This window comes from Scomber japonicus, chromosome 2 (assembly GCF_027409825.1).
Source record: "Scomber japonicus isolate fScoJap1 chromosome 2, fScoJap1.pri, whole genome shotgun sequence".
In the NCBI taxonomy this organism is placed as follows: domain Eukaryota; kingdom Metazoa; phylum Chordata; class Actinopteri; order Scombriformes; family Scombridae; genus Scomber; species Scomber japonicus.
In genome coordinates, this window is record NC_070579.1 from 39,138,840 (window position 1) to 39,210,737 (window position 71,898).

The 71,898-nt window shown below is 39.1% G+C and overlaps 4 protein-coding genes, 1 long non-coding RNA gene and 1 pseudogene across 6 annotated transcripts in view; 2 read left to right on the forward strand and 4 right to left on the reverse strand.

Moving 5' to 3' along the window:
* pold4 (DNA polymerase delta 4, accessory subunit) overlaps positions 1-771 on the reverse strand; it is a 5,664-nt gene extending 4,893 nt beyond the window's left edge. The window contains exon 1 of one of the 2 annotated variants that reach the window (XM_053334160.1): positions 10-34. The gene's annotated coding sequence lies outside the window, so the exon portion shown is untranslated. Of the gene's footprint in view, positions 1-9; positions 35-676 lie in introns of those variants that run through there. The other variant, XM_053334152.1, reaches the window with a different exon arrangement.
* An 8,110-nt stretch (positions 772-8,881) lies between these two features.
* Positions 8,882-18,187, forward strand: p2rx3b (purinergic receptor P2X, ligand-gated ion channel, 3b). The gene is made up of 12 exons (XM_053332434.1): positions 8,882-9,006; positions 10,063-10,198; positions 10,494-10,565; positions 12,334-12,403; positions 12,544-12,637; positions 13,435-13,512; positions 13,612-13,753; positions 15,203-15,339; positions 15,926-16,019; positions 16,625-16,690; positions 17,361-17,438; positions 18,062-18,187. Exons 1-12 carry the CDS (start codon positions 8,885-8,887, stop codon positions 18,185-18,187), a joined length of 1,215 nt encoding a protein of 404 aa, XP_053188409.1. The 5' UTR covers positions 8,882-8,884.
* A 13,999-nt stretch (positions 18,188-32,186) lies between these two features.
* Positions 32,187-33,236, forward strand: LOC128367056 (zinc finger protein 716-like). Its single transcript, XM_053327858.1, has one exon. The coding sequence runs from the start codon at positions 32,187-32,189 to the stop codon at positions 33,159-33,161; it is 975 nt and encodes a 324-aa protein (XP_053183833.1). The 3' UTR covers positions 33,162-33,236.
* A 6,824-nt stretch (positions 33,237-40,060) lies between these two features.
* LOC128369508 (histone H2B 1/2-like) lies at positions 40,061-40,435 on the reverse strand. The gene has a single exon (XM_053330560.1). It carries the CDS (start codon positions 40,433-40,435, stop codon positions 40,061-40,063), a length of 375 nt encoding a protein of 124 aa, XP_053186535.1.
* Positions 40,436-43,620: 3,185 nt separating this feature from the next.
* On the reverse strand, positions 43,621-48,229 carry LOC128367065 (uncharacterized; annotated as a pseudogene).
* Positions 48,230-67,035: 18,806 nt separating this feature from the next.
* Positions 67,036-69,090, reverse strand: LOC128369525 (uncharacterized). The gene is made up of 4 exons (XR_008322017.1): positions 69,046-69,090; positions 68,890-68,947; positions 68,686-68,767; positions 67,036-67,127 (listed from the first exon to the last, which is right to left on the reverse strand). It is a non-coding gene; the product is annotated as an uncharacterized LOC128369525 (long non-coding RNA).
* Positions 69,091-71,898: the final 2,808 nt, after the last annotated feature.

The window sequence follows — 71,898 nt, forward strand, 5'->3', positions numbered from 1 at the left end:
CATTCCTACCTTCCTGTCTTTTTTTCCCGTCCTTGCTTCCTTCCTTCCTTCCCAGTCCGAGTTTGACACTCCTGGTCTAAATGGTCAAAAACTGCATGTAAATACAAATTATAACAATAGCGCTTATTTTCTAAACCTTAAAGCTGCACGCTGAGGAGGTGACACCAAAGTCCATTTAAAAATATGATGATTTTGTATTGAGTTGCGCCTCAGCAAATACATATGGCTGGTGGGGTTATATGTATTACATTATAATGTTAAGGACGATTTCGGCTTCAGTTCGGTATAATAACAGTAGGCCTACTCTACTCTCTATGATAAATACAAGTTCAGCCCTTAAAGCTTCTCTTTTGATGGCCACTTATTTTAAACAATTATTCCATAAAAACACAAAGAGGTTTGGTTGGACGAATGTTTAGTTGGACGGACAGTCATGAGAGCGTTAATACGTTATTACAACTTTATGTACATCTGTAAGGACACTCTGGTCACTATAAAAAGACATCGACGAGCTAATGCCTGTCAGTCTGTGGGGGAGGGCACAGGAAATAATCTGATGTTTGGGTGTAGCTCGATAGACAATGTTAAACGTTTCAAGGTTCATAATTTATGTCGAGCTTAATGTTTTGCACATATACCATTTTTTAAGTCCTCGATCTTGTTGTGTCAAACATACCTGGATATGTAAACAGTAGAAGATCAATCAAGATGTATCTTCCTGTTCAAAGTGTTTCCTCTTCATTCAATCTGCCAGAAAAACCAGTCGACCAAAACAACGACTCTTCCTCTACAGTCTCCACAGTATGCTGGAGTCCAGGTGCTGCCCCCTGCGGTTTGCTTTGTATATTACAACACAGAGGTATACATACTGAATTACGCTTTTTATGTTTATAGCGCAGAGGTTCTAATTTGTTGCGTCATACACTGGAAACAAAAAGCCTGACAACTTATATCTGGTCCTGTTCATCCCCTTTTCACTGAATTCATAAAACTTCCCTCAGGAAGACGCTATAGAGCTGCTGCAGCAAGCAAGAAACATAACATTTTATTTCAATCCAAATGCAAAAACGTTGCTAAATTCAAATACTATTCACACTGAAACCATGTCTGTTATTATTGTCTGTACTGTGCATGTTGTGTTATGTATTATTGCATGTATGATTTACTATGTGGTATAACCAACCTGTGAAGCCAAGGACAAAAATTCCACATTTGTGAACAGTCAAGATCATTATTAATGTATATTATAGAGTCATTTCAGGCACAACTCATATCTTTTAAAAAAAATAATTAATTACAGGTGCACACAAGGATTCAAGTTATAACTGTAATTTATATTTATATGCTGCTTGAGCTCCATCCACAGAGAGCTGGACTCAGCTCAGTGATGGCTGATCTCCTCACCACAGCAGACAGTGAGAAGACTTTATTCTTTATTTGGAATCCCATTAGATTCTATAAAGTGATTGCTTGTCTAATATAAAAGTGTACTGACATTATCTTTACATCTATAATGCTTTTATGGTGTGGACGGATGTAATGCTGACCTTAATGATGATGTAGTGATGGGTGACAGGAAAGCAGAGGACAATAGCTGCTTCTCTGTCTCACTAGCTGTAAAATATCCAAATCAATACAAATCTTTTTGACGTGTCCTACACCCTTCTTCCTTGGTCTTTCCCTCTCCATGTCTCTCTTATCCCTCCATCCTGACAGATCACTTACCATTTAATCTAATCTAAGCTACTTTTGTCTGTGTGTGTGCTTCAGTGTTAACTACAGGAGAGAAATGCCACTCTGTATGTCTCTGTATTCACATGAAAAACATGAGACTGATCATGTAAGAAATAAAAAAACACATGATGGTAATATGATTTAATGAGCTCTTTATCTTAACAATTACACAAAAACCGAGCAGTGTTCTGATAGAACACACTTTTATGATGTGCTACATTCACTTAACAAGAGCCTACAACTGTGCCAGCAGCTCTGTGAGGACAGCCACAGCAGTGCTTTGAGCTAAATGCTAACATTAGCATGCTCATACTCTCACAATAATAGTGCCCAGACACCTATAGCCTAATGTTTACCGCCTTAATTTGGCATGCTAACATACTTACAATAATAGTGCGTAATATGGCTATAGCCTAATGTTTACTGTACACACGTCTATTCACAAGTAAACATGACACAACACTGTGTCAAATTGAAACTCTACTATCAAAACCTAAACTCTGCTATCAAAACCTAAACTCTGCTGTCAAAACCTAACAATCCTTTGTCGAAATTTAACTCTGATGACAAAATTACACATACTTGCATACACTTTCAGATCAGGGGGAACACACTAGTCTACTTTATATAAAACACTGCAGTCTTTGATTTTTACTGTTTATTCAGAAGGCACATTTTCAGGAGGCACATTTTCAAATAACCAAAAAGCAAATGGGCCTACTCAATATTGTACATTGCAGCACTGTACATTGCAGTAACATGAATTCAGATAAAGCAAAAAAATAAATACTACTAATAATAATAATAATAATAATAGAAAAAACACTATACTGTACCTCATCGACATCGCAAGCAATGTCTTCTCCCGCTAGGCACCGGGGAAAATATCCCCTTGCATGTCGAAACCATCCATGGATTGCTGTCACCTGAATGTCGCCGCAGGCCTGTTCCATTGCCTGCAGAAGAGGCATGCGGGCATGTGGTTGGCGGTCATATACACGCCATCTCCAAGCTGAAAAGAATTCCTCTATAGGGTTTAAAATGGTGAGTAAGGGGGCAAGTATACCACTTCAAATTGATTGTAGTTGGTGAACCATGCTTGGACCAGAGCAGCCCGATGGAAACTGACATTATCCCATACCACTACAAACCTAGGCTGATCGGAGGCCTGTACTACGAAGCTGGATTTTCTCTTATCGAGGTAACTTCAGGGTTAACCCTGGGTTTTCCGTACTACGAAGCTGGTTCACTTCTTACCGGGGTAAATCACCATGGTAACTTATGCTGAATGGCTAACCTGCTCCGGAGCAGGTTATGTTCTGGATAAGAGATCAATGAGTATAAAAGCACCACCTCCTGACCAATCAGTTCTCTTAGAAAATGACCTGTCCATTCTTACAGTTTTTTCTGAATGCTTAAGCGCTAATCATGTTCTTGTAGCACAATTTCTAAAACTATTAATACATATAGCAAAACCACTCACTGAGTTAGCCAAACTAAAAGCACAAATACTGCTTTGCACTCAGTTTGTAATTTTGTAACACACACTTTGCAAAACTGTAGGCACAATTCACTGCACAGCACTCTTTTTGCAGAACTTTAAACACAACTCGCTGCTTACACTCAATTGCCAAATTTCCAAAACACTCCTAGCAAAATTATATACATGTATGGCTATTATTTACACTATTTTGCCAACTGTCTGGCACACTTACACATGTGAAAACAATTTTAGAGAATTAGTTCACTTTGCAATCAGCCTAAGCACTATAAATAAGCCACAGGTAAGCTGTCTGTGTGGAGTACAATGGAAGGAGCAAGAAGAGTAAGAATCAGAGGAGGCCGAGGAAGAGGACGTGGACGTGGAGGTGAAGGAGTTGGAGGAAGAGGACGTGGAGGTGAAGAAGCGAGAGGGTTAGAGGAAGTTAGAGGAAGAGGACAAGGAGGAGCAAGAGGAGGACGAGGAGGGGGAAGAGGAAGGGTAAGAAGAAGAAATAGAATAACTGATGACATCAGAGCAACAATAGTGGACCATGTCATAAACCATGGAATGACCCTGAGGGAAGCTGGCCAACGGGTTCAGCCTAATTTGAGCCGCTACACTGTAGCGAGCATCATTAGGACATTTCGAAATGAAAATTGGTAAGTACAGTCACAATGCACTAAGATTTGTAGCACTGCCCTACTCTAATGAGAAACACAACAATACCATACATGCAAAAATTCTGAAATTGTTACTTTACAGAATTGCTAGACATCCAGATGTTGGGGGCAGAGGAAGAATGTTCACTCCAGAGCAAGAGCCCCATATAGTGAATATGGTGATTGCCAATAACGCAATAAGACTACGCGAAATACAGCAGCGTATAATTGATAATGACACCATCTTCCAAAATATACGCAGTGTAAGCATGTCAGTACTAAGTCGTGTACTTGCCCGCAACAGAATAAGGATGAAACAAATTTACAGAGTTCCTTTCGAAAGAAATAGTGAACGTGTGAAGCAACTGCGATATGAGTATGTGCAGGTAAGCTATAGTGTCATTGGTTCTGAATTTTGAAGTGCATAGGCTACTGTAGTGCTGTGTATGGGCCTGATGTGTTGCATTTGTTTTGTCTTGTCCAGAGAGTAATGGAGCTGGAGGCAGATTCCATGGGACACGAGCTGCTCTTTGTCGATGAGGCAGGTTTTAACCTCAGTAAAACAAGGAGGCGTGGTAGGAACATTATTGGACACCGTGCAATAATCAATGTCCCAGGACAACGTGGTGGTAACATCACCATGTGTGCAGCTATCAGCCAAAATGGTGTTGTTCACCATCATGCAACCATTGGCCCATATAACTCTGCACACATGACTGCATTCCTGGACACCTTACACGACATTCTCACTGTTCAGAGACCAGAGCAGACCCGATATGTCATCATATGGGACAATGTTAGTTTCCATAGGGCTGCTTTGGTCCGAAACTGGTTTACTGATCACCCACTCTTCATGGCACTCAACCTCCCCCCATACTCTCCATTCTTAAATCCGATTGAAGAGTTCTTTTCTGCCTGGTGCTGGAAAGTCCACGACCGCCATCCCCATCAACACGCAGCCCTTTTACAGGCAATGGAGGAGGCATGTGGAGATATTGAGCAGGCATCATGTCAGGCCTGGATACGGCATGCAAGGAGGTATTTTCCCCGGTGCCTTGGACTGGAGGACATCGCATGTGATGTAGATGAGATTTTGTGGCCGGACCCAGAGAGACGGCATGATGTAGGCTGATTGTCTTTTTTTTGTGAATTTATTATTTTGTGTTCTGTGCTGTGTCTTTGTTTTGACAAGTGTGAATAAACACCGATACTTGAAGTTTGGATCCCTGTGTGTTTACAGAACTATGACAAAAGTATGACCTCAAACTGACCTAGCCTACCTTGTGCACAGAGAAAGCAAAAGCCAGATGTGTTTTGTATTCATACCATCAGTGTGTAGTTGGCACATTATGTGCTTAGTAAATGATGGCATGTGTTTACTGTTTGATACGAAAACACCATTTTTACTAAGGTGTGAAGAGTTAATCAAGCTGTGTTCGCTTTTGCAAGAGAACTATAACGTTTTGATAATTTGGTGAAAGGTTTTCTCATTTGTGTGTAGAGTTTAGCAAAAATAGCCAATATTGCAAAAAATGTATTTAAGCATTCAGAAAAAACTGCAATAGTGCTTAATTAGCTATAGCCTAATTAATTTTAATCAATTTAGCATGCTAACATTTGCTAATTGGCCCTATTAGCTAGTGTGGATAATAATAGGTAAAGAAGAGTAAAAGAAAAGAGTAAAGAGGGAGAAGATTTACACATTAAAGTGGAGCAAACAGGAAACCATCTTGTTTATTATTCTGAGGTCTCCAGTCAGACTGACGACTGACGTCCAAGAGGATGGAGAACATATCACACACACACACACACACACACACACACACACACACACACACACACACACACACACATACAAATGCCAGACATCATTAATATGTAGGTAATATGTGGAGATTAATAGCTCCAGCATATGGAAAAAAAAGCTTTTCCATTTGGAGCCATTTGGGCTTCTCAGCAGTTGATTAGACAGTACATAATATGTCCTTCATGTGGTTTTAATGTTGGTAACTTCATATTTATTGACTGTTGTATGTTTTGTCTCACCAAGCATGTAGATGCTTTGTTCCCTATAGACATGCATATCTACTTCCTCTGTTCCAACATGATAACAGCTTCATCAATTATTTGAAACAGTCTTTTAACATCATTAACTTGTCACCAGAATAATTTCTCTCCATATGGTGTTGCATCATAACCTACAGAGTAAATAAATGATATTAACAACTACATGATAACAACAAATAACAGTGTAACCTGGTTAAGATCCTAGTTGAAGTTGTGTGTGTGTGTGTGTGTGTGTGTGTGTGTGTGTGTTCCTGTTAAAATTGATTTCTGAAGGCCTGGTTAGGGGTAAGGTGTGAATTGAGGTTATGTAATGGTTTCCATAATGTTAGGCTGTCCACAGTCAATGGAAATCAATACAGTGTACTAAGAAGGATAGCTGGGGAAGAAGAATATGCAGATTGTTGTAATAACACCATGAGAAGTCACTTCATTTCTACATTTATGACCTAGAGCTCAAAGTGGTGTGTGTGTGTGTGTGTGTGTGTGTGTTTGTATGTGCATGTGTTTGTGTGTCTGTGTGTGTGTGTGTGTGTGTGTGTGTGCGTGTGTGTGTGTGAACATATAATGTATATGTTGTCCATCTCTTTGGACATCAGTAGTCAGTCTGACTGGCGACATTATAAATGAGTTGGTTTACTGGTCTCTTTGCTTTTATGTGTGTGTGTAACTCTGCTCTCAACTCGTCTGTTTTTCCTTACTTGTTACTCCCCCCATGCTCTTGTCCTCCACTCCTCCCACCTATTTTCCCTCTTTTCTTTTCCCATACCTACTCACTCCATTCCTCCTTTTCCCTCCTCGTCCTTTATCTTCCCTGCCTCAAGAGACAGAGAGAAAGAGAAAAATAATGATTTTTTACCACTTCCTGGTTCTCATCCAATGGCAGTCCATTATCGACTTGTCATAAGTGACTGCTGTTTAATGGAGGCATTCAGAGACTCTTGAACACATTAGACTGAAGGCAGCTATGATTGTATTAGTGTGAAATGTTATCTCCTCAATATGGTTTGTGATGTGTACTCGGATGTAGAGACTGATACATGGGCCTGATAGAAGCCTTTTATACAAAATGAGGTCTGGTCTACTCACTGTGGTCCATCTTTAACATGATGGACATAATGCAGTTTGAATTCAGTTATTAAATATTTATTGTAGAATTGATCAGCTATACTTCACAGGTTGTGTGAGGGAAGACATCTTCTGAACTCATGAATTAATACTGATGGGAGTTTTCAATCGTTTCCATTTAAAGTATGTTGTTGCTGATTCAGGCAGGATCCAGACTCATTGGTCATATTATTATCCTGTTAAATTAAATGGAATTGGTCTTCAAATAATATTCAGTCTAATCGTCCACCAGTTGGAAGGTTGGCAGTTTGATTGTGTTTATATGTACAGTCCATTTACCATTTACATTAACTTTTCAAGTCTGTCTTAAGCAGCAGTCAGGTGTCCACATGAACAGTAAAGAGGTTTTGTACAGACTCATTCAGCCACATGCCTCAAAGCTCTTGTGGGTCTCTTTCATACCATCAGCCATCAGACTGTACAACAGCACAGCTCCCAGTACTTCCCACTCCCACTAATAAGACTTAGGCTGTCCTTACTGTTTAATCGCAGGAACACTGCTGATTATTTTAGAAATTCCCCCTAGTGGGGGGGTCTTAGTTTAAAGACTTGAAGCAAGGAGACAGTCGAATATCTATCACAAACAAATAAACCTTCCAACAACCCTAAATGTGTCCTTTCTCTTTCTTCCTTTTTCTTTAAACTCAATGATTTCTATTTTCTCTTTCTCTCTACTTTTGATTGAGCTGATTGATGCTTCATTATCATCTGTTTTAAAAAATGTAACATATGTGTGTTGGGTTCATGTAGATTCTTCTTGGCTCTGCTTATGACCAATATAGTTTAGCCTGAAGACTGGCAGTATGGTGAAAATGCTACCCCAGATACATCAAAAGTGTCTTTTAGGCTTTTTTAATTGAACAGTTTTTAATCTGCTTTTTCGTTGTTGTTGTTGTTTTTAAAGGTACGATTTTAAAGATAGTTGTAAGTTAGTATCTTCTCTTTGCTTCCACACCTTTTACCAAGCTAAACTAAACACATTCGATACCTTTCTCTCCCTGGACGCTAAGAGATTGAAACTGATATTAAATTGATATTTATTTTGCTGACTCAACAAAAAAGAGTCAAAGGAGATGTATTTCCCAAAATATTTGATTGGTCCTTTAGGCAAACTAATTAAAAGAACAATTTTATCTCCAGTAGTTACACATACTCATTAAATGAACAGATTACATAGGAAGAAAGCTCAATGTTAACACTTCTGAAAACAGATGCTGCTGTTTTACTCCTTGACCGTAAACCTGTGGTTACTCAAACCTCCATGATGCAGTGAGCAGAGGGAGGGAGGAGGAATTTGAGGAGTCACTTAGATAATTCAAGGGAAAACCTCAGAGTAAGTGGGAGGAAAGAAGAGACTGACAGAATGGGTGAAGAGAGAGATAAGGACAAAGAGAGGGAGAGAGACAGCTGTTTGCTTGTTTACTAGTTTGTCAAAGCCTAAAGTTACAGGAAGAGGAGGATCAGTGGAGGCTGGTGTCACTGAGCTGCAGGGATTTCTTCACTGTATTCTCCAAAGCTGCTCTGTTTCCTGGGTGAGGAGATATAACTCTTGGATATCTGGATGCTTCTCTCAGTGTTGGACATGTTGGTCATGTGATACAGATTTTCTTTATTTTTCAACACAGAATAATGATGAAGATGTCAGCCACAAATCGGGACCTAAATCTGTAGGCACATACTGCTTTATTTGGAGTTAAGTTCATATTGTGGGATTTTTGGGGTATTTCTATCATTTCCATTTTATTTCTGTAAGACATATCACAAATTACAAAACACTATCTTTTTAAAAATCTACTCCCACACACATACTGCTAGGATGTGGTCATGTATTACAGACTTCTTCACCTACGAAACCACCAAGTCGGTGGTAGTGAAGAGCTGGACCATCGGCATCATCAACCGTGTCGTCCAACTCCTCATCATCTCTTACTTTATTGGGTGAGTATGTTTCTATGTTTATTATTGAAATCCTGAATCTAATTAAAACAAAATATGAGACAAATCAGTGATGGAATAGTGCAAAAATAAATTTTGTAGGTTAGATGGAGTAACAGCAGCTGCCAGTTACATAAATGTATATATTAAAGACATTTATATTGATAGACATTGATATTGTAGATCATATTGTACAGATCTTTAATTACTAACTACTAACTAAATGCTGTGATGATGATGACATGATATGGCAAGCAAAAGCTTAAATGTGAATGCACTGTCATTACCATATATTAAATGATTAACTATGTGTTATCACATCTACAGTAGTTATTCAAATGTCAAACATCCACAGGTTAATGTTGAAACAGTAAAACTTTATCTTTAAAATGAAAGTGTTCTATATTCTACATGAATGAGTCAGATTTATACAATTTGGACAGATTAGATGTCTGTGGATACAGTTTTACAAACACAAGCCATATGAGGGTCATTGTTTTGTGATTTTAATTGAATCTGATCTTTTTCAATCTTATTAATGCTCAAAAAATATAATTGGTCAAACAATAAAGTTATACTAGCATATGTTTGAAGATGTATTTGTAGTTAAATCATATTTGTTTGCAAGATGATTTTTTCCCCAGAAATGTTTCATATTTATAAATATGCAAAACAAAAAAATGACTGAAACATTTAATGATGGCTAGCATCCACTTATGGTTTTACATTATTGCTTGGTTTCAATTAAGTACTTACTTTAATTTGTTTGTTGATATAAATCAATTGTATGCACTGCTCTTGTTGTTCAATGTCTTGTTGCTTCTCTGATTTGTAGCTATGGTGGAGAGTTAAAGCGATAGCTCAGATTTTAAATATAATAACTCCTTCCCAGCCAGACTCTACTGATAGCCACCCCATGTTAATGACCTTCTAAGTCCTTGACCACTAGCTCAAACCCTGTAACTGGAGATCTCTCAGCCAGCTGACAGTTACCGAAACACATTTGTTTGTTAAAAACTACACAGGTCAGTGTGTGCTTCACATTTGTGTGTATTTCAGGTGGGTGTTTGTCTATGAGAAGGCTTATCAGGTGAGAGACACAGCAATTGAATCCTCAGTGATGACCAAGGTCAAAGGTTTTGGGGTCTATAATGACAAAGTCATGGATGTTGCAGACTACGTCACTCCTACACAGGTATGTATCAATGAATTAATCAATGAATCAATTAATCTTTTTTATATAGCACCAAATCACAAGAAAAGTCATCTCAAGGCACTTTACATATAGAGCAGGTCTAGACCATAGTCTTTAATTTAATTTAATCTAATTTAAAGAGACCCAACATTCCCACATGAGCAGCACTTGGTGACAGCGGCAAGGAAAAGCTCCTCTTTAACAGGAAGAAACCTCAGGCAGGATGGATGGATGGATGGATGGATGGATGACTTTATACAGTGATTGTGATGTGCCATCTATGTGTTTTCTGCAGGGAGCTTCAGTGTTCTGCATTATCACCAAAATGATCACAACAGAGAACCAAGTCCAAGGATACTGTCCTGAGGTCAGTTACTGTCACAACCATTAATGCAACTTCCATACCATTGTAGTACTCCACCATATTGACACTGCTAACACCTTTCCAACTACTACACACTAACATTAAATCAGCTATAATGCATGTTTTTACAGCAATTTATCAAATGACAGTGTGTAATATGAGACGTACTGATGGACCTACAGAGAATTATTGATTGAATTATCACTATTATTGAATTATCCTGCTTTATTGAGCTTTATGGAGCTTTCTATTTCAGCTTATTCAGTTTAGCTGTCTGGCCTGCAACTTTACTTTTTTGGTTCACTCTTAGTGCTCTCTAAAAACTCACTGTATATATGCTCAGTAAACAGACACAGTTAGCTGTAGACCAGCTGGTGAACATAGCGGAGCATTTAGCAGCTGAAGAGTCAGATATTTCCCTCAGGAGTTGGTAGAGAGTAAAAACAAAGCTAAAAGAGTGAATATTATGTTTATATTCACCAGTTGGATAAAAACATGACTCCAAATGAATGATAATGTTGCTCTGTAGCTGCTGGATGTGGAAAAAAGCAGCTTGCTAACAACTTTGCCATAGTAGCTTCATAACGGTCAACAATGTATTCACAACTTGCTTCTGCTGCCCCCAAGTGGTCACTGCAGCTTTAAGAAACACAAAAACATTCATTGACTTTGTACACATTTATGATACCTTCAGTTTGCATTGCACCCTTCACTGTCACTGTTATTGCAAATAATAATATAATACGACCAGTCTGAAAAACTGTCATATGGACTCAACACTTATCAACAGTAAACTAATGTTTTGTCTGAGTTGTGCTGACTAGTAGTACAATTGTGACGTATTAATGTAGCACATCTCCAATATGAATACAGTATCCCAACTATGCTACCTAAAAGTATGAGATTTCATAATGACCAGTTCAGGGCTGAACTGGATTTATCAGTATACAAAATATGTCGACTTAGAAAAACATCAGGTTATTCTCTGCAGGACCTCGGTGCTATAAAGTGGGTTCCTTCCTGCACCAGTGCTTCATTGAGTTTGCCATACCAAAATTCAGAAAGGTGTTAGATTGTAGAAAAATCCTGGCGTTCTGTGTTTCCCATCAACAGATAATCTGTTTATTTCCTAATGTAAGTAAAAAGTTTCCTTTCAAATCCAGAGAAACCGATTTACATTTGCAGATTTTTCTACTTGGGGATCAGATGATTCTTAGATCTACATCAAGATCTAGCAATAAACAGCTTATTTAATGGTAAATGGTCACACATTGACACATACACAAACACTCACGCATCGATGGCAGCGAACTACCAGACAAGGTGCTGGTCAAGAGATCAAACAATTTACGCTGTGATTAGCCACATATGCCCTTTTAACTTCAGTGCAGTTCATAAACTGCATTGATTTTACATATTGGGACCATTAGGTCTTTAGGCTCACTTAGACATGCATTCACTGATTTGGCTCTTGTCCACTTAGAGGCAGTGGATCAAGCTTTTAAAACAATATGGACATATTATCACAGTATAGAGTTGATATGGCAAATTGAATAACATTCATTTTGAGTCATTTTCTGTTAGGCTGACAAATGTCACTTACTCTCCTTCTATCTTTGTCTGTCTTCCATTTGGTGATGACAACTCTCTGTGGGTATGTCACTACAAGTGTTCTCTTTCATATTACACCCAGTTATTTGATCCACTGTTGATGAGAAAATCATAATTCATGCGACTTCAATGGGTGTGTGTGTGATTGTGTGTTAACCAGAGTGAGAAGAAGTATAATTGTACAAAGGACAGCCACTGCTCAAGGTTCATTAACAAGCCAGGAAGTAATGGTGAGATCTTCCATCATTTTTAATTACTGCTATTCTTGCTCACACATATAAAATGTGTTGAATTAATGTGTTACAGTTCAGAGCTTCCTATTTATTTGGGATTTTCCAGTTTGTATAAGTCCTTTTCTTTTCCTGCTCAGGAATTCCTACGGGGAGGTGTGTTCCTTTCAACGCCACCTTAAAGACGTGTGAGATAAAAGGGTGGTGTCCTGCTGAGATCGACACTATCAAGACGTAAGACAGTACTTTGCATGTGATAGACAGATTTTGTTGTTTGTTTGTTTTTTGACCAGGCTTTACTATCACTGTGAAGAATATTGACTTGAAACCATGGAAGTATTATTAGAGTTGGATACTGTACCAAAAATGGCATACATTCAATACATTCAAATCTCAGCTGGCACATCCAGGTTTACTTCCGCATTATGTGGCTAATTGAAAATGCATAGTAGTGTTTCCCCTGCTGGCCCCGTCCACGAGATCCTGATCGGTCCATAGACTTTGCATTGTGATGATGTCACAGATTTTTAAATCACTTTTCTTGACTCAAGGAAGGTTTTTCATAATAGAAAGAGTCATAATTGACCTTGTCTGCTGTTTGAGGTGTCCTGTCGACAGTTTTACAGACGTCTCTTTTATAATGGTGGTCTGGGGTGGAAATGACCACTATCCAGCTCTTACAATTCATCCATGCTTAAAACACTGAGGGGGACCAGTGTTTCCTGCAAGATCATGATATGCAGTTGTATAAGTTAGTAATATCTATCCATGCAGATAGTTTTGGTTTTGTTAGTCCAGGTTGTATGAAATCTGTCTTCTGCCTCCAGCTCAATACAGTGACGGTGAATGGAAGTGTGTCCATTGGTAGAAAGAGACATCATGATAAGCAGAGAGAGAAAATTGTGTGTTGGCTGTGTGACGCCGAAAACAAACACAAGTAACTGTGTCTCTTCTATGTTCCTCTCTCTCTCTCTCTCTCTCTCTCTCTCTCTCTCTCTCTCTCTCTCTCTCTCTCTCTCTCTCTCTCTCAGTACACCAATGATGGAGGTGGCGAATTTCACCATTTTCATCAAAAACAGCATCCGCTTCCCATCCTTCAACTACACCAAGTATGACAAGTATCATTTTTAAAAATGACGATGACAACACTGTTGATGAAGCTTGATATGCTGATATACTGATGTGCTGATATGTCTGTGTTTGCGCAGAGGGAACTTCCTCCCCAACATTACCAATGATTACATTAAAAAATGTAATTTTGACATAGACAACAACATCTACTGCCCCATCTTTAGAGTGGGAGACGTGGTCCGCTTTGCAAACCAGAACTTCACCAAATTGGCAGACAAGGTAAAGTCAAAGGCTGCTGTCCACATCAAGGTTTTTTAGAAGAAATTTGCAAGACACGAGACATCAGTGCTGACCATTAAAATGACAGCTTTTGAGCATTTACAGTATTTTCTACTAAATTAAAATCACACCCTTGCTATGAGAAGGCCTAATTACTAACTAAGGTGTGTTAGTATGTAATACATTGGTTGTTGCTGTCTTACCTATTATCATTCTGGGTTATTACCAGAAAACTTGAGACATGATTTGTTTTTGCCTTTAGGGAGTCAAGTTTTACAGTATGCCTGATTCAAACGTCAAGTCAAACTCTAATCCATGTTGTGTTGAGTGTTTACGCCCAGCTTTTATGACCTTATTGTGGCTTAAATCAATACTGAAAAACCCGAAGAGAAGAGAAGAAGAGGGAAACATATGACACGTTATAAATCCTGGTTTTGCTGTGATAGTAGAATGTACTAGCCTGGCGAACGCCAGACCCTACCACAATTGAGGTAGGGTTCGGCAAGGAGCCGTCATTTCCTCGTATTTGAGGCGGGATCGACGTATATGATCAAATGCTACTGTATGCTACTGGACAAACTTACAGCCAATCATATCAATGATACACGATGATGTATTCAGAGCCTGTAGCGCAAGTTTTTGTTCTATTTTCAAATTGAACTTGCCTTCCAATGTATTTAGCCCACAATCTACTGTTGCTTTGAATGGTTGCTGCACCTCTGTGGCCGCCATGCTGGATGTTAACAGAGTCGCTCTACGGTCATCATCGTCTTGAGCCCATCTCCCCGTTCTGTGATTGGTTCCCTATTTCAGGCAAAGATTTTGTATCGGTGGCTATGCTAACTTTCTGAGCAAAGTGGAATGTCGCTTGAATGAGAGTATGGGTAAATCCAGGCTAACAATGTACTACTATCTGTATAGAAACCAAGTGTTACTTGTGAACATAACCCAGGAAGTGAAACAATTCTCCCAAACTTACCAGCCATCATTCGCAAGGTTAAGAGTAGTAGAGTAGAGGTCTTCACGGGTCCAAAAAGTGGTTAAGTAGAAAACCTAACTGAACTCGATGCTTCGACCTGATCTGAAGGGGACTTGATCACAACCAGAACCCAGTCATTTAGTGTTAACTATTCCTACCTTTGCTTTCAGACTGTGTTTAGGAAGCATACTGTAGGACTTTTCAGTTTCAGGGGTAAAGTTGTTGCTAACTTCAGAGTTAACCCCTTCAATTTACCCAGCAGTTAGCAAGCAAAACACAACAACATTTATTTACTGATACACTGTAGCTCCTAACACATGATCAGAGCTAATACTGACTACACCCATTCATATTCACTCTGTATTAGACATATTGACACACAGACCTGAGACCCATGGTAGTAAAATAAGACCCTACTGATTGGGACCTAGTGTACACATATTCTATAGTATGTATCTTTCTTCTGCCAGGGAGGAGTGATAGGAATAAAGATCGGCTGGATGTGTGATCTGGACAAATCAGACGACCAGTGTAACCCGTCATACTCATTCACCCGACTGGATGCCATGTCACAGAAGAATGCTGTCTCACCTGGATACAATTTCAGGTATACATAGTTCCAGGTTTGGGGTATGTAAGAGGTCCCTTTGTTCAGTTTTGGGTTTCTTTTTATAATGTTTCTATACAAAGATCAATCAATCAAATAGCATGCAATTCTTGGACCCCCAAGGAGGATTTTCAATTTCTGAAATAACTCCCTAACCTTTTACTGTTTCACTCAAATTTCCACTTGTACAGATATAAATCTAACCTGTTACAGGTCAATTCAAAGCTGAATGCTATTGGATTTGTCAAGTTTGTTAACACACCCTCCCCTTTGCTATATTGCCACCATAATGCTGACTCTCTACGCAATATATTAATAACACATGAGCATGGCTTTATGATGTTTGCTGTCAATATTCATGGCTCCAGGAGAATGAATCCTTCATGTTGTCTTCATCTTTGTTTTTTGTTCAACATTGGCATTTTTCTATGTGGGGACATAGCCAGTCTGAAACTGAGCTTTTGCCATTGATTTTATTTATTTTACTGAACATTTTCAGAAGAGCTTTTAGCTTCATAGTGTTTTCTGGAAATCCAAAGTGTATTGCATACAATTGCAAATGTGCTTTTTTTGCCTGTTTTTAAAGGTTTGCCAAATACTACAAAATGGACAATGGGACTGACTACAGAACATTGGTCAAAGCCTACGCTATTAGGTTTGATGTGCTTGTCAATGGGAATGTGAGTATACTCCTTATTTATTATTTATTAAATGTTTCAATTGAGAAAAAATAATACAGTAAATACATTTGTGTTGAAATGGCTTCACTTTCAGTTCAATAATGTATCTGCATTACATTGTGTATGACTTCTATGAATTGTCTTCTATGTATGTATATCAGGGATCTATTATTATAACTAGGTCTTAACCGAATCATTTATACAATACATTTCATGCAATATGGTCTTACTATTTGGGCTTGTCACTCTGAAAGCTTAATTATCTATGAAATGATTTCAAGTCAGATAAAGAAATGACTATTATACATCAACATTTTTCAACAAGTTTTCATGTTCTCCCCATTAATATGTGGGATTATTGGGGTGCTTTGGTTTCCCCCCACAGTTGAGTCATGCAAGTTTGTTGATATGGGATCTCTTTGTCAGCATGGGGAACCTATTTGAATGAAACCCCTTTTGATAGCAACCACCTCATTAATAAAAATGAATCAAGGGAATAAAGTGAATACTAGAAGTAATTCATTGCACTCCTTCATTTACCAAGTACAAGTGACAATCAGGAGATTAAAACCTGCTGATGTAAATTGTGATTTTTCCTTTTGTAGGCAGGGAAGTTCAACATGATCCCTACACTCATCAACATGGTGGCAGCCTTCACTTCAGTGGGAGTGGTGAGTTTTATTTGTAGTGGTTTTCATAAATGATAAACTGAGCTGATAATTGCCAATTTTATGATTTAAAGGTTCTCGTTTAAAACAATATGAGCAGACTTAAATATGGATTAAAAGACATACATGCCAACACCACACATCAGGTTAAAGTAGATTCTGAGTGGTAAAATCCTGTGTGTTAGTATTACAAACCATTACACTGTGTTTTACCATCTGATAAGCTTTCAAATGCATTCATCTGTTAGTCCAACTGGATGCCATGAATCATATTTAATTGTCTCACAGGTACTTTAAACAACACATCCCCATGTCTGTTTTCATGCAGGGCTGCTTGTGGTTTGAATCACTATAAAGGGTTGTATGCTTCCAATGCATTTTGATGGGAAACACTGGATGTAAACATAACTGATTAGTTTATAAGAAAACTTAAAGTACCTTTAAATATAATCATAGGTACAGTATGAACATTTCCTACCAGCTCACTGAAATTTCATTAATCTTTATGGAGCTTATGGATTCTATGGACCTTATGTAATTTCTGTCTAATGTATGTGTTATATTGGTGAGCCAAAGACAATTTTCCATGGTGGACAGTAAAGTTCTATTCTATTCTATGCTATGCTATGCTATGCTATTCGATTCTATTCAATTCTATTTGATTCTGTTCTAGGGCACGGTGCTGTGTGACATCATACTGCTGAACTTCCTGAAAGGAGCGGAGCAGTACAAGGCCAGGAAATTTGAAGAGGTAAAATACCCACTTCTTAAAATAATTGATAATTGATTGACAGTGAGTTTATGAGAACCAAACATGCAGGAACAGTGTTCAGTTTTATGCTCCACATGTCTGGAACAATCCCAGAGAAGACTGCAGGGCTGCTCCAACTCTCAGTTCTTTTAAATCATCAAGGATTGAAGACACTGCACTGTAACTTTGTATTCTCCTGTTTCTATCTGTCTTACCCTATTTCTACTTAATTTTATTTCCAATTGAACACTTTTAATCACATTTAAATGTCCTTTGATTTTGTCATGTGTGGCTTTTATATCTTGTCTTGATGCATTTTATGTTTGTAAAGCACTTCGAATTGCCTTTTTGTTGAAATGTGCTATACAAATAATTTTGCCTTGCCTTGACTTGCTACAGACACTGGTCATGTGAGACATCAGCTGTTCGTGTTGGCTGATGCGAAAAACTGTTCTGGGTTGCACCAGCTATGTCTAAGCTGCCCCCTATTTATTTGGATCAAATGGCCAATTTTTACACAAACACCGCAACCGGAGTTACGAGGTTTTCAGAAAGCGATATCAATGAAAATAGATGCAAGTAAAAAGCAAAACATCACTTTCTCTCTGTGTCATCTCCTGTAGGTGTCAGACACACCTATGGATACCCAGGGCAGGGGGCTGTACCGTTCCCAGCTGTCACTCAGACATAATGAGACCATCATGAGGTCCAGTGACTCAGGAGCATTTTCTATTGAACATTACAGCTAATGAACAGGAGCAACAGCCACAGCAAAGGGAGCAGTTGACGAAGGAACAAACATGTGGGTTGGGTTTATCCAATCACTCAAGGTCGGCTTCATAGAAAATGACACTTAAACGCCCCCCAAACAAGATCTGAAGAACTGTGCAGATTTGTAGAGATGCATTTATTGAATTGTTCTAGATGGCAAGTGATGATGTAATGAGAAACATTTACAAAAGCATGAGTGTATTTGCATGGTGACCGTTAGGCATGTGGCTCAAGATTTTCTGAGCAAGAATACATGAAATACAAAATGAATAAGATTTATATCATATTTAAGTTTTGTATAATAACTACTGTGATATATAATAACTACATTATAAACAGCTCTGGGATGAGGAAGCAGGAATAAACAACAAAACTGGCATGATTTGGTTCACTTGCCTCTTTAGTAGCTCTATTGTGGTGTGGTTTCTGGTCCAGTAATATTACTCTCTGTAATGGGCTGTTTTTTTTATTAGATAAAAGCAGCTGTCGTATCCTTGACAAGCTGGACAGATGAACAAAAGTAACAGCTGCATATTTCAAGCCACAAGAGTTTCAATCCTGTTTGAGCCTTCATCAGGTCACAAAGTTTGCACACATTCTAACCAGACGAAGGTCCAAGCAGGATGAAATATTGTCATTATTAAACTTTTGTGAATTGGAGTAACTGTGTAGCCAGTACCTTTTTTCATTGATGCTGTTGTCAAGTGCCTATACTCTCCTTCAACCAGTTGGGTATAACCACAAAAGTAATCAAATGCACACTGTTCCCAAAGTATATTGTGTGTGTGCAACAACCATTAGGAATAACAGGAAATGTTGCATTAAGATGCATTTCAGGTAATCAGATCATAATCAGATAGTGCTTGACCAGAAAGGACAGTAAATGCAACCAAGATGCATTGATCCAATCAGTCAAATCACCTCCATAGCAGGGAAGCATTGTGAGCACATTGAACACAATTGTAAATGCATTGTCAGTGCACATACAACAACTGTGTGGTGGGTGGAAATATGTAATTGAGTGCGACTGTTCCAAAAAACAGGCAACAGTCCAATGATCGCCTCTGCTTTTTATTCTGCTTTCTGTTGACATCTGTCTTTTTCTTCTCTCCTTCTACAATTCATGCTGTTCTGTCAGTTCCTATCTTTCAGCATCTTACTGCTTTCTTGGTCTCCAACCTTTTTTTGAAGACTTTAAAAATTTTAGTACAGAGTGTGTGCAGGTAGACAGGCAGGTTGACCATTCAATCATTTCATGAGGGTCGAATGAAATGATTGGACGGACTTATTATAAGCCTGCAATAGCCACAGATACCACATATTTTTCCTTTTATTGTTAGAGCATTTGATTTACTGATTACTGATTACTGATGTAAAGAGATTTTCAACAAATATAACAAAAAAGTTTCTAAAATGAATTTCCTACCCTAACTTTAACTGTCCAAAATTACAATAACTAAAAGGTTATCCCATTGGTCAACTGTGATACTGCAACAAAATATGTCCTGCAGCTCAAAAAGCTTTGAGCCTTGAACCTTTGTATTGTGAACTCTAAAGAAAGACTCTAAACAAAGCTATGACAGTGACACCATTTATATCAATGAGAAGAGCCTAAATATGATATTGTTGACAGCACCACAGACTACAGCCTCCAAGATGACAATAATTTGAATGAAACTGTTACATCAAAATCGTAACATTCATGAAGCCAGATTATATAGCGGGGTTGTTGTATTAGATTGCATTTGTGTAATGATGTTGTTATGTAGTGTCCACAAGTTGTCCACATAAAACCAGCCTCTGTGCTGGAGGCTGAACCAGCAGAGCCCATCACACCCTAAAGACATTAAGCCCACATTGCCGTATCTGATCATTGCTCTGTGGTCTTGTGGTTTAGGAAAGTGGATGAACATGAACTCTTGGATGTTACAGCGGGACTCTCTTATCTGCACAGCTCAGATTACATGGAAAAAATCAACCAGGATCCTTGAAGTCTGAGTGATGGTAAGTGATGCTGAGAGATATGATCAAAACACTGATCGGAAAGAAGTAAATATGATTAAACAACTTGAACAAACTTGAACTTGAATAAAACATTTTACCTCTAGGAAGTCAATTTTTCAAAGATTGCAGAGAATCATACCGAGTCGGACTTTTGAAAGTAAAATCCCCTGCTTCTGACCTTAGGATAGAAAAGTCAGTCCAACAGATTGCCCTGTCCAGACTACTACTAACTACTGATGAATTACCGTTATGGTCACCAGAGGATGAATCCTACTGACTTTGGTAATCCTGTGACTTTTCTTCCACTATGAGGTTGTAGCAATTTTGGATGTTTAAATTTATGAGCTCCCTTTATCAGGGGCACAACCTCCGTCTTTTGGAGGAAAGATTGTACTTACTTAATTGGTTAATTTGCCTAATTAAGTTTAATAAATTAATACATTCTGATAAATCAGTTAAATTTCCAAAGTCATGGCTCTACGGTTCAATAGATCCCCTGTATCACTTCAAAGAACAGACATACACAATTGAGTGAATTTTATGGATTTTATTAACTACACATTACTAATAAATTATGTATCAAAAAAAGTAATGAGGAATAACTTGCAATACAATATGAATTCAACAGAAAAAGAAGAAGAAAAAATATGAAAATTTGAATTAATCGATCTGACATCAACCCTTGATTAATGCAATATTTGGATCCTACTTTCATCGATGGGGGGTCTCAGCTGTCCGTCCTTCAGAACCACGCGTACGCACACTCAGAGATCTCAGAGATCATCGCAGGTCCGGGCGGGGTGAGGATGGTCCGGGTCGACTGGCCTTCTGTCAGACTGCCTGGCTCCGGTAGTTGTCTGCTGGCACACTTTGTTCCTCTAGATTATGATGAGTCGTAGGGTTGACAGGCGTTTGTCTGCCCAAAAAGTTCTCTCAGGTTGATGAAAGATGGAGGAAAAGTCCAATTTAACTAGTTCATTGTTTAATAGCTTTCTGGAGAGATCTCAGCGAGAAATAATGTAAAAACAAAGCCCGTTTCAGATGGGTGCAGCTGTTTTTTTCCTGTGGAGGGCTTGTGTCAGCCAATCAGATTCATCACAGCTACATTTGGAGGATCTAATTTCCAGCTTTCTACCGCAAACCTTTTCATCATCATCATCCATTCATGATTTGTTCCTGATTATGAAATGCATACTATTAACACAGAATACAGAATGTATTATTCTGGCATTGATATGACATCAGCTTGATTCATCAAGCTGCCATTCATTAAAACCTGAAAATGATTAATATGATCAAGCATAATCACATTGTTATTCTGCCCTGTATGATAGATAATTGATTATCACCATAATGTAAACATAACATCAATGTGTTTCTGACATTAAGTAAACATTCTCATACCAACATTTGTTTTTATGAAAAGAGAAAGTATTATGACAGCTGTAAAATATCAATTTATCTGTGATGGCTGTAATAAATGCAATAATGGAGGTTTTCTTTAGGTAATTGATGTTGATATAAGTAATTGGTATTGTGTTTCAACCATACTATTGACCAAGAAGTTTTTGTACGAGTTTAACACAAATTCTCACTTTCATGCTCTGTGTTGAGAGAGAGGTGGAACTTAGGAATGTGCCTTTTAATTTATGACGGTGGTCTGTATGACTCCAATGTGATGGTAGAAAAGGGGAGTGAAGTCTCTCAGATAAGTTATGACGTCTGAAGGAGACACCAAAATCTGTCTTTCGTCACTTTTATGTAGTTCTTGTCACTTTTGGTTGCTCCATGGAATATGGAGTTTATTCCCTATCTTAATTCAAGAGCATATTTTTAATATGCTCTTGAATTAAGATAGGGAATAAACTCCATACATGGAATGTTAATGGATCTTTGTTTGTCCAAGAGAGAGACCCTGTCAGTCTCTATATCAAACCTGGTCCAATTTACTCATCTCAGGGTCAAAGGTGACTCTGACCAGATGATGTTCTGAGCCATACTGATGCTGTGTCAGCTACAGGTGTAACAGGCAGTAATGCCATGACAGGTCAACAACCTCCTGTATATTCAATGTTTCCTGTCAACATTTACTGTCATTATTAAACAAATTACATTGTAATAGACTGTCATTAATGACTTTTCATCTTTTATGAGTGAATGAACTGTGTTTCATTAAGACATTCATTTTCCATGACACATTAAAATGAAATCACAACACACATACAAAAGTAAAAAGGTGCTATTCATTGAATTTCTTTGTTGTCCAGCAAAGAGCTGCATAGACCTGCCAGTATTATAAAGTAATACAAAGCATTGTCATTAGTTTGAATGAGGAGGTGTCTCAATCTCTTAGGAGTATTGTGATTCACAGTATTGGTGGCTGTGGCTCAGGAGGTTGTGTGGTCGTCCACCAATTGGAAAGTCAGTGGTTCGATTCCTCCAGTCAATGTGTCCTTGGGTAAGACACTTAACCCTGAATTGCTCCTGATGGCTGCGCCAATGGTGTGTGTCTGAATGTTAGTCTCCCTCCTGATAAACAGATTGGCACCTCCTGTCATCAAAGACTCTCCAGCTGGTCCAGAAACCAGAAAGATAGATCATATTACTCCCATTTTAGCTTCACTGCATTGGCTTCCCATACAATTTTGAATAGAATTTAAAATCCTTCTCACTTTCAAAGCTCTTAATGGTCAGGTTCCATCATATCTTAAAGAGCTTATAGCACCTTATGAACCTACCAGAACACTGCGCTCCCAGCATGCAGGCTTACTTGTGGTTCCTAGTATCTCTAAAAGTAGAATGGGAGGCAGAGTTTTCAGCTATCAGGCTCCTCTCCTGTGGAACCATCTTCCAGATTTGGTCCGGGGGGCAGACACCCTCTCTACATTTAAGAGTAGGCTTAAAACTTTCCTTTTTGATAAAGCTTATAGTTAGGGCTCTTAAAGCTCTTAGCTTATGCTGCTATAGGCTTAGACTGCCGGGCGACTCCCATGATGCACTGAGTTCCTCTCTCCTCCTCTCTCTCTCTATCCATCTATATCCATTAACATTCATCTACTAATAATGCATTCAATGACCTAAATTTCTTCCCCGGAGTTGTCTGTGCTTTCTCGCCTCACAGGTAATCCAGGGCTGTAGACATTGGGATGACAGATTCCAGTCCCAGACCTACTAGCTTCAATGTTGATTTTCAGTGTGCTTTTCTCTCCTCTCAACCCCAACCGGTCGAGGCAGATGTCCGCCCACTTTGAGTCTGGTTCTGCCTGAGGTTTCTTCCTGTTAAAAGGGAGTTTTTTCTTGCCACTGTTGCTCATGTAGGAATGTTGGGTCTCTTGAAAATTAAAACCTGAAGAGGTCGGTTTAGAACCTATTCTATGTGTAAAGTGCCTTGAGATGACTTTGTTGTGATTTAGCGCTATACAAATAAAGATTGATTGATTGTATGAATGGGTGAATGTGACATGTAGTGTAAAATTGCTTTGAGTGGTCAAAAAGACTAGAAAAGAGTTATATATGTACAGTCCATTTAGTATTGTAAAGAACCTGCCCAGATGGGCCTAATCGGAGGCCAGATATCACACACAACCAGAAGTTACAAAAATGGCACTTTATTAATTCATGTCTACAATCTAAAGAAGGGGAGGAGGATATCACCCGGGTTACCTCTTCGCCCCGGGGGGGGGGACCGCTCCCCACCTTCAGGACACACGGTCAATGCACGGCACTATAAAAATACACACAGGGGTACACACCAGTCAGGCGCAAATGCACCAACACTACACCGCGTTCCAAATTATTATGCAAATGATATTTTTCTCAGATTTTCCTAAATAGTCAATGAGAATGACAGTCAGTATAATTTTCAAGTCATCAACCGTTAGAGTATAATTCAAATTTTATTGAACAAACGTCCCAATGATAACAGTATTTTTTTCAAAAATAAAAAACTCAAAATGCACTGTTCCAAATTATGCACAACACAGTTTCAAAACATTTTATAGGTTGTAAAGAACTGAAAATGGTCATTTGTTGAATTTGCAGCATTAGGAGGTCATAATTACTGAAATCAAAATCTATTTCAATAATAAAAAAAAAAACATCTTAACAGGCTAAGTTACATGTTAACATAGGACCCCTTCTGTGATATCACCTTCACAATTCTTGCATCCATTGAACTTGTGAGTTTCTGGACAGTTTCTGGACAAAATTATACTGACTGTCATTCTCATTGACTATTTAGGAAAATCTGAGAAAAATATCATTTGCATAATAATTTGGAACGCGGTGTAAGGCCCACACAGGCTCCACACCAGAGTTAACACTACAAATTATGGGCATAAGAGCATCCCTCACTCCCGAGCGGCGGTCTACCAGATTGACCCCCCCCCCCCCCCCCCCCCCCCTCTATTTCCGCTAAACAAGAGACACACAAATAACTAAATATCCAATTAGGCCTATAAACATTAATACACAAACACAAATAAACTAACAGGTTTAAAATACTTAACTCGCCCGGTTGGCGAGACCCTCCCCCGGGGTCTGAGCTTGGCACTGTCCGTTCCCCGGGGAACAGTGATTTGGTCGGGCAGTGCTGTCAGCGCGCAGCAGCGGGCTGAGGGCTGAACGTCAAGGCTGGAGAACAGAGGCTCACACGCACACTCCTAAACCCCGGGCCCTTTCTGGCTACAGGAGGCGTCTAGCCTCCCCTCCCTGGCACTGGAACAACTCCCCTAACTCACTATCTTCATACTTGTCGTGCCAAAAAGTGATCGTCTGCCAGAATCTGATTTGTGGCCGCGGGAGCGCGCACAGCAGCCCGTTGAGCGGTAGCGCTATAAAACGTCCGATTTTCTTTGGATTAAACGGTCATAATATGCATATACACACAATTATCACACATTATCACAACTGTGGCCAAAAGAAGTGTAGTTTGTAGCGAAATAAGACAGGGCAATTACGTGATAGATATGTCTCTACAGTGTGTTTGCTTTATGGGTGTGTTTTCAAGAAATTATCACTTTTGCAATGATCCTTGTGACTCTGCATTGTTTTTATCTGATCTGGGCCCTACGTAGTATTTATTTCCCATGTTTGGATGTGTTTTGTATATCTAATATTATTGTTTATGCCTACTATTAAAATAACAAACAGTTTTCACCTGCCAAAAATTGATTGGAGGCCAAATGCAGTTACTGGTAGGTGATTTCTGCCTAAAAATGACTTGATCTCATTCAAGAGCTTCATAATATAAACTCTAGAGCTCACAGGATAGTTTGGAACTCTTTTAAAGGACCATTTCAACACAAAATGGGCCTTTTCACCTGCCAAAAATTGATTATTGCCATTAATTTGATAATGAAAAGTGTTTTCTTGCTTTAAATGACTTCCTATTATTCAACAGAGCAATATTTAGCTCATTATAGATTAACCTTTACTCTGTACCCTCTGGAAATGGTGTAAAGGGCCAATGCTACGCAGAAAATGCAGTTTTTTACTTGCCAAAAATTGATTCCTGCTCCAAATTTGATACTGAAAATGGTTTTCTGCCACGATATGTCTTCATGTAACTCTTCAGAGTTATATTTACCTGATTATACCTTAACCAGTACTTTACTGTTGAATGTCTTCAATAAAACAATGTTCCTACTTTATGACCATAGAAACAGCGTCTTAAAATAAGTAAGCCACTCCATACATGTCATCAGAAAATATTATTATTATTTACATACATACATACATACATACGTGTGTATTGTGTTGCGAGTGTACGGCTCGCAACACAAACAATGCTCCCCCAGCAACAACAATGACAGACCTCTCAACTCTCCCTTTTAAACCCCAGCATCCCAAGCACAGCTGCAGGTAATCAGCCTCATCAAACCATCTCCCCTCCCCCAATAGGTCCATCACAGTATTATGGACCAAAGCTGCTTACTGAACCATGATGGATCAGCTGATATAATCCAGTTGTAGCTTTTACGCTTGGACAATTCTTGTTATTTTCCTCATTCCATCAGTGGCCTCCTAATGTCAAAACCTAAGATAAAAACATATATACTGGCAAATCAGATGATCTAAGACATCGCATCTCCATACAGTGTGTCCCAACAATAGTAGAAGGTTGGGTGCTTGGAGGATGCAATCATGAAAAGATCTAGGTTAGCCGTGCCAACAGCCATGTAACATGCCAAATTCACTTTCACTTATGTGACATTTAAAGTACTCACAAATGTCCAAGACAAGATAAGAACAAGTAAATTGAAGAGATTAGGAGGAGGTGGAGATATTATATGGAGGAATGGGGGGCTGGATGAGTCACAGGAAAATAGCAAAAAGAGATTAAGGATGCTCGAAAGCTAATTCAATGAGGAGAGCAGCACCATGTGATGTCTTCTCATGTTCCTAATGGTGCTTCCCACCACAGTAAATACTGTGCTGTGTATACTGTGTTTGATGAGTTTACAAGACATACTGTAATACCACTGTGGTGGTAAAATGCATTGTAAGATGGACTAAACAATTAGTGATTTTATCTGATTTTCTCTTATCTGATTATCTGGTTCTCTAATGTTATTATGTAATCTACAGTTATCTTAAAACCAGCTTTTTCAATGCACTTGGTGGTATCAAATCAGAAGTAGATTTGGAAGTAATCAGACTCACCATCACCCTCTGAAGTACACTGTTGTAAAGTGAGGGGCTTTTTTGATTCTTTGGTGCAGTAGAAATGTGTAACTGTGAAAGGGCGGACTCTCTTTTCCCACGGCCCACATTTATATCCACCTCTCCACATTGTGCATTTTTATTGACCTATTGTGAATTGTATACATGAAGTATTAGGAGATGTACACAATCCAAGTCCCTCTCTTCTTCCAGCTTGAGTTGAAAAAAGAACATGCACACTGATTTTTTCTGTGTTTAAAAATTTTCATGACTAACAGCAAATAATTATTTGCCATTCATGGTGTCTTGTCAACTGTTTTAAATACTGACGTTAAACATGCAAAATTATGTAAGACTGACTGTTCTACACTGCATCTCTCTTCTTACATCCATGATCAGCCTCCACCACAGTGACATGATTAATGGGGTTCGTTCACGGATTTGCAGCAGCTCTGTTGGTGTAGTTCAGGACAGGAAGCTCCAACAACTGTCACCCGGAGAACTGAGACACATCTGCCACCAAACACAAAGCATCCTGCACCAGCACCACCAACAAAAACTTAAGTCTCTTTGATGTAAACGTACATACAGTATGTTAATGCAGTAAGTCACCACACCTAAGTTTTGTAAGTTTGTAATGTGAATATATGACTCAGTGAAGTCTGGTGGTCACTCTGGTCTTGGTTTCATATATTTTGGAACTTTTCAAGTAAACCCACTCTGTGCAAATGTTTCCTTACCTCATAATTAATTACAAGTTAAACAAAGATACATGAATGTCTGTCTTTTTCTTTTACTCACTATATTAGCCCCTACGCACAGACCTTTTTCTTATTTTTGAACCTTGACTGAAAGTATTGTCTAATTTTTAACTTGTGTTTTTATCTCTTAATTCTAGTATTGGTTTACAAGGGATTAAGAATTTGGTATTTTTTACATTCTTGTATTGTTATATTGTGTATTCTGCATCAGATACAGTCATGGCGGCGTGACAGATGTTTGTGGCGGTCTCTCCTAGCTACATAACAGTGCGATTGTGTGTTAATGTTGTGGATGAAAACTGTGTGAAAGTACGGTGTGTGTATGAGCGAAAGTTACTTATGGAAGTCCATAACAAAGTCTGCCATCATCCACTGACCAGGTACTTCATCTGTCTACAGCGCGGGCGTGTTTTAAAGGACTGTGCAGAGCAACTGAAAGCTGTTTTTTGCAGACATTTTTAACACATGGCTCAGCCAGGCAGTCGTGCCTACTTGCCTCAAAAGTGCCACCATTATTCCTGTCCCAAAAAAGTCAAATCCAGCCTGCCTAAACTACTTCCGCCCTTTGGCCCTCACACCAATACTAACGAAATGTTTGAGCGGCTGGTCATGCAGCACATTAAGAACGGTCTTCCTTCAAACCTGGACCCCCTCCACAGAGGATGCCATTGCCACCCCACTCCACCTCACACTGTCTCACCTAGAGAGGAAAAACACCTATACCAGAATCCTCCTCACTGACTTCAGTTCAGCATTCAATACAATCATCCCACAACAGTTGGCGGAAAAGCTGAAGCTGCTATAGGTGGACACTGGCACCTGCAACTGGGTCCTCAACTTCCTGACACAGCGGCAGCAGGCAGGGTGGGCAGTCAAACATCTATGCATCTCAGTGAGCACAGGCTCTCCTCAAAGCTGCGTCTTGAGCCCCCTGCTGTTCAGCCTGCTCACCCATGACTCTACTGCTAGACACAGCACCAACCACATCATAAAGTATGCGGACGACACAACAGTGGTGGATTTTATCAGTGACAATGATGAGTCCGCTTACAGGAGGGAGGTGGAGCAGCTCACTGCATAGTGTGAGTCCCACAACCTTGTCCTAAATGTGGATAAAACGAAGGAGATGGTGATTGACTTCCGGAGGGCTGGCAAACAAAGGGGAAAACAATACTTTTTATAGGCACTGTATACTTGCAGGTTATGAATGTTTGACAATAGACAGGTCTGATAGATTGCAACATGTTTTAAGTCAGGATTCCTGTACAGGAGACTTGATGTAAATTATAATCTTGAGTGTTTGGCTGTCTGGACCAGCTATAGTTTTACAATTTTTAACCTTTTAATCCTTGTAAACTTTTGGCATTTGACTCAGAACTTATTTTTAACTATGAAGTAATTAAGGTATGGTGTTCACTCTGGTGCAAACAGTACTCCTGGGAGAGATGGGCTGTCTTATTCAAACATTTAATTAAAACATTTAATTATCTTGCTAATGGAATGGCAACATGCAGTTATAGTTCATATCTTGAAACCAGGCAAAGATGCATCTGACCCCAGTTCATACCATCCTATACAAATGGAAAGTCAACAATGGAGTCAGCTGCAGTTTTAGATCATGATATTAATAAGGAATTCGATGAAGAAATAGTGTAGTATAGTATTTTTGGATATTGGGATACTTTGTGGAATGAAGGACTAATGATTCAAATGTATGATTTATGATTTAGAGATAGAATGTTTCATTGGATTTAAGATTTACTAATGAAAAATGTTGAAAATGGTATCCTGCAAGGAAATGGGTCTGAACATGTATCTCTTGAGTGCAGCAGATACAGTGAGGGGTGAAAGGACATAATGACACTACTGAAGGAGGAAAAACTTGATATCACTTTAGGGAGTTTTTTTTGTGCTTAGGGGAAAGGGATAGAATCAAATTTATGTGATGTTTTTTCGACTGACCCACACTCCAATCCAGTCCAGCAGGTGGCGGTAATGCATCTATAAGCTGGATACCAACCGCCAATAAACACAAAAGAAGGAAACGAAGAAGATGAGGAAGAAAACAGCTACATTGATAAGAGCGTCAGAGAAGACAGAAAAGGTGACATTACCTACTGCTCTGTGTTATCATTTATCTACGTTAGCGTCATGATAGCATGTTAGCTTTAAAGCTTTCCAGTCTTCATGCGGCTGTCTCTGCCGTCTTTATGTGAGGCTCAGTGAACCCTGATATCTGTTAGCTCTGTGTGTTTAAAGCTAGAAACAGTGTAAACATGCTGTGCTGCTACTGTGTTAGCTCTGTGACAGCTGTCTTTCTGTCTAAAACGAAGCTTTCTCAAATATAGAAGTTTATATTAAGACAGTTGTGTTGACAAGCTTCAGCAAACTATAGCCATGAAGTTTTCTTTTTTTTCAACCTGTGAGCTCAGTTACTAACATGTAGCTCAAGTTAGCTTTAGATAGTTAAAGGAAACAGAAATAATAATGATATTTAGCGGATGATCCTGCGGTTTTTTCCCACCAATGACATAATAAAACGCGTTAGACAACGTATCAAAACAATGTTTAAACCCACTGTCAGATTTTTAAAATGTTATTTTCCTTATGAGAACAATAAACTGTGATTTCACTGATACTCCATCCAGACTACATTTAGATTTTTTTCCTTTTTACTTTCCTTTGAATTCCTCATAAATGAATATTGAACAGATTCCCTTTTACTTTGTAATAGAAGCCTAAAGTGTCAGGTAGGAATAGAGTGGTCTTACTCTCCTTCAGCTGATTGTGTTCAGAAGATATGTGCTGTCAAATATGTCTTGTGTACTAGTGACAATCATCTCCATCGTAGGGTTGGTAGTCTCACACTATGATGTTGGTTGTCCCTGTCTTATTTTAATGGGGAAAAATCAATAATGTAGACAGCTGAGCTACATGTAGGACAATTTCTGTCATTGCAGCTTTAAATGTTCTTATTGTTCCTAATGTTTCATTTTGGCTGCCTGAGGTCAACCTGACATCAGTTTGAGGGACTCATCACTAATTGTGATTATTTTATGGACATACTGTAGATTCTTGAATGTTATAAGCAGTGTAATTCTTAATTGTGAAGTCTAATTACCATTACATGTTTAATATTGAAATGTAGTATTTTACTGTGGACTGAATTCAAACACACACACACACACACACACACACACACTATCAGTCAAAAGTTGTAGAACACCCTGAATTAAGCCCAGTAAGTAAATAAATAAATGGAACAAAGGTTAGCAGTCTGCCAGAGGTTGAAACTCATTGCTTTTCTGCAGCAATGGAAATAGATGAAGCCTCTAAAGTTGATACCAAGAGTTCCTGTAGTGTCACACTTTAGTTGATTATCTGTGTAAAAGTATGGAGGAGTGATACAGATTGTCAATAAAGCATCCCAGGTACAGTATTTATGTATTTATGTATATATTCTAATCAGGACTTACACTCAATAGGTAACAGATGGGCACATTAATCAGCTACACGTTCCATTAGCACTTACAATATGGGTGCCCGAGCTCCTGAGCACCCATGTGGAGTTGTGAACAGTCAAAGATTCTATCAACGTAGGGAGATGGAGCATAGCAGAATCTTAACTGTGATCTCAACCTATATTCATTCCAGAATTTCACTTTCTTGGTGTCCTGACAGTCTCCTTTAGGTTTTGACCTCTCAGTTTTTTTTTCATATCTTTATTGATTAAAATATACAGTGTAGCATTAATATGTTTAAGTGCTTGTGTATATAACTTTTTTAACTGGAAAATTTAGACCTGTGAATATAAAATAAAATGATAATATAATTATAAAATAGCAAGCCAACAATACCTTTCAGTTCTTTCTTGTAGTACACTAAGGTAAGAGTTTGTCAGTTTGCATCATCTTGTCAGCTGCTGTCTCACCTGATTGGTTCTAACATACACAAAACTTTAAAACTGCAGCCAGTAAAACATACTTACAATAAAAGATATAGTACCACAACATTTAGTACCACAATTATATTCAGTAGCTACAGTGTGTTGTCTGTAGCATTCCATTTATATACTCTGCTCTGACTCACTTGTTTTCTAACTACATGACCAACAATGATGGTTCTCTTTAGGATCCCAGTAGTTTGTTAAAGACACATTTTAATGAATTAGGAAACTGGAGACTGCTATGATTGGTGTATCCTCCTTTTTTGTTGATTTTATTCACATAGTGAAGTGGAGTAGTAACTGTGTGCTTCCATTTCCACAGAAATCTATCTCAACTGTCCCACTGTAGTGTCTTTGTTCTCCCATTCACAATAAATATCTGGTTAGTTTAAGTACATTTTATCCTATGTTTCCTTCCGATTATTTCTAAGACAATATATCGTCCAATTAAAGTAGTTATCGTAACAGGTCTACACACAGGCTACTGTAGATCTCATGTACGTGGTTCAGGAGGTGATGGTGTTGTTTCATGTGAAGTAACCGTCAAGTCCTGCCGTCTGACCTTTTATCTCTTGCCTCTTATCTTTTCATTAGTTGAACCAAATGGACTCGGACAGAACCCCCCTTGAAGAGGACTCGTACCATTGTGACCAATGTGGGAAAACTTTCTCTCTCAAATCTAGTTACAAACAACACGTGCGCAGCCACACTGGTGAAAAGCCATATCGCTGTGACCTGTGTGGGAACAGATTCCCTTATTTAAGCAGTTACAACAGACACCTCCGTATCCACACCGGAGAGAGGCCGTACCAGTGTGAACAATGTGGGAAGAGGTTCCGCTGCTCTGATGAAATGAAGCTGCACCAGCGCGCCCACACCGGAGAGAAACCATACTGTTGCGACCAATGCGGGAAGAGCTTCAGTCGGCGTAGCTACTACATCGACCACCTCCGAGTCCACACTGGAGAGAAACCACACCGTTGCGAGCAGTGCGGGAAAAGCTTCAGTCGCTCATATACTTACAGACAACACATGCGCATCCACACTGGAGAGAAACCATACTGGTGTGACCAATGCGGTAAGACCTTCAGAAGTTCGAGCAATTATGCCCAACACGTGCTCATTCACTCTGGAGGGAAACTGTACAGCTGTGAGGAATGTGGGAAAAGTTTCTATTACTCAAGTAGTTACAAGCAACACTTACAGGTTCACTCCGGAGAGCTTCCATACTGCTGCGAGCAATGCGGGAAAAGTTTCAGCCTGTTGAAGAGTTACAACCAACATCTACGGACTCACTCCGGACAGACGCGATACTGCTGCGAGCAATGCGGTAAAAGCTTTTATTACTCGAGTAGCTACAACCAACACCTGCTTGTTCACTCCGATGAGAGGGCGCACCGCTGCGAGCAATGCGGGAAGACTTTCTATCATTTAGGGACATTCAAGAGACACCTGCGAGTCCACACCGGAGAGAAACTGTACAGCTGCTCACTGTGTAAGAAGTCGTATGCCTGGTTGAAGTCCTTGAAGAATCACAGATGCAGTAAACTAAATGAAGACAGTCCTGACTGTGTGTAAGAAATAATGAAATGTGTTTCAATATTTAATGTAAATTATTAAGATTTCATTCCATACGTGGTCACCAGTAGCTATTCAGTGCATTCCCAAAGTAAGGCAAACTGTCCCATAAAAGGCTGCAGGTTTTTGTTCCAGCCAATCAAGATTTGACACACACACACATGATTCGACCAATCAACTGTTGATTAAGTGTGTCAAGCCTGGTGTGCTCCTGCTTGGTTGGAATGAAAACCTGCAGCCACACAACCTTAATGGAATAGTTTGGACATTCCTGCTTCGCAGTCTATTTTGGGGGGTGTCAAGTGGGGAAAAAGGCTTTTCTAATACAAATCAACTTGTAGACAGTTATAGTTTTAGATCTGTAAATGATAGCTACTTTTGTTGGGTTAGGGTTTATTTGAATGTACCACTAGCTATTCATTTATCAATCAATCTCATGGCACTTTACATATATAGCAGGTCTAGACTGTACTCTTTAAATTTGAATCAAAGGGACCCAACATTACCAAATGAGCAAGCACTTGGTGACAGTGGCAATGAAAAACTCCAACATATGTTTATACTTTTTCAATCTACTTTTATTTGAAACACAATAAAAACACACATATTACACCTGAACCAGTGTTGGGTTAATGGTTAATGGTCCTTAACTGAACCGGACTGGTATATTAACTCTGACCAGTTTTGGGATAGACTATCAATCAATCAATCAATCAATCAATCTTTATTTGTATAGCGCCAAATCACAACAAAGTTATCTCAAGGCACTTTACACATAGAGCAGGTTCTAAACCGAACTCTTCAGGTTTTAACTGTAAAGAGACCCAACATTCCCACATGAGCAACAGTGGCCAGAAAAAACTCCCTTTTAACAGGAAGAAACCTCAGGCAGAACCAGACTCAGAGTGGGCGGTCATCTGCCTCGACCGGTTGGGGTTGAGAGGAGAGAAAGGAAGGATAGAGGAGAGAGGCACAATGAAAATCAACAATGAAGCTAGAAGATCCAGGACTGGAATCTGTCATCCGGACGTTAACAGGCCCAGATTACCTGTGAGACGAGAAAGCACAGACAACTCGGGGAAGAAGTTTATGTTATTGAATGCATTAATAGAACATGACTGTTAATGGATATAGATGGATGGATAGAGAGAGAGAGAGGGAGAAGGAGAGAGGAGCTCAGTGCATCATGGGAGTCCCCCGGCAGTCTAAGTCTATAGCAGCATAAGCTAAGAGCTCTAAGAGCCCTAACTATAAGCTTTATCAAAAAGGAAAGTTTTAAATCTACTCTTAAATGTAGAGAGGGTGTCTGTCCCCCGGACCAAATCATGAGTCTACTATGAGTTTACACCTTTTAAAAGAACACAGTATCTTTACATATTTAGTACAGTGTGTAGTTGTATGCACATTCCAGTCCCAAAAACCCTTAATCAGAGCTGTTGCTGTGTTCACTGTAAGGTTCACCAAGCTCAATGTCCTCTGACTCTGAGTCAGTTCCAGAGTAAAACAAAGCATCATCCCCTGATCCATCCAGTGGAAAAACAACACATTTAGTGAATCTTTTATTCTTCAGCTCTGTGCTCATACTGCCAGTGTGCAATAAAAGCTGCTCATCTGTGCACTCTGTGCACAAATACTCAAACATCACAGAAACTAGTATAGTGTCTGAAATACTTCTGATCAACATGCAGCAGTAACAGGTCATCAATATCCATTTAGCTGCTGACACTGCTGTTCATAGGATATTATAGTTCATAAGTGTGGATGCTCACATTGTCATCTTTACAGTTATAGTTATCATTCTTAGTGTGGACAGCCCTTTACATACCTACAACTTAATCCAGATCCAACCTCTCTCTGTATTTTACTGGTGTATAGGACCCACCGGTGTATAAGATGCACCCCACTTTTAAATGAAAAAAAATCATATTCAAAGGTGCGTCTTCTAAACCAGTTTTTATGGTACTTCCAGTTTTTGTCGGTGAGGTTTGTTAGACTCCTGATGGATCCAGTGATGTGTTGTAATCCATTGTTTGTTGTGGATGTATTTCATTTGTCTCACTCTCTGTATTAAAGCACAGGCTCAACTGTTTTCTAGTTGGCTTTGAGTTCCTTCTTCTGTCCGATGTGTTGAAAATCTGATCAAACGATGCACAGATGAGTCTGAGATATTGATGGTTTTAGGTCTGAACAGCAACAAAAAAAGGATAATGGCATACACTCTAACTGTCAGCATCCCCCACAGCATGTCAAGCAAGTAGTGCTTACATCCACAGGTAACAGACATGGCTTCCCTTTCTCTGGTCAGAGAAGGAGCCCTTTGTCATGGAGGGGAACTCTCATTGCCCTCTGTGTTCTTTGATGCAAAGCCCACCAGGTCCAGCAGGGATGGAGATTGATTTGCTTGTCCTTCACTTCTTCTCCTTCCAGCTTTCATTAGGAGGTAGAGGTTAAGGTGTACCTGAGTGCTCTTTTTGGCCTTAATTGGTCTTACAGGCTGTGGATAGCAGAGATGCCGGTGTGGTGTTTCCTAGTCTGGGTTAGGTGATTATTGAAAAAACTGCACTGAAGAAGCGTTCTCGTTGGGAAAAAATACAATTTCTAGTATATCATATAAAGTAAAAATATTATTTATTCATTAAAGTGAAAATATGGTCAGCAAGTCTGAACATCACGGAGAACAAATGATAAAAATACATTATTCCTTACATAATTCTGAATAAAAGTATTGCTGACCCTTCTTACAAAGCATGTTAGTGTTATCATTAAAATTACATTGTTTTGTGAATTAAAGTCCCCAGATACTTATACCTTTCCACAGACCACCACCTGGCCTTTGATGGTAATCTGGGAGGATGTGGGCTGCTTCCTAAAATCAATACACATCTCCTTTGTTTTGTCAACATTTAGTTGCACAAAGGACTTATCACACCATATTTGTGTGTGTGTATACATACATACATATATGTATATATATATATATATATATATATATATATATATATATATGTATGTATACACACACATTATATATAAATATATACATATATATATATAAATATATAAATTATTTGAGTGTGTTCAGAGTCACATAACTCTGAACACAGGGAACATGGAACAAGTTCCTTGAATGTGTACCAACATTAAGTGATTTTATATAAATGTTCATTTTTAATATAGTATTTTGTAAAGCAGAATATTCAACTTATTTTACACCACTAGAAGACATGACAGCCTTAATTATTATAATGTGAGGTTTATGTGAACGTTAGTAAAGCTTTCAATGTGAGCAGGGATAGAAAATGTGTCTAGTGCCATCCTGTGGTAGAATAAAGACAATGTTAGACAAGCAATACATTAACATACTATGCTTCCTTATAAATTGAAAGTGAGACCAGCACATAGTGAGCTGGTTCTAAACCTGAATGAATGACTTATGCTAGAGTTACTTTTGTTAACATAAAACTATTGATTTTAATTTGAAAGTCAAATATTCACATCAACATGAAGTGAACCTTCTCATGCTCACGTCAGTACATGATCATCCAGAGAACAGCAGGATGACGTTGCAATAAAGGTTTTTACATCTAGATGTCTTGAACATATTATACAACTACACAGCTCATATCAATATACAGAATAATAATAATGTAAGAATGTTAAATATGTGATATTATTTCTCTGGAGAGCAAGTGGTTGATAAGAGAACCCAGGGGTGGTTGGCGGTTGGAATGCGATGGTCGGTCCGCCCAGGGCGCAAAACTAGCCAGGACCGCCTCTGAGAGGACCACTAACTTCTGTCTGCATCTTTTTTTGTAGATGTTTGGTAAAATTCATGTGATGTTAATTTAAGTTCAGGATTATAAAATATTAAACATATTTTATCCTCTGTAATAAAACTGAAAACATAACCTCTGTTGTTTTTGATTTTGCCTGTCCACCATTGTCTTTTTTATTCCGCCACAGGATGGCGCCAAAGTCACACATTTTCTATTCCTGCTCACATTGACAGATTTACTAACTTCCACATAACCCTCACACAACCATTAAATCACACACTATAATGTCCTCTTATGGTGTAAAAGAAGTTAAATATTATTATTATGCTCATTTATTTTATGTTGATACACATTTAAGTAACATTTGGACTCAATTTCACTTTTAATCTGGGATATTCATAAAGTCTTGAGGTTGATAACTTGATCATTGTCAATTGTCATTTGAGGATCTAACTCGTGGTGCTCTTCACCTGTAAACCCGAGGAACAACACCACCAGATCCTGTTCATTCATTTGTATGCAGCACTTTGTTCAGTCATGGAGTAACAGGTAAACTCAGTAAACTTAATAGCTGAAAGTATAGAAACATGATCAATGTAGTACTCTCCAAGGCGCTGAATCCACCCTCAGACTGTCTAAGTTCAGGTTGTTTCTGAGGTTTTTTTAGTGAACTATTTCTTTCATTAATAGCTGAGCTCCACTCCTCATTCCACCATGGTACAATTCTCTTATTACCTGTTTATAACCCACAATTTTAGGTAGAGGTAGCTTCAGTTATCAAAGCTGTGATTTTTTGGGCTTACCATCGAAGACGTTATCTCTGAGTAGGACAGATTTCAAACTATGTGACAAGCTCCTGTTTCTGGCTAGGAGATGTATTCTGGGAAGGTGGATTAGTGACAAACCCCCAACAGTCACACAATGGTACCAGGAGACATTTAAAGTTTTACCTTTAGAAAAACTCACTGCAAGAATGAAAGGGGATGACGGTCTTTTTGAGAGAACATGGTCGACCTACCTAAGATACTTACCTCCACTCCTTCGGGAAAAACTTGTGCTGCATTGATGGGTGCACTTGATTTATCTATAATTTTATTGATTTGATTATGCAATATTCCTAAAAAAAGGGAAAAATGATGATAATGACACATGTGTATGTGTGGATGTATGTATGTGTGTGTATGGGTATGTATGTATGTATGTATGTGTGTATGTGTACATATGTATATGTGTATATATGTATATGTGTATATGTGTGTATGTATGTATATATATATATGTGTGTGTATGTGTATGTATGTGTATATATATGTGTATATATGTGTGTATATGTGTGTGTGTGTATGTATATGTATATGTATATGTGTATGTATGTGTGTATATATGTGTATATATATGTATGTGTATGTGTATGTATATATATATGTGTGTATGTATGTGTTTGTATATATATGTGTATGTATATATATGTTTTCGCTGATTGAAGCCGATCTGTATGGTTTGTTAATTTGGCTTTGTCACACCCTGTTATTGCCTTCATTATCTTGATGAGATGGAATGTGGGTATCTGCGCTATATGTGTGTTGATGACTACAGAGAGCACATGTGCTGTGTGTTTTGTTTCTGTTCTGTTGATAAAAAAAAAAAAAAAAAAAAGCTGTGATTTCACTACATTAATCCACAGGATTTTCATTCTCATTTAGCCCAGAATAAAAAAAAGAGGTAGTTTGTTTTGTGTCATGTACAAATTGCATCATTCATATCTTTCTTTTGTCTAATCATTTTGCCAAATGTATTATCCCAAAATAAGCATTGTAAAGTAAAGCTCCTCATCGCCCATCAATTCAAAATAGAATTAGAGAATGATTTCAACCTCTCTCACATAATATAGAACAAAGCACACTTAGGGACAAATCTACAAAGAATGAACAGTGGTGCTTCTAGCTTGTATGCTTGCCTGGATGAACCCTCCTTTCATAGTGTGACTGATTTTACTTACTGCATCAGTATGCTACTGTACAAAATGAGGTGTGCTAGTTTCACCCATTCCCCTACCTAGGACTAGCTAGGTAGGAGGAGTGGGTCAGTGAAATATGTTGCACACGTTATGTTCTACTGTTGATGATCAAACACACTGACAAATAAATGTGCAATGATATGGAATCAGTCAGTCTGTTTGATGTAACAACAACTAGTTACATTGTTGCACCATGGACATCATTGTTGAATTGTAACATTATTTGATGAACGTCTTCCTGCAGTATATCAGTTAGTTTTTTACCGTGTGTATCTGCAGGTGTTGACATTCAGTTCAATCCTTAATGTCCTTTAAAACTCTGAGTAGTGAAATGTTTTACAAAGACTGTCAAACTGAGACAAACTACTTACTTGTGTTTATGTGTGTATATGTAGATGTTTATAGGCTAAATGTTGCAAAAGTATGTGTATTTTATGAGAAAATGTTAATACAAGACATATAGTACTTTTAACAATGTTGCCCTAAAATTGTGTTTTGTGATGTTTGTCTTATTCTTTTTATTACATCTCATTGAAAATACAGCACTATGATTGGTGCCATTTGTGTGAAACACCATGCTGTAAAACAGTCTGACAGAGAACATGAGACAGGCTGAGTCTGTTGATACTTTTAATGCAACTACAGACTCTGTTTTTAATCTGTTTTATACATTGTCTGATTTTTGGGGGTTTTACATCTGTACTTAAATTTTGTTATATGTTGTGCCTACATATGTTTGCCTTTGTAATAACACTCTGTTTGCTATTTAAAATAAAATAAAAAAAATATTTTTTATTTTAAATAAAATAACATGAAACTTACAAAATGAACTCACCCCCAACATTTATTTCTATTCTCATCCAAAGAAACACTTTGTGGAAGTTCACAGTAATGAATTGACCATTGTTGTCATGAGCATGTCTCTGTAGTAGCCTCTATATGTTTTGACATCTCAGTAGAAATGGATAAAAGCTCTTATGACAAATTTCAAACATTTGTATAACAGCTCAGCCATGTAGTAAGTACAGTTAGTTCTTCAGGGGGAGTGAGTGGCTCTGAGAAGAGCCGTTGGTTTGAATGTAGTCCAACAGCAGCAGCAGGGTTGCTTATTTGGAGCTGGTGTATTTAGTCACGGCCTTGGTTCCCTCGGACACGGCGTGTTTAGCCAGCTCACCCGGCAGCAGCAGGCGGACAGCGGTCTGGATCTCTCTGGAGGTGATGGTGGAGCGTTTGTTGTAGTGAGCCAGACGAGAAGCTTCACCGGCGATCCGCTCAAAGATGTCACTGACAAAGGAGTTCATAATGCCCATGGCCTTGGAGGAGATGCCGGTGTCTGGATGTACCTGCTTCAGCACCTTGTACACATAGATGGCGTAGCTCTCCTTCCTGGTCTTCCTCTTCTTTTTTCCACCCTTCCCTGCGGTCTTAGTCACGGCTTTCTTCGAGCCTTTCTTAGGTGCTGACTTCGCTGGTTCAGGCATTTTTCTCTGGTGATACTCTGCAGTAAGGAACGTGTGGTTATGAAAGGGGGGGGGGGTTCCTTGTCTTATACGAACATCATGCAAAGAAGACTGTGCGGCCCCCCTCCTGTGATTGGCTGCGATGCTCAGTAAGGCGAAGGCTCGTGTTTCCATGGAAACCCGGTTCATTCAACATCACCAATCTAAATTGTGCATTGAAAAAGGCAAATAAAAAAAAGAGCAACAAATAGTAGAATGGACATTTCAGATTTGACCAAGGTGGCTCAAATGTAGGCTAGTCCTCAAGTGTCTGAAGAACAGAGCTCATTAATACTGAAGCATCAGCACATTTGAAATGACTTCATTTATAACAGTGACATGAAACATTCACTATGTCTGATCTCACTCTGTTTATCTTCACTCATTCATGAATATGAACTGCACCTGCTATACTCTGCTCCCTGTCAACCATACACACTGTGAACAATTATGAACATTTCTAATAAATAAAACAATTAAAAAGTGAATATTTATTATGATTTAATATCCTATAGACATGAAGAATCTGATGCTCACTTATTTATAATGTTGAAATCAGAGAAAAGGACTTACATCCACTCATTGAAGTCAGCTGTTAAAGCTTTTATGGTAAACTTAGGCCCTCTTTCATTACCAGTTGTAGGAGACAGTAGAATAATAGAGATGATGTATTGTGTTAATAATAGTACTGTAATAGCTACAATTTTTGAAATGCTCTTTTATTTAGGCTACATGTTCATCAGTAGCTCTCAGCTGGAGTTAATCAGTCTGATAAGCAAGAAAAGCAGAAAAAGAATGGCTCCTTTAACCTTTTAACTGGAGTTACTGCAACAGTGTTAATGTTTGAGACACACACTGTCACTCAGTCGTGGTTATTTAGATGACAGACAGAAGGTTGCTGCTGCGTCAGGCAGTGATTACATCACTTTTGATAGCATGTATCAGTTTCACATAAAAAGGTATGCTAGCTTTTTACATTGATGTTTGGAAGTGTGTGGTGTTCTATAGAAACACTGGACTTGGGTTTATATTAGAGCAGTCTCAGGACTTTAGTTGCCAGTTTGTTGCCTTTAGATATGAGGAGTGGAAGTAACAAAAAATAATTGATAAAAATGGAGGTGATGAAAATGCATGTGAATTGAAAAATAGTGATAAATTATCAAGTGAATTGAAAAATAGAGTGATAACTAATTTAAAGTCGATTTGATTAAAACAGTGAAATAATGAAAACAGCCATGTTCCATAATTTTTTTTACGTTGACGTTTACAGCAAGTTACTACCACCCAAATGAAACTCATGCTCTTGTAATTCATGTTTGATCTAGAGTTTGACAGCAGTGTCAGTGAAATAGCTGACAGACTGCACAGATATCTAAAAACATAATAATACAGTTAATAAACTTGAACTAGAAACAGAAAACTGAGACACCTTTTCCTTATCAGGTATCATGAATTTGCTCATGTTTAGAATTCATGTTATTATGCTGTCCTATCCAGTTAAAATGTATACAAACAGCCTTTCGAGTAGTTACCTTGTCATTTTGTGTAACCACAGACCTTTGTTTTTCACACTACACAGGAAACACTTCAATTGTTCAGAGTATGACAGACAACATTTTGTAGTTAACATTCTAATTTATTTATCATTACTTTATTTCATTTAAATGTGGATATTTTGGGGATTACATTTCTTTTCAATGATGACATATTACCTTTCAAACTACAATTAAGATAGGATTACATTTTTAAATTTTACCTGATACAACTCGTGTCATGGACATAAAATACTCAGACTAACGTACATCTGAATTACAGGACACACAAACATATATATTTGCTGCTTCTGTGGCAAAATATAATTTGCACATCAACATTAGGGGGCTGGCGAGGTTGGGGACGCTCCTTCACAGCAGCATCTGTAACCATGAAGTTCACCTCAGAGAGAACAAAGATAATGTTTAAAAGCAAATGACACCGACAAACTACACAGTATACAATACAACCTACTTTTCAAGAAAAAACAGTGACAGTAATACAATTGCTATTTAAATACCCCGTTACACCGTGTCACTGCCCAACCCTAAAGGCCACTGAACTATAGAAAGTTTGAAATGGATAGGGAGAGAAAAGATGACTGGGGGACACAAGGGGGAGGATAAAACATGGGGGGGGGGGACAATGGCAATAACAGCAATATATATATTTTTAAACTGTGCTGTTCGGCAGATCAGGCATGCAGAATTAAAAGTCTGCACCTTGTGGTGCCAAAACAGATGTTGCTCTTAGTTCATGCACACAAACATGAACATTTCTTATTTAAAAACTACTGACTGGAATTCATGTATTTATAGTTCAAATCATTTCCTGTTGTGTTCATATGCAACATGTCATGATTTAACTGTTACAGATAAGAATTCTGAACACTAGAGAGATATAGACAACATAACATGAAACATTAAGCCTGCCCATTTCTTTTTAAGACATTTGTTAGATTCCAAGATATTTTAACCACCAAGAAATTAAAGAGTTGTGCATGAACACATCAGGAATGAAAGAACAACAAACTCAAACATGCATGAATACATTTAAAATTGTGATAGAGACCAACAGCTGACATGAGGCAAACAGAGACAGAGACATCTCCAATTATTAAAAGCCATGACACATGATTAATCACCTGCCTACACATTGTTCAACATAGCTAAACCTCTACTACTGCTAACACATCATATTTTTAATCTAAAATTTCTCCTCAATAATCTGATCCACATAAACTTTTCCACACAATCTAAATCAGAGCCACATAAATAAACATTACATTTCCACAATATAATAAATATAATATCTAAAATCTCCCCACAATAAATACACATGATTAACCACAAACTATAACTCACAATATCTACATTTTGGATTGGGACAGACTCCACACTAATGAACAACAATCATGTGGTAGCCAGCGTACACACCATGAAAACCACGACACACTACAAGTCAGTTTCCTCTTAAAACCCTACAGATAAACACAACTGCAACAATGACACAACGTGTAAAGACCAACACTTTCACCGGGACACTGCACTGTAGCTCTGTTTCACTCAGCTCCTTTGCTAAATAAACCAACCTAATCCTGATCTAAATCAAACTCCACATCTACCCCTACATCCTCAAACTACCTCTGTATCCTCTAACTGCCCCTGATCATCTTTCACACTAAAACTACACAGAATACCTTCATGATCACTGAAGTACGTGGGCATCACTGCACATTCATCATCATACTGTGTTGTTTTAACATAAACATGATCGATCAATGTCCCCTTCTCTGTAGTTGCTTGTGTTACATGCTGATTAAATCCTTTTTTACTCATGAATTTACAAATTGATGATCTGTTCAGAATGTTTTCATTAAAGTCTCCCATTACTACAATCATGTTACTGATTGGATTTAACCAATTGAGTAATTTCCCCAGATTCTGTTTAAATAAAGAATTTGGATTACATGGTGGATGATAGATTACTGCCATCAAGATGTTAAATATGGTACACAGGCACACCAAACACTCCAGATTCAAATCGGGTACCTGCAGAATGTCACAGTCCATATCCCCTAAACTGTACAAACCAACTCCACCATGTTCTAGGTCCTGTAGCTCTAACAATTTGGGGTTACTGCTGCTATAACACAAACCTGGAGGACAACTGTGGAAAGTGTACCCATCAATTTGGACACTGTCTGATAAGGATTGTGCAGTGAGCCATGTTTCTGTGACAGCAATACAGTTAGGCTGTAAATGCTGTGTGCAAGACACCAAATCTGAACTGTGGCGACTTAAATTTTGAACGTTCATTAAATACACAGAGAAACTGTGCATTTAATGAAGGCTGTGGCTGCTCAATTAAAAATGGAGACATGCTGTCCATAGCCTCCTTTATGGTGCCCTTGCAATAGATGGCCTTCTCTTTAAAATCCCTGATGATCAGTCCTGACAATCTATAAATTACTGTGCCACATGCGCCATTGACCAGAGCATCTTCTACATCTACATTCTTACATAACATGACACGCGCATTCCTAGCTAAACATGAACTCTCCTGTAAACATGTGTCCGACACATTACTGTGATGCCCTACCATCAATTCTAATTTCCCTGTTATTCCTAAAATCTTGTGCTTCTATCGTTACATAATCGGGACACATGTCAAACAGCTGGTCAGATTGTGCTCACTCACTTGTGCATTAGTTGGGAATATATGCAAAGCGGAGCTCTTTTCCCGTCTTACGTGCCTTCAACATCTTTACATCGCTCTCTAACAAGGGGGTGTCCTTGGAACGCACTCTTAACACACTGTCCTTCTGCCTAACTACAGTGTTCAGCTCCACTACACTAAAGTCGCACCACAGGTCCACACCAACCTGACTGCTATACAAAGGCTTCCCTTTAACAGGAGGCAATTGATAGAAGTCTCCAACAGCTATCACGCTGACATTACCACATGGGGAAAAGTCAGCTGTCTGCTTAATCTGCCTCAACCTACCATGAACATATGCTAACAGATTGTGATCAACCATACTTATTTCATCAATGACTAGAATTTGGAGGTGTCTGAATTTGGTTCTCAGAGAGTTTAGTTTATCTTCACCCAAAGGGATGTAAGGTAAACTAGCATGTGTGCCAATACTCAATGTGTGATGAATTGTTGCTGCATTTAAACAGAAATATCGTTTGGTTGATGACAGAGTTGACAACAGCCTCCCTGCCTCATACTGAATAGTTCTAATTAAATGACTTTTCCCCGTCCCTGCACCACCTGTCACAAACACATGCAGAGGCTCTGGGTTTTTACCCATCACCTTGTGCAAACACCACTCTCTCACCCTGTAAAAAATGGCCATGTGTGTCTCATTTAGAGACCTAACTAAAGCTAAACCCTCACTTCTAGACATGATGCTCCTGTCTCTCTCTAACTGCGCCACCTGTCTGCTACCAACATCCAAATCTGCAACACTCTCAAAAGATTCTACTAATTGCTCTTCTCCCTGTTGCTGCCTTCTTTCCTCTAAACATTCAAGGCGTTCCACTTCCTGTTCAGGACACAGCGCTCCCCAAGCGTCTTCATCTACATCGTGCTGCTGCTCAGCAATCTCCTGAGCTCGCTCCAAATCAGCACAATCTATCTCAAACTTTGCCCTATTCTCTTTTACCACGGTCTCAACTGAAGGCACGGAGCCATCACTAAATGTCACCTTACCATCCTTATAGAACTGTTCAAACAGCTCAAAGCCTTCAGGTTTGGGCAGGAGGTCTGAGTCAGTTCTATGAGGAAGGAACAACTGCAGCACACTCTGAAAATGATCTTCATTTTGTTTCTCTAAACTATAACGCATGTAACGAACAACCGCAAACTGACTGTTCTCTTCAAGATGAATCCCAAACCATTTCTCAATGTAATTCTGTTAGGAGACTTTTCATTTATGCTGAGAACACGATACTGACACAAACGTAGCCATGCACATCTTCTCAAATAAATCACCCTGAGGCCTGTTCCTATACCTGTTCATTATGCTTGTCATCCACATATCTTCTGGCCTAAGATCGTGGGAACACGCCCTCTGCTTCAAAACACTAAGGGGTAAACTCATCTTAACTATGTTGTTCCCTGTCGGCACAAAAACAACCTTTCTGGAACACTCCTTCAGATGCTTGTTCCTATACACTGCCTCCTGGGCACAAACGTCCCTGTCGTGTAAATATACACTGCCTAACTTCTTTAAAGCTTCTTTAGCAGAGAGATTTCCTTGTTTTGTTTCTTTTTGGGCATTATTCAATAGGCCAATTTCTCTCTCTCCTTTCGTAATGTACGATATGATATATACGACTACTGCATAGGGGTCAGTGACAAAGCTAATGTCCATGTTAGCGTTCCAGCACTTCAACAACTTCTTGCTATACTGGTTCACACAAGCCTCGTTCACCCCTCTTATAAACTACCGTAGTCTTCTTCTCCATTCTCCTATATGCCTCTTCAAATATTTCCTGACTGATGTGCAGACTCGCAAACAACTCCTGTACAGTAGCATACGGCACAACATCTTCCACAGCTTTCTTAACAGCTTTCAGAATGTCTTGTGCCGTCTCTTTTCGTATCCTATAGTCACCATCAAAACACTTACAGACTGGCTTGTTTCTTATCAATGGGGAGCGCCGTCAACCCAAAACAAACAGTGAACATGAGGAGAACCGCGCTGCTGAAACTCTACTCTATAAAAGTAATCGAGGATTTTGCCAATTGGTTGAGATGGAGACATGAGAACCTCTCTCAGAAAACAATGCCATCCGTAGTCAAACATCCTCGCAGCCGTGACCGGATTACGACGCAGCAACTCACACCTGTCTGCCCACTCCAAATCCTCTACGGTCTGCGTTCTGCCTTCCTGTTTCAGGATGCTGGTCAGGAGATTTTGCCAGCGCAGATCTGCAGACAAAAACAACAACAAAACCACGTTGGAATCCCTAACTGACGCACGCAAGCCATGACATCATTCTGAACCGACTGCCAAAAAGCTGGAGTTCCTCTAATTGGCCTAAGAAACCTATACCCATCATCAAACCCTAACAACTGCTTCAAAGCCACAGAAACACCCGACACCACTCGATCCATTTCAGCCATGTACTGCGTAAAAAATACGTACTCTACATTATAATAACGCGACAGTGTCACCCGAATTGACCGACTGTCGTGGAAGGTCTTACTACCCAGAGGAAACAACACGGGGAAACACTTTGCTTCATTTGACTGGTCAGAAAGCAACTTAACTGGACTATTCCCCTCTGCAGGCGCATTATTCATCAAAATACTGGTCTAATGCTTCCTGACCAATAACAACAGGCATAAGACAAGAGTCCTGAAACATGCAGTGCTGTTGCCTGTCATGTAACATTTCATCTTGTAATATGTCTGATGATTCTTCTACATCACAACTACCCTGACCAGTCACCTTGCTCTCTTTGCCAACCTGTTCATCCAGACATGCTTCAACCTTTTCTACCACTTTATCCTCACTACTTGATGTAGCCTCTTCCTGCCTACAAAATTCATTAACCCTCTCTTCATTATACTGTATATCGTTATAAAGAACACTGTTACTTTTTAGATACTCTAGTGCCAGTCTTACATGCAACACATCCACAAAGTGATACTCATAATACCCTTTATATGTCAACTTAGGCTTCAACTTGACCTTCAATAAAGACCCTTCCATACTTGAACGTGGCAACACATTACTAGTCTGTCTAATGTTGGCTGGAACACAGGGTCACTGGACCATGTACACCATTTTGCCCTCCTTTAGGGAATGCCAACATTTTCATAAATGGGATATGTAAAGTTATCAAATGCTGCTCTAGACTATTCAAACATCCCAGTTCAGGTGGAATGGGATCAAGGTCCAAGTTTTTATTTCAACATTCAGCTGGCATCTGACCTGTACTAATCTTACGATGACACGTATTACAAATCCAAAGCTGACCTCTAGACGACACCAACTGACAGGGCACAACACTCGTCGTTACATTTATGTAGATATTCCTCACTAATGCACCTGTCTGCAATACCAGCTGTTGCTGAACTTCTACTATAAACCTCCCTTTCACAACTTATAACCTGATATCTGAACAACAACCTATGGCAAACACAACACACAAAATCTGGTCCATCTCTAACCTTTTCCACAAACTGCTCCATAACAAAACCAGAGTCTTTTGACTTCTCCATTTTTTGCTTCCTACTCAACCTGACATTAGTAATAACACTCTGTCTGTATATGTATATATATATGTTCTAAAAAATAAATTCTTACAGTAATATAAGTATAAAGGTAATATAAATATAGGTATAAAGATTAAAAATAGTTTATATAAATGTAACCAAAAACCCTAATATATAATAAAGTCTTACAATATTCTGACTTTAAATATGCAATATTTTCACTTCAAGTACATCCTGCAGAAAAGTGGTAATAGTGTAGATAATGTGTGTGTGTGTGTGTATATATATATGTGTGTATATATATAGCAAACACAAGACCTCCAAAGGGTATATATAAAGCCATCTCCAAAGACCTTGGTATCTCTGTTTCAACAGTGTGTAATGTTATTAAGAAGTTTGCCAAGCATGGAACTGAAGAACCTCTCTGGACATGAGGGGAAGAGAAACATTGAGGGGGGAGGCTTCAAAGGTTGGTGTGAATGGTGTTTTTCAACCATTCGCACCAGGACTGTACATGCAGATTAGTGTCCATTGCGCTCTCTCTATATATATATATGTAAGTATGTATGTATGTATATGTGTATATATATGTTTGTGTGTGTATATATATGTGTGTGTGTGTGTGTATGTATATATATATATATATATATATATATATATACATATATATACATACATACATACATACATGTATATACATACATATATATATATATATAATTGCTTTGAACTCTGCTAAGTTTACTAAACCTGTACAGTCAATGACAGCAATACAATCATATTTTCACTCTCTTTAACTTTCAGATTTAAGTGAGGCAGATAACAGGTGACTAACAATAATTTGCCAATTAACTACACAATAAGCTTGGACTCACAAGAGCATAATGATAACTGTGTTCTAAAAGGAAATCCATGGCAATAAATGGATTTCTATCACTATTTGTTAACTATTCTTACTTATCCCAAACTTACTGTATTTATTGATGCATAATAAATCACACAGTCTTGTTTTTCCCGATGCACTTAATATCACAATCAATTCCTTTAAAAACACTATCTAAAGAAGTCAAACAGATCAGCAGGTCAAACTGTTTGTGTGCTTTCCGCTGTGTGTCCTTGAATCCAGTCTTCACCATGGTGTGCTGTGCTGCATGGAGATGCTCCAACTGTTCAGAGAAAGGTGTCTGTATGTATGGCTTCCCCAAAGACAGGGACAGAAGAAAAAAGTGGGTGGCTCAAGTCAAACGGAGCAATTTAACCAACCACAGAGATTGCAACACCAAAAAAATATGTGAGGTTATCATATTCAAACAATGCATTCGCACTTTTGCACACTTTGAAATACCACACCACTGGGAAGTTTAAGATGTTTTTTAAATCAAAAACAGAACACAGAACAAGAAAAACAATACAAAATTTGAAATTGCATTGAAAGTGTCTCACAGCATGCACTCAACTCTCTTCGGTTTTTAGCAGAAGCATGATAGAGGCTGTACAGTTTATCAAAGAAAGACCGAAATTGATTGAGACCTCCTGCAGCCTCCTCTACAGCATCCCCCACGCTCAACTCCAGTCGGTGGTTCATACAGTGCCAGATGAGAATGTCGGGAAACTGGTTGAGCACTCTGGTCTGACTTGCTTCCAAGCATGACTGAGGCACCATCACATGCGCAACAAACAAGCCGCTCCCTTAAAATGTCTTCTGTAAAGCCATAATGAAATAGGTTGTCGAGCAATGCTGTATGAATGACATCTGCAGTGGTGGCAGGGAGCTCTACAATATCCAAAAAGAATGTCAGTGGCTCTTCACTGTTGCCTACACATGCTCTGACATAGATTATCAGTACTGATTTTTTGCTGATTGTGGTTGACTCATCAACCAAAACGGAAACCTTTGTATTGCTTTCTAGAACACTTGCAATTACTTGCTTTCTCATTTCTTTTGCTATGTGCTGGCTAATACTTGCACAAGATTTTTCTGATTGTAAAGTCCTTCCCATGTCCAGTCCATTCATGACTTGGATGTCTATGTCTGTTTCTAGATCAGTGTATAGCCCAGAGGTGTCAAACTCATTTTCATTCAAGGGCCACATACAGCCCAATTTGATCTCATGTGGGCCGGACCATTAAAAAGATGGAAGGAGCGATGGAAGGAAAGAAGGAAAAAAGAAAGAAAGAAAGGAAGGAAGAAAGGGAGGAAGGAAAGAAAACAAGACAGGAAGGAAAGATGGAAGGAACGAAGGAAGGAAAAAAGAAAGAAAGAAAGGGAGGAAGGTCAGAAGGAAGGAAGAAAGGACAGATGGAAGGGAGGAAGGAAGGCAGGAAGGAAGGAAAACAAGACAGGAAAGAAAGATGGAAGGAAGGAAATAAGGAAAAAAGAAAGAAAGAAAGGGAAGAAGGACAGATCGGAGAAAGGGAGGGAGGAAGGAAGATAGGAAGGAAGGAAGGAAGGAAGGACAGATGGAAGGAAGGAAAACAGACAGGAAGGAAAGTGGGCCGGATTGGATACCTCAGCAGGCCGGTTCTGGCCCACGGGCCGCATGTTTGACACCCCTGGTATAGCCTGTTTTGCAATTTTATAAACAGTTCTAAACACCCTGTCAGTGGTCAGAAACTGATCCCTCATCATCTCAGTAGTCAAGGTTTCCATTGTTTTCTCTTTTGCCCTTTCCACTAGTTTCTCAGCAGCCTTGTGAAAGTCTGAGGTTGTGTGGTGATGTGTTTTCTTGCGGAGTGACTGTTGCTGTGCCTTTTTTGTGATTCCTGATGCAACAACCTTTACCTTTATCCATTCCTCTGCAACATGCTTGTGTTTTCCACCCATCTCTGGTCCACAAGCATTCACCTTGTTGCAGGTTGAACAACCAAGTGCTTTACCTTGACATATAAGCCATGGATATAGCTCCTTCTTCTCCTTTGCTTGCTTTTCTGTCCAGCAGTCTGGTATATCATTTGTTCTTTCTTCCTGATCATTTTCAGAATCTGAACTGCCTGACTTTCCTGATTCATCATCTCTTTCTGGCCATGCTGCTCCTCTCTCTCCTTCACCTTGTTGCCCCCCTGGTCCTCTCTCTTCTTCACCTTGTTGCCCCCCTGCTCCTCTCTCTCCTTCACCTTGTTGCCCCCCTGCTCCTCTCTCTTCTTCACCTTGTTGCCCCCCTGCTCCTCTCTCTCCTTCACCTTGTTGCCCCCCTGCTCCTCTCACTCACAGACGGTTAGGTTCACCAAAAAAAAACAACAACCTAGAAATCAATCTTGTTACTCATCAATGACATATCCAAGACTGTTATAATCCCTCCAAACCAAATTCAATTTGCATTAATTAAATCAATGGTTTGGATCAATAGAGGAGAAGTGGATCAGAATTTACATTGATCAGCCTGTTGCATGTGTTGCTATCGTTATCCCGAGTGCTAGCCTAAACATTTATCTCTTAATATTCTCTAAATCTTTTAATCTAGACGGGGACAATCCACCAACATACTTAAGTACCCATGTCAATTTGATTCCAATGCACTACTGATATAAAAATGTCATTATTTAAACATTTTACCTTGAACAAGTGTTGCTCCGACCATTTGCTCCATTGGAATACATTGAGCGGCAGTTAGCTTGTGCTAACTTCCGGGAACCTTTGAGGGGCTCCATGCTGTAGAAAAGAAAAAAAAACTGTTCCATTGCAGTGAACGGAGGTGGCGCCACTCTCTCTCCAAAGGCACTAGTCTCTACCTGCAACCTGCGTGAGGGTAAATTCTGCCTTGGGTCATGTCAGCAAGACGGATTTTAATATCAGTGATGTCATTTGCAGTAACATTTATATTTGTGTCTGTTTACGTGTGTGTGTGTGTGTGTGTGCACTTGTGCTCGGTGATTAGGATGTCAAGGATGTATTTCACTCTCTAGAGTGCTCTCTAGTTCTCTAGGGCACTCTAGTTCACGGGAAACCGCCAGAGCCAATCGGAGAGCGATATTTAGGTTAGAGGCGGGACTTCTAGCAGGGACCGACTGTTAACCCTTTGTGTACCATAATCATTGCCTAAACACTACGGACAGCGGGTGTATCGGTATGGATTACACAGTAGTGGCTGGATACACATTTCTACTTTTCTTTTGCCATACAAAACAATAAAGCACAAACTTTGTGTCACTTTCAGCCTCCATCTTTTTTTTTAAATTAGAGAACAGACTTACACATAGAATATATTTTATATGAGTCCTCAAGATTCCAGAAATCTTTGTGCAGGTTACACAAAAGTAACTAAAATCATAGATATTTTTTCACCAGCAGCAACATAAGCATCTGCATATAATAGCAGAAGTATCATGTTGTAATTTCAATGCACTGAAAAAAGTCCAGTGACAGAGAGGCAACTCCTGTGCATCTTTAATCTGAAGACTAAATATTCAAATCTAACCATTACCACACAAAGAAATATAGAAATAAAAACTAAGAAAAAAGGTTATGTTGTGTAAATAATATATAATACGGTATTTCTTTCTAAATATTAGTCACTGTTCAGTTGGGTCTCACTATACAGGAAGAGTATTCTGTTTGTGTTTAGATAGATAGATAGATAGATAGATAGATAGATAGATACTTTATTGTCATTGTACATAAGATACAACAAAGCTTAGTTTAGCATTCCCATCCCAGCAGCGTGTTGAAGCATGAGAACAACTAAACAAACTAATTTCTGCTTCCACTCATATACAGGATGAGAAAGGTTAAATGGTTAATGACAGCTTTCCGCCCACGCTGTTCTGATTTTTTTATAAAACTTCATTCTGCACTTTGCTGTTCTGTTGTTGTATTATACACGAGGCACAGCTGAGGCTGATGGGCGTACCACTATTTGTGCAGGTTTAGCAGGTGTGGCTAATTCACATGTTTGCACAATAATGGAGCTGTACAGACTTGCATACCTGTATGAGGCTGCATATATACAAAGGGAGAATATGATCATGTCCTTGGCTAACCTGTTTGAGGTGTATAGTGCAGCAAGCTGATCCAGCTGATTTTCCTCATGTTTTATTCTTTATGTTACTGCTGGGGTCCATGTGAAAGTCTTCTCTTCCACTGACCTGTATGGAGTTACCAGACACCTTGATTTTTCTCTCAGACATGAAGTAATGATTTAGGAATGGTAGCAGTATGGCAGGCATACTGTAGCCCTGGTATTATTTATTTTGGTTTGTCCTTAAATTCATTATGAAGTATTACAATGGTTTTAAATCTTTTTTTTTTTTTTTTTGATCCAGCACTTTGAAAGGATGCACTGATGGCACTTTACCTTTTTACTGTTATTATGTTGTGTGTGACCTGTTTGTTTTGTGTGGTCACTTAAACTGTGAACCAAATCTACCTTTGGGTACAAATAAAGTTACCTTACCTTACCTTACCTTTATCAGCAGGATCAAACTAAATACTTGCTGCAGATGTGCTGCAACTACATATTAATGCTCAAAATATAAATAATAATAATTCATTAAATATCCTTCAACCAAAATCAGCACAGTTGTTTATTGTCTGAAAAGCTTCTCTTTCAGTTAATTAAATTCCTACAGGACCTGAAGGTAGCAGGACCGAAATATTGATCTATCTGCAGCCTCTGAAGTTCAGTGCTGTTCCACATGGCCGTTGAGTGTTTTTATCTTCATTCAGTCTCCTGAAGACAACACTAGGCTGCTACAGTATAACCACACACACTCCTATATGCATCAGACTGCTCAGTTATAACACAATCATCTGCTGTTTTATGGAGTTGTGGGTTAGCAGCTCATCAGCCTCTTTTCCAACTTTCCAATTTTTCTTTTGTGTAAATTTGATGTTGTGATGCAGACACTGTTGTGTAAGATGAATCACTAAACTATGTGACCATGTGTACATTAGAAGTGTTGCTGAAATAGTGTCGTTCTAGTAGTAGTAGTAGTAGTGGCTTTACCAAATTATTATTATTATTATTATTATTTTCAGACTGTTTCAGAGCTATAAGAGCAGTGATATGACTGGCTGAGAGAGTATTTAATAATCACCACATCCACCTTCACCCAACCCATTTACACACCAGTAGCAGCAGGTGTTATAAGCTTATGTTGTGGTAGTTCTTTTGTTCAAACCTCAACTAAATGGCAGCTTTTGTTTGATCATGTATGAGGAAATGACAGAGAAACACAGCTCTATGGTGCTTATTTTTCAGCTTTTAACTTACTTGCCTGAAAAGATTTGAGTGTAACATTATTTAATGTTAAATATGATATAAAATGACACCATATGATATAGGCTATTCCAAGCTGTTTTCTGTCTGTGGAATGTGGCTTTGGGCCGAACATACAGAATTAAAGATGCTTTTGTCTGAAAATGATTTTGTGTGGGATGTACCCCAACTCAACTCAACCAAGCACCACAGTACAAACCCCAGCTACAGCTACAAGCACAATAATATAAATGGTATACCTCCTACAACCTACAGTATTTGACTTGAAAAGGATACAAGATTTACATACAGAGAGAACATGTATTTCAGGTTTATTAATAATACAAGCACAAATTCAAGACACTCAATAATTTTGTTTTAGCACCCATAAATCCCCACATGTCCTCTAGCCCTTTGGGTGCATCATTTGGGTGTTATAACAATATCCAGGAGCATCTTTAAGCATGTTGACAAGAGTACAAAACATTAGTTTGGCAAAATATAGCAAAGCAAGAAGTGTCATTTTCGGTTACTGTTGACCTATGGAATGAGACAGCTGCCATTTAAACCACATAATCAGACTGCCTCTAATGTGTAGCTCCCACCAACCAAAGCAAACCAAAGCAAAAAAAAACTCTATTAACCTCTGAGTGGGTCAATAGTCAAAACATGAGGCAGACACAGAGCAGAGATTCTTTGCATCAAGACTAAAAAGACAAATAGCCACACAAAAGTGCAATCACTTTAACATTTAAACAAAATCATTAGATTGAAGCACACTGACACCTTTATTCATTCTGATCTATTAGTTGATACCAGTTTCCTTTGTATGAATGTTGACAATGTGTCAGGAGCTGATGCTTACCGTTGATAAATGAGAATGCTTCAACCACTTCAGCAAAAAAAAAAAAAAATTAAAAAGCAGCAGCTATAAATGTCTACATGTGATATGAGGTTGACTATCAGGAAAAAGAAAAGCCATGTCATAATGGATGCAGGAGCACCAGGTACATCAGCAGCAGCATGATTTTGTGGCTTGTGCTAATGAACGGCAAGAACAGAAACAAATGATTTACCAGCAAGTATCATCCAACCACATCAATTGCTTGAAAGTGACAGAAGTAGTTGTCTGACAAAACCCTTTCAATGATGAGGTCACAGAGGTTTGTGGGGAGGGGGTTTCAGACACTGTTCAACAATCCAATGAGCACTTAGTGTGAAGAATATTGAAGCAGAGAGTTTTTGAGGTGCTTTCCCTTATCTATCGTGATCTGTTTCCATTCTGAGCACACTTTTCTTGTGAAATAGAATAGTGAATTTCTTGGTCAACCAACCTCAGCTCTGAGTTAAAAATGAAAGTAATTCCAGAATTTAGCTTTGTCATGCATAGTTTCATAGAGTAGCACATGCATGTACAGAGTGAATAGGTATAAAATGAGAGGTATCAAAGCAGTGCCAGTGCCAACTCCATCAGTATTGGCCTGACACCCAGAGGTGGATGTGGAACTAGAAAGGCCAAAAATACCACAAAATGAAGCCAGTTAGATCCAGCTTCATCAGGACACACAACCATCTACTACATCTACACTTAGTGAATATCATTGCTTACACTTAAACAATAAAAAACACATTTTCAACCTTTTTGAACAAGAGCTCATCTCACCATTGCTACACGTCAGTAACATCAGATCTAGGACACAAAGATAAAAACACAGACCTTATTTTGCTGTTCATGTGAAAATTGACCCAAAGACACAAAGATTGAGGAAAAACAGGCCAAGTCACCTTCACATTGAGAAATGAAAAGGCACTCACTGTGTTCAGAACATTTGAATAGCTAAGTTATACATACATGTATATTGAGTTATGTAGATCGAACTAAACTAAAAACTAAGCTTCCCTTTAGTGGCGCACGCTGGTTATTTTATTGTAAACTGTCAACAAGTGACCTGAACTTGTCCCAGTTTTATCTGTAACTCCAAAAAACCTGGTTGCTTGACACTAAATGCAAAACATATACTGGATCTAACCAACGTGAAGACAATGAAGTGCTGACAGCATCTGGTCTCAATACCCTGTGATGATGGAAGCATCCAGGTTCACTGCATTTACTCCTCTCAACATGCAGAGAAGTAAAATAAAAAGATACTGACAGTAAAACCAGACGGTGGCAGGTGTTTGTGATATTATTCACAGGTCAATAAAACCCTATTCTAGATAAGTAGGAATGATTCTGAGCTTCATCCTGGACATCATGAAAAATACAGGAACACTCAACAGGGTGCTGTTGAATATCTTGATTTATCTGGGCTTTACTGTCAGCAATATGTAGTTGGTGCAAATTTGACCAGCTGTTGAACCATCTATGCAGGGTAATTACAGACCAGCATGAAGCAGCACTGTCTGACACGCTGGTTTGCTGTATGGATGGTGATTCATGGTTGGGATATCGGTACGTAAGGCTCTGGATGGAAAGAAAGTGATATGTTTTTTTGATGTAACAGTAAGGAGGCATGTGGCCACCTTGAAAGGCAGTAAAGTGCTTCTTCTGGTAGTATTCTTACAGTTTGGTTGTTAAAATAAACACTGTGAGGGCCTGATCCCACCAGAAGCTCGGTTCACACCATTCATTTGAATGGAATCATTACTGCCAGAGGATTTGTTGGAGAACACACACACACACATTTGCACCATCAACCAATAGCAGTGTTGACTTGCCATACAGAAATACAGTCATGTATCCTTTTGGCAGTTCTCTTGTCATACAGTCCTGCTCATTAAAAATCTGTCTGTTCTACTAGAATCTGGGCCTTAAGACTAAACCCAGCAAAATGTGACTGGTACTACCAGGCTGGACAACCAATCGGCTAAAAGTAGGTAACTTCCCCACTGCCCCAAAAGGTTCACAGAAATTGTCTTAGCAACTTTTAAAATAAGCAAACCTGAACAAAGACAGATTCTGAAGTGTCAACATAACAGCTTGGTGCAAAGCCACATACTTTGGTGCATCTACAGTATTGAGTTGATGGTGTGTTTACATGTGTTCTTTGTGTTTAACTGTAATGCCATATGAAGGTATTGCTCACTTCCACTTCCTGGTGAGATCAGACCCTGTAGGTGTATTCAGACTCAACTCAAAGCCAACTTTATAGGTCAATGGACGGATACAAATGGAGGAACAGGCCCAGGCGTCTCTTGACTTATATACTCAAGATGAATTCTCACACAACAACCTCAGTGAAATATTCACTTGTGTAACAAAGGTAAATGATTATTTACAGTGTGAGCCACATTAACCTTAATCCTACCAACGGGGAAATCCAACAGAACCCAGAGGTAACTTTGTGTCATACCTCACAGGCACTTTGTTCATTCCAGGTTTTCATGACTTTCAATCAGTGTGTTCCAAATGACTTCATATCATTCTTTTAATTAGGGCTTTTTGAAAATACCAACAGACTGGAGTCCTTGGGCATCCTAGTCAAAAGCACCACATTCTGCCTATGCAGTCTTACTAGATAAAACTGAGTTCACATTTGCCCTACTTTATAGGTCCTGCTTTAAAGTATCACACATTATCAGTGGGGGTAGGGGCACTACAGTATATATTGTAATTTTACACAATATGCAAATCAACTGTGACTTTTCTAAAACAATAATAATGATCTGGGTTTTTTTCCAGATGACATGAATCACATTACTAATAATGTTTTGACAAGAAATAAGTTTTACATTTTGCTATAATGATTGTTTCTTACAGTAGTTTGCTTTTAGGGTCCCAGGGGCCCCATTTGACAGTCCTGGTATGTTAAATATGTTGGTAGGATGAGGGTTAAAAACATATCCAATCAGTGTCGGTTCTTATACACCTGGTTAGTTCCACTGGCTGTTGGTAGTGAGTAAACACAAACTTTAAACACACCCAGTTAGTTCAAGTTGATTAAAGATGATAGGGTATTTTCTTTGCATTTGGTCTGAACACACCTCAAATCTCCACCCTTGAAACATTTTTCATTTGAAGATGTCTGTCAGATGTTCCTGTTGAGTCATTTTCAGTTAATGTTCTTCCTGAATGATTGGTAAACTTCCTATGTTGCTCCTTGAATCTGAGTCTTTTTCTTGATTTCTTGGTTTGTGGCACATTATATTAAAAGTCACTTTCTATTCCACATGCTAACACTTCAAGACAATACTTCCTTATACTTTCCTTATCTCCTTGCCGCTGGAAGTTTGATCCCCAAATAACTGACTCTTTGAATCCTACATGCTAAGTGCTCACAATAAACAGCTGACAGGCCCAGCTATAGTAGATTATATACCAAAGATAAATGCTAATTTCGCCCAATAAAACAATCTTTTCAGTCAGGTTGAAACACTGAGCAAGGCAAGAAGATAAGGAGCAGAATCTGAATGCTTATCATAGTTCCCACCTGTGCCATTTTGCATCCCTGATTTGAATGCTTAGAAAAAGGAATGCAAAATGGTCAGAGAGGGTTGCTGTATCATCAGAGTGAGGAAGGAGTGGGAGAAGGCTTCTCTACAGGAAGTTTTGACCACCGTCGACCTGGAACTTGTAGGCACCGTCAGAGGAGTTGACATTGGCAGCTGGAGCCACAGGAGATGAAGCTGCGTTAGCCTGGGGCGTGAACATAAAGCACATCTTGAGTTTGTTTCCACACATACATGGAGACATCAGTGTGTGTTTTCTTACATATATTCTTTAACCCTTACTAAAAAGACACAGTAGAGAAGGAGACTGGAAATGGTGTGGGGAAGAGGAAAGGGTGGGCCTTGTAACAAAGGGACATCACAGTCATACATGGTGCATATCAACCACCAGGCGTTCATCTTTGCTATTCTTTAATCAAATACTGAGAGCATTCTCTTCCCTTGGTACATGGTTTAGCTCCTTTAAGATCCCCTCCATCACACAATGTTAAGTCACATACTGGACCACAATCTGCTCCAATCTAGTTGTGATGTAGGTACACGTCTTAAATGAAGGTTTAGGATGAGCACAACTTGCCCTCTTCAGCAAATGAATGTGAAAACAAAACAAAAAAACACATCCTTCAGTGGAGGGGGGCTTTAGGCAACTTGTGAGTCTATATTAAAATGTTACAATGTAGTTTATTTACTATAGTATCCTCTTCATTATCTAACCATTCTTAACACTGACATTGTGACCAAAGTTAGTGAAAGTCTTGTGCTGCAGGACAGACACAAACTTTTAAGAATTGGAGGGAAAATGTTGTGTTAATACACTTAATACAACAGATTAAGTTTGTTTCTCTCATTATTGTTTTTACATTTGAATAGTCACACTCCAACTATAGCATATGCAGGTCCATGTCTGTCACAGAGCATATTCTGTTATTTCCCCGTTCCCCATCCAGAACCATGGCTTCAATTACAGATTTTTGGTAATGTATTCACCACAAATAACTAAAACAATACAAAAAATATGTGCAAGTCTGTATGTTTGCCATAGGAGACAGATTACAGACCTAAAATGAGTTAATTAGATTGATTTTACACTGATTTTTGGGTGAGTGGTTAAGATTGGGTTTATGTTATGGTTAGAGTCAGGCAAGTAGTGGTGATTGTTAGGGTTAAAGTAACCATGGTCTACAGTGTTTGTGTGTGCATGTGCATGTGTTTATATGTGTGTGTGTGTACCTGTGGTGCAGCAGTCAGCAGGGGATCAGTGGGTGAGCCTGCCATGTTCTGCATGTTGTTCACAGGTTCACTGGCTGGAGGAGAGCTGTACATGACTGGAGCAGGAGCATAGCCCTGCACACACACACCACACACACACACACACACACACACACACACACACACAATCCTTTTAGATCTGATGTCATCACTGATGCAGCACAGTAGATCTAGCTGAATACAACAGCTAGTTGTGGTTGTGTATAGTCAATATTTATTACATTCTAATTATATATACAAATACAGTTGTTGCCTTTTATGCAGTCTTTATCAAGTTAAAAAACAAATAGAACTGTATTAGATAAACAGTGAATATGACTGAATGAGTGAATATGAATTTTTTATATTGGTCGTGATTTCCATTCAGTGACTTGTGAGGTGTGAGTTACATCATTTCAATTTATAATGACATTTTTAGCCTAATAAATCATTTCCAGTGTTCTAAATAAACCCTGACCATACTCTGGTTAACTAAATAATTAATTCACAATCAGAATATCAATAAATACAGACGCAAAAATAAACGCATCCTGCCAGTAGAAATGCTTCCTGTGCCTCTGATACAGGAAGTATACAGTATAAATACAGGATGCAGCTTTTTATTCACGTGCACTTGTTTGTCAAACATGTAATATAATATTAAACAGGCTGCAGAGAGAAGTGATAACTGTGCATCTTTATTAGTACTGGCACAGTGCACATTCCATCAAAAGGCTCTACAGCTGTGATCAGCATCAGTTGCTTTACATGACACTTGTTATGTCATGGGAGGGACTGAGACGTAAGGGAAAGATGAAAGTCAGAGAAATGTGGATGTAAATGAAGAGACTTGGAATGTCCCCTATATACGTGTATGTATTCCTATTCTCATTAAACTGTTGCTTTTCTCTTTTTTGACTTTTTGTTGTTGTTCAACAACATACAAGAACTCCTCAGCTGCATTCAGACTGAAAACAGCCGTGTGTCAAACAATACAATAAGCTGTGTTGGCATGGGCGTGTTGCTTAAAGTCCGAGAGTGTGAGTCAATGAAATACGATCCAGCAAGTCTGGTTGGAGTCACAGCAATTAAAGGCTGCTCAGGAAAACACTGCACATTGGTTTGCAACACTCACAGACTGGGTTTTACAGTTATCATGCTGTAGTTCTGTTTACTAGTGCACACATGTGGAACACATCTGTATCCATGGAACCCTGATTGCAGTATGAACAGAACTGCATGCGTGTCTATGGTTTGTGGAAAAGTCCACAGCTGACTGCAAACATGGAATGTGGAAAGCTTGAATTGGCGTTTTAACAATGTGGATCATACCATAGGAGCTGCAGGTCCAGGGGGGTACTGGGCTGGTGGTGGACCATTCCATTGTGGGGGCTGGGCAGGGGGGACCATAGCTGGGCCAGCAGGAGGGTAGGCAGGGTTCTGGGGGGGGTAGGCTGGGTTGAAACCCTGCAGAGAGAGACATTCAGGAGCTAAATGAGTAAATACTAAGGGAGGAGGCAGGAAAGTAAAACCAAAACATTCTAGTCAATTCCAGCCAACAGCTTTGGATCTAGTTTGGTAAGAGCTGAGTTTATCAGTATATCAAAAAGCAGGCTAGTAGTGTGACACTAACAGGGGAAGGTGGGGGGCCGTTCCACTGTCCTGGACCAGTGGTTTGAGGAGGAGGAGGATGGATTGCAGGATCCTGTATAGGAACACACAGACATGAAACCAAGAAAAACACTTGTCTTAGATTAACACAAATAAATCAACAATAATTATTTATTAACTGGAATACTAAATAGTAAATACTGCAACTAAATACTGATGATAATTTGTATAATGATGAAGTTATGTAGTAAGTGTGTTATGTACCGTGCCAGGAGTAGGTCCATGGTAGTATACCTGCAAACACATTCATTTACTAAGTAAACATCAAGACATTCATATAAACATTCTATCAAATAACATCATCTCTAAAGAAATATATGTGATACTTTTATGGGATATTTCCAATTATATGGAATTATATGAAAAAGAAATTGTACAGTAAGAACATCCATGACTACATGAAAAGTGATGAGTATTAGAGGAGTATGAGCTCACTGCTGGTTGTCCTGGAGTGTTGTAGGGAGGAGAAGGTCCAACAGGACCAGTGGGAGGAGGATGGACTGGAGAGGCCTGGAGAGAGAGAGAGAGAGAGAGAGAGAGAGAGAGAGAGAGAGAGAGAGAGAGAGAGAGAGAGAGAGAGAGAGAGAGAGAGAGAGAGAGAGAGAGAGAGATGATGAAGCAGTACATTTTTTAGGGGCTACAACTAAAGATTATCTATCTATCTATCTATCTATCTATCTATCTATCTATATATCTATCTATCTATCTATCTATCTGTGTCATTTACTGTGTGTCCCTCAGGTTGTGGCATGTTAAACTGGGCAGCAATATGTTCCTTCTCCTCTGAGTATTGTAATGTTTTAGGAGGAATGAATGTCTGTCTCAGTTGATTTTGTTGAACACTGACCACATATTCTGTTTTCTTTTCATTTCCTTGATTTTTTTGTGTTGTCCTTCTTCAATTTCCAATGTGTAGTCCCTGAGCCTGTCTCTGCTTTCTATAGAAATATTCTGCCAATTCATAATCTCTATTTAGGTCCAGACACATTCTATTCTGTCATGTCCAAGAAGAAACATTAAGTTATGTTTAATTTTGTCTGTCTCGTGACTTCCTGTTTTATTTTAAAATCTAACTCTCCTCTCGTTTGAGGTAACTTCCTCCTTCCCCTTGTGTGTTTCCCATTGGTCTGCCCCGCCCTGATTGTTTCCACCTGTTTCTCATTACCTTGTGTGTGTCTATATACAGCGCCAGCCACGTTATCCCAAGTCAGGTTTTCAATTCTGTTGTACATTTTTTGCCATAGTCTTGCTTAACATTATTTTGATATGAATTATAATTGATTATTGTTGGTGTTTTCCATCTATGTGTGGATGTCTGTCAGAACCTGTACAGCTATGATGACTGAGGTCAAAGTGCTGGATCAAACTATCAAATACTTTATGCCAGATTTTCATTGGAATTTTCTCTTGCATTTAGAGCAGAGACTACAGACAAAGCTGGGGAATGGCAACCCCACCCTCCTTAGTTATTTCCTTAGTTTGGCTCAATTCCTGGATGCCTATGGGATCATTATTATGTTTTTTATGTCCAAGATAGGCCGCTGTTGCTGATAGTATCCATGTCACTTCCTAGATGGAAGGCCATCATAGCAGGGAGTGGGAACTGATGATAGCTACTTCCTTTGTGGAAAGTAGACACGGAATATGTATTTATGAAAGTATGCCAGGGGAGGACTACTGCATACATACATATAAAGTTATATAACAGAGAGAGCTGCACATGGTAGAGGAATAACATTAACATATCCAAATCTTCAGACTGTAGACGGCAGGTTTTAAGAGGGAGGAAGAATGAGCGGTGTTAAAAAGAAACTATTTCTCGTTCTGTTGCATTGATTTTCATACTTTCTTTTTACTGTTAATCAAGAGTCTGAGAATGTTATATAAGTGCAGTGCTACATCAGGAGAGCACATGGCCTGCAGGGCCAGCCAGCTCCTAGTTCTGCCAGGGGACTTCCCATGATGCACTGAGCTCCTATCTCCTCCTCTCTGTCTCCATCTATATGAATTCATGCCCTATTAACTTCTAACATCTTCCCAAGAGTCATCTTACAGGTGACTGGACCACCTGCTGCCTGTGGCTTCAGTCCACCAGGGTTCTGCCCCAGGTTTCTTCCTGTTAAAGGGAAGTTTTCCCAAGCTGCTGCTGCTGCTAAGTAGAATGTTGGGTCTCTGTAAATTAAACAGGACGGTCTAGACCTGCTCTATATGAGAAATGTCCTAAGATAACTTCTGTTGTAATTTGGTGCTTTGAAAATAAAACAGACTTGACAAATGAAATTAAAAATCCAGATGTATTTATACTTGTTAGTGCAGACTGCTAGTACCTGTATGGTTGTAGCAGTGGTGTGGGCGGCTTTCTTCTTGAAAATCTTCTTTCGACAGCAGCAGCAAATTCCAGCTGGGATGCCTAGCAGTAAGAGCAGGGCCATGAGAGGGTTTCCTCCATAGTCATGGTGGTCTGCAGTAGAAAAAGAAGAATGGTAGAGCAGTTTTAGGCCACATTCAGACCAAATCCAGCACCTCCAAGCCAACCACTGCTGTAGTTACTTTTCTGTGCAAAGCATTATTCAAACTATATTAGAACTATGCAATACACATCATTACAATAGCTTTTGCTGCTTCCCAAATTCAATATAAAATTGTGACAATTTCAATTAACATCTTTAGTAAGACCACTAGAGGTGTGATGTAATCAAGTGACATCATAATACTGCCCCTATCTACCTATCTATGGCTTTTGTCTGAATGTAGACCCTCCTCCTGTTGTGACTCTTAGCAGTTAACATTGTCCACCTAAGAACCACCCCCCTAGCCTAGTCTCTTTGTTGTGTAAAACACCTAAAACACCGACTCTAAGATCCAGCAGATACAGTAACTGTCGTAAACTACACAAAGCTTTCGCAGGTTTAACTGCTGTTCTCGTGGATCCATGGTTCCATGAGAACAGCAGTTGAACATGGGTCAGTCGGTCCTAAGTTATCCTTTGATCTTGCCTGTGTGTCACACTGTAAGGTCTGAATGCAAATGCTGCCTTTAGTTTCTTTGCTGATCACTGCAAAGAGTGAAAAAGTATAAACTTGGTGTTTAGAGTTTTGACACACTGAATATTACAGTGTTGTTGAGAGTTTGCCATGTTCTATGTGCTGCAGTACTGGATTTATGTGAACCATATGACTGTAACAACTTTGTGAACACCAACAGCTACAATAAGAAGCTGGCAGCAGATTTGGGCCAAAGGCTCTGCTTTATCTGCATCACTGAGCTCACAGTGCCCTGGGATTATGCAGTAGAGGAGGCCTAGTGCAAGAAGCTGAAGCGCAACCCCACCCTGCTATTTCACCATTATCAAACATTTCTGTTGAAGCAGACTGGCCTTTTAACATAATAGGACCAGATTCTAATGCCAGGAAGCTGAGCAGGAGGACATGGACAGAGTAAGGGAGAGAAATGGTAGGTCAATAGTAAATGGACTGTACTTCTATAGGACTTTTCTAGTCTTTTTTGACCAGTCAAAGTGCTGATGACAGAGGCCACCACACAACCTGCTCATCAGATGGATTGGTGCAGTCATCAGGAGCAATTTGGGGGTTTAGTGTCTTGCACACATGTAGCCATGATGACTGGAGGAGCCAGGAATCAAACCACCAATAGAAAGACCCTACCTCCTGAGCCATAGCTGCCTCTACCAGAGCAATATGTGTCAATGTCAATCAACATGAGTCTCTTCACTGTGGAAGACTCCATCTATTGCTGATTGATGATTTTATTGCAATATAATCATTATTTATTGCATGATAAGTCCAGATGTGCTGTCTAAGAACCGTGTGGCTATAATCCTGCCATCAGCTTTCTCATTAAAGTCAGTGTAAAGTAAGAATAAATATGTGTTCTGAGTTTGACATACCACAGAAAAGTGTGTTGTTAACCATCCTGCCAAATTTGAACGATTAAAGAAATTGCCAAATATATGAAATTAGGCTTCAAAGTTGTGTAAAACTCAGCCTCTTTCTCTGCTCCCAAACGCTGTGGGTGTGCCCACCGAGTTCGCTGAAACCCCGCCCCCTACCAAGTGTCACCTGTCAATCAAAGTCACCACCTCTACCAGAAACATGGATGCTACGTCTGAGAGCTTTCTGCCGCTAGCGCAGCTGCTAGCTCTGCGGCTGTAGACTGTAGTAGTAGTAGAAGTGTGTGCTGAATGTATACCTCAACAGCAGCAGGGGCGGGTTTATGCTAATCACTAAATCCTGAACACAGAAATGTTGAAACACAGTTTGTGAAGCCTAGCTCCACAATTCAAATGTAAATAGTTGAAATGCTTTTTACACCTTTTTTAGAAATACATTTATGACCTATTTAATGTGTTTAGAAGAAAATGTCTGAATTCACTTAACATGGTCTTTAAGACATCTAAATGGTTACATAAGAGGCAGATATACGACCATTCAAGTCTTGTTCTGAGCGGTACAGAATAAGAGGCTAACTCTTATTCTGTACCGCTCAGAACAGCTGACAGAACAGCTGGAGGAAAGCACACTGAAATTGTGTTCTGCGCCCTTTAAAACTGGCAAATTCATTCGGAGACAGACAAACTCACACACACACACACATACACGTACCGGTTAGGTCCATCCTGGTAACAGACACCTCTCGGTCCCTGTGGTCTTTCAGGATGTAACGTCCCTGATCACTAATGTTGACATGTTTGATCTCAATGTTCAAGCTGTGGGTAAAAACCCGGTCATAGTAATCTGGAAGGTCCTGGGACACCCGAGCACCATCACGCACCTGCGGGAGACATTCCTGTTAGGCATCACTGAGGGCCATTTCTATCCAAATCACATGGGAATATACTTCCAAGCTTTTAATATGTTACAAAACATTGACGAGGTGAAGAAGTAATTGGTGGTTAGGACCACCTAATGCATTCACATATACTCACACATATACAACCACAACAGTTACTTATTATTTATTGAACATTTCCATTTTGGTTTTGTACTCCGTTAGTGATGAATAATGAATCTACTTTTGAGCACTTGGAAAAAACGCTCATCTCTGTTCTAACACCTAAAAACTTATATTTACAATAATGTGATTCAAACACATACTGAAAGATGAAAACACAAGTATTGAAACAAATTTAGCCCCCAAGAACAATCCATTCCATCCTTCCTTATATTCAATGATCTTCCCATCCATTCATCCCTTCGTCCCTCTTACCAGTGTAAAATTGCCAGCCTCCCCAGAAAAGTAGAGGTTAGCGTTAGTGAGGTGACTGCCCTCCAGTGAGATGTAGAAACTCTCACCAGCTACACACTTCAAATAGTTACGCCTCGCTGGAATAGAGAAGAGAAGAATGTGGTAAGTCACACAGTATGAAGTTCTATTTTTGGCTCAATCATGTCATGGGACAGTTTGAACATAGAAACTTTTTTCTGAAGCAAGTAAATTTCATTGAAAGACAGGAAGCTGTAAACTAAGTTAGATGGTTAACTTTAAAGTAAGCAACCAAGAATGTGTTCCTTTAGAAAATAAATAATCACGCCCCCTTCTTTTTTTAAGCTCAGTACCACAGTGTGTGTATTTATAAAGCTAGCTGACTTACTATTAACCATGATTAGTCTGAACTACCTACACCTACAACTTATGTTACATTCATTTAATGTATATTTTGGCGCTGTTGAAACTAATGCACTAATTTTTAAATTAATTTAATGTTTTAAAAATTGACATGTTAATACTTTACTGCTTTACTACTAAGGATCAGTTTCATTTGATATAATCTCTTCTCTCCATTTGGACTTTGGGAGACGGGATATCTGAGATCACATGGTTATCAGCAGGCTTTCATTTGAGGAGGCATGAAAGGGCCTAGTAAACACTAATTACACATGATAGCATTTCCTCACTGGCCTCTGGTATTGAGCCACACACTTTGTTCCACTGGCTTTCAGATCTTGTTTTAAAGATTTGTAAATGAATGAACTTTCATTTCTAAAATGTGTATGATAAATTCATAAATTGTGGTTTCATTAATTTTCAAGACCATTATACCGATTTACCAGTTTGTTATACTGTACAAACTGTGATGATGACCATTTCCATGTATCACTGTCTCAGGATTACATGCTTAAGTGCTTCATTGTTTATTTGGGATTGATTCAAAGTGGCATTTATGAGATGACATCTTCATATGCACAGATAACCCAGCTAGCATGTCCATGTGGGGCCTAAAGGTTACATTTGGTCTGCAAATATGGGTCCCAAGTGGGTTTGTCTGCAGTTTCCATAGTGGCCCCACCTGTGTTTGCCCATATGGGCTTCAAGTGGGTTCTGATTGGGTTTCAGGTGGGGCCCAATTAGGTGAGACCCACATATGTTTTCCCATAAGGGGTCTAAGCGGGATCAGAATGGACCTTAAATGTGGCCCATTTAGCCAGCCCACGTGTGCTTCACATGTGGGGCCCATGTTTCTGAAATCATGTGGTACAAAATTTGCCCAGTTCAAGCCCATGCTCGCTCAGTACCCACTTAGCCCTCATTTAACTCATGTGGGGCCCACATGGACATGCTGGCTGGGAATTAAGTAGAAATGAGTTTAAAAAAATGAATAAAATACTTTTTTTATCTTATCAAGAAAAAATATCACCTGCTTCCACTTAGAAATGAGAAATGTAATTTATGAGCAATAGAACATGTTTGCTCAGTTCCCAGTACACTTTTAATGATATAGCCATGCTTAGTCTGCTGGTATTACTTGTGCAGCTACTGTTATCCTGTCAGTGTGATATTTGGACACAGGGGCGTGTTCAGCACTGACATTTTCAAGCTGTGCTTTCAAAGAAAAAGACAGTTATTAGCAATCATGACTAATACAGCCCTCGGCTAACTCACGTATGACAGCCACTTTAACAGTGGAGATCTCTTTTTGCCAGTAGTCCTTCTGCGTGTATGTACCCTGGTCCTCATACGTGACCTAACAGAAACATACAGACCACAAGTACAACACTTTGACTTGAAATCAAACACTTCCTGAACACTTACATTGTCTTAATCATGTACTTCATTCCATTTTCAGAACATTTAGACTTTGCTTACCTTGTCGATGTACCAGCGTCGGTCATTGCCTGTACCAGACACCTTGCCTTTACCTGTCCTATAGAGATCAGAACAATAATCACGTTGTAAGACATCAACTCAAACCTTCACTCCATGATCATCCTGTCCACAATCAGAACATGGTGTGTCTCTAACCTGATTCTGCCCCTCTCCCAGTACACAATGGGCTTATAGGGCTCATCTGCTGGAGCAAACTCCAGATACTCTGCACTCTTCGGCAGGTAGATCTTCAGCTGGCGACCATGAGCCAAACGCTCATGGAGGTCGTGGACTGCATAGGACTCTACAACAAAGGTAAGAGGAGACAGCATGAGGTGGAATATCTGGTATTAACAGAATTTTGGGAAAATAGTACAGTGATTCCCAAAGCAGGTGTGAGGACAAGCCACATGCTTTAGCCACATGTTTAGTAACATTTCACCACATTTAAAAAATAATTGATGAATAATTAATGATAATTACATTAACTACATTTTATTTTACATGTTCAAACATATGAAAACAGAATAAAAAAGCAACAAATGAGAGTTTTGCAGAGGCTCAGCAGTCAGAACAAACAGAGCAGCTCAGAGAAATGCTGAAAAATCTCAACACAGAGACGACTGAATCTGAGCCAACCAACAGACTTTGCAGCTAACAGCTACACGGACACTGTTCTGTTCCTTGTGTTACACGTTCCCTTCTCTTGTGGCTTTTATATGATGCCAATAATAATGAATATTCATGAATATGTTCTCAAGTCATTGTTGCTCACTTTTTCAGTTTAACAGCCAGGAAGGAAATAAGTCCACTATTTTTCAAGTGTGTCTTTAAACAACAGTCAAATATCAGTGTGAACAGTAAAGAGTTTTTCCTCTCTATAATGATTCCTCCTGTTCATACTGACTATTAAAATATCTCCTTCAAATGTGCTTTCAATGGAAGTGATGGAGGACTAAACTCAACTATTTGAGTGAATGATGTCAAACCAACTGTATATATTCTTCTTTAAATATATATTTTGGTACATTTTTACAATTAAAAAATACGAACAAAATTCTGCTTTTCTGCACTTTTGCAGCGATTACTCTCAAGATGTTCTTATTGAGACTTTTTGTCAGGTTTCCTGACACAAGTTCTGAAACTGGAGTGGTGGTAAGGGTATTTATTTATTGTAGAAAAGATATTTGAAAAATAAGCCTTGTTGCACATGAGGGATATTAGTCTATGTTATACTGTTGGTTTGACATCATTCACTCAAATGGCTGAAGCGCATAATAGGTTTATATTTTGAATGTCAAATGAATGTTGAATATTAAACTAACTAAATGTTGCTTGAAAATCTGTATCTTTCCTATAGGATGTCATCGGGGACATCTAAAGGATTGCATCTCCCTAAAAACTCTTTCTCTCCTAAGCGCTCCTCACGATCAGCGCTCCAATGTCGACAGGACCTTCCAAGAATGGGCAGGTCATTTTCTAAGAGAACTGATTGGTCAGGAGGTGGTGCTTTTATACTCATTGATCTCTTATCCAGAACATAACCTGCTTCGGAGCAGGTTAGCCGTTCAGCATAAGTTACCATGGTGATTTACCCCGGTAAGAAGTGAACCAGCTTCGTAGTACGGAAAACCCAGAGTTAACCCTGAAGTTACCTCGATAAGAGAAAATCCAGCTTCGTAGTACAGGCCTCTGCAGTATTATAAGAGTAAGTGGAGCTTTTCCTCAGACTACACAGAGTTATGGATTGTAAATTGATTTTTTTCATCAGCAAGTATCATGGAACTCAAGATGTGAAGAACCTAAATGCTAAAATGGGACACAGCTCCTATCATTGCTGCTCAGCAGCTGAGTCTGACCTTTGACCTTCCTGTGACAGAAATGGAAGGGGTTTCTACAGGTTCACTGCAGTCTGTCAGCCTGAAAAGCACACACTAAATAAAGGCTGATTTATACTTCTGCGTCGGAGCGACGCTGTTGCTATGCCGTCGGAGCGACGCCGTCGTTGTCCTTTCGAAGTTCTGTGTCAAGGGAATGTGTTGCTTGGGGGTGTGACTGTGTGTGTGTGTGTGTGTGTGTGTGTGTGTGTGTGTGTGTGTGTGGTTTCAGAGGAGTCTCTATCTGTATCCTTGTTTATCTTCAGGTCACAGTAGCATGTAGCATTGTGCTATGTGCTCTAATAACAGAAAACACATACCTTTTGTTCATTATAAATAAAGCAACTGCCGTAGGAACTGACGCTTTGACCAGACCAATCACAGCCCTTGCGGTCCGTGTTGCTGTGACGCGTAGTTAGGTTTTTTTGGAGGTGCATGTCAGGCTACGGTGTAGGGGTCTGCGTTGTTGCGACGCAGAAGTATAAATCAGCCTTAATGCAGCATCATAGAAAGCAGGAGAGAGAGATGAAATACTCACCCACACCAAGGACAGCTGCCAGTGTGATCACAACACTCCACATCATCTTCAGACAAGACACAGAAGAGATTTAATTAAAGATTGTCAGTAGTAGATTCCACAAAGTTATCACTGTAGACAAAAGGTCAAAGTCTACTTCAGCCCCATTCACACACGCAATGCAATGCAACCCTGAAATCCTACTACTAGCCTATCACTTTAACTGGTTACCTTTGTTTGTAAATGTTGGTCCTCTGTCACTGAGACTGCAGCAGAGGCCTGGGGGGTATTCCAGAAAGCGGGTTATATGGAAAACTCAGAGTATGTTAACCCTCAGATGAGGAAACTCCGTGTTATCTGTTCCAGAAAGAGAGGTAACTGAAACTCTGAGTCAGTCACCATGGTAACTGACTCTGTGAACATAACTGCTCGCTAGCAGGTTTTCTTTAAGAAACCCTGAGTTTCTACCTGTCTCCTCCTACCTGAAGCAAGCTGCCAGACATGGATGCTCCGTTTCTTCGCATTCTGATAGATATTGAGACAGAATTAATTCTCAATGCTTTATGTCTGGAGATGCAGTATCACTGTTCATTACACTCAATCATTTCTTAACAT

Excerpts from the sequence above, each read along its gene's own strand:
- p2rx3b (XM_053332434.1), top strand. The coding sequence starts at position 8,885 with ATGTGGTCATGTATTACAGACTTCTTCACCTACGAAACCACCAAGTCG. Across the intron at positions 13,513-13,611 it reads CCATCCTTCAACTACACCAA|AGGGAACTTCCTCCCCAACA; the intron begins GTATGACAAGTA and ends GTGTTTGCGCAG. Across the intron at positions 13,754-15,202 it reads TCACCAAATTGGCAGACAAG|GGAGGAGTGATAGGAATAAA; the intron begins GTAAAGTCAAAG and ends TTCTTCTGCCAG.
- LOC128367056 (XM_053327858.1), top strand. The coding sequence starts at position 32,187 with ATGGACTCGGACAGAACCCCCCTTGAAGAGGACTCGTACCATTGTGAC.
- LOC128369508 (XM_053330560.1), bottom strand. The coding sequence starts at position 40,435 with ATGCCTGAACCAGCGAAGTCAGCACCTAAGAAAGGCTCGAAGAAAGCC.